General features: G+C 53.4%; 1 protein-coding gene across 1 annotated transcript; it reads right to left on the bottom strand.

Moving 5' to 3' along the window:
- Positions 1-15,528: 15,528 nt before the first annotated feature.
- Positions 15,529-41,251, bottom strand: LOC119954938 (5,6-dihydroxyindole-2-carboxylic acid oxidase-like). The gene is made up of 4 exons (XM_038780672.1): positions 40,972-41,251; positions 32,165-32,393; positions 31,135-31,276; positions 15,529-15,965 (listed from the first exon to the last, which is right to left on the bottom strand). Exons 1-4 carry the CDS (start codon positions 41,146-41,148, stop codon positions 15,794-15,796), a joined length of 720 nt encoding a protein of 239 aa, XP_038636600.1. The 5' UTR covers positions 41,149-41,251; the 3' UTR covers positions 15,529-15,793.
- Positions 41,252-71,328: the final 30,077 nt, after the last annotated feature.

The raw sequence follows: 71,328 nt of genomic DNA, 5'->3' as shown, positions 1-71,328 counted from the left end.
ATGGGAATAGAGGGAAACGGACCCAGGAAGTGTAGAAGATTTTAGTTTAGATGGGCAGCGTGGTCGGCATGGGCTTGGAGGGCCGAAGGGCCTGTTCCTGTGCTGTACTTTTCTTTGTTCATGACCTCCCAGCTCCTCCCTTTGCCCGCCGCCCATATGCAGCACGGACAGGCCCGTTGGCATCCAGCGGGATGATCCCTGTGGTGGGCTCCCTACGCGGAGCGCTCCCCTTCAGCATCAAGGACGTACAGCTGTCTCAGGCAACCATAGGACACGTTGTTCACGAACCCGCAACCTTCCTGCGTGTTTTGCAGCCATGTGGAGTCTGTGGGTCACGAATGTGTAAATTATCTGAGACTCCACAATTTGTTCAATATTCTAAAGAATGTGTTGTTTGCGTTGTGTTTGTATTAGAGCCCCGCCCACCTCATATTTAGGCACCCATTCTGGATGCGCAGGGGGAGTTAGGACACCGAGTCTTTCCGTGTCCAATGGGCACCGCGGGGGGAATGGGGTATTTGATCATACCCTTTAAACACATTTAATTTTGATACTTTAAGTTTCCTTTGTGATTCCATGTCCATTAATACGGGGTACGCAATTCTCCGCCCCCTAATCGCGTGCGTGTGCCGCGGCGTAGCGTGAATCGCCCGGCACTCCTGCAATTCTCCCCCCCCCCCCCCGCCAAATGGCGGGCCGCATTTTACGACAGGCCACTCAGAGAATCGCCACTCGCCGTTTGTAGCAGGCAAGCGGCGATTTTCCGACCCGGATGGGCCGTGCGGCCTGCCCAATACGACGGGTTCACGCCGGCGCCAACCACACCTGGTCGCTGCCGCCGTGAACAGCGTGCAAACGCTGCGTGGGCGGCCTGCGGGGGGAGGGGAGTGGGGGGGAGGGAGGATCGAGCACCAGGGGGGCACTCAGTAGGGGTCTGGCCCGCGATCGGTGCCCATTGATCAGCGGGACGGCGTCTCTAAAGGGCACACTCTTTTCCTCCACCGCCCAGCTAGATCAATCCTCCATGTCTTGCGCGGCGCCGCTTTCATGCGGCGGCAAGGCCTGGCCCGCGTAATTGACGTGGCGCTGCTCCTCGCCCCCCCCGGGGGTGGGAGAATAGGGGGCGAGGAACGGCCTCCGACTCCGGAGTGACTCCGGTGTCGGTACTTAGTCTCCCGTTGGGAGAATCCCACCCTTGTGGGCTACATTTTTTTAAAATGTTTTTTATTGTCGTCTTTCAATTTTACAGAGTGATACTTTTATGCCCGATATTTACATTTAAAACAGTTTCTTATTTCCATATATATTTGCTGGTATACCTTCTCACTGTTGCCCCCCACCCTGCCCTCTCCCTAAGCCCTCGTTGGTCCTCCCCTCGTTCCGCCCTGGGAGTTTAATCGCTGAGCTACCCTCCTCTTTTCTGTGGTTTTTGGTGTAGACCTTGTAGGTTTGGGGTCCTCTGCCCCCTCTTCTCCCCCCTCCTTTCCCTCTTCCTTCTGGGTTTCCTCCTCATCTCCTCTCCCTTCCCTTTTTGTACCTCCTTAAGAACATAAGAACTAGGAGCAGGAGTAGGCCATCTGGCCCCTCGAGCCTGCTCTGCCATTCAATGAGATCATGACTGATCTTTTGTGGACTCAGCTCCACTTTCCGGCCCGAACACCATAACCCTTAATCCCTTCATTCTTCAAAAAACTATCTATCCTTATCTTAAAAACATTTAATGAAGGAGCCTCAACTGCTTCACTGGGCAAGGAATTCCATAGATTCACAACCCTTTGGGTGAAGAAGTTCCTTCTAAACTCCCTCCTAAATCTACTTCCCCTTATTTTGAGGCTATGGCCCCCAGCAGCATGCTTTAATATTTTATCGTTTAAATAATAATCCCGTTTGCTGTTATTCCTACCAAAATGGATAACCTCACATTTGTCAACATTGTATTCCATCTGCCATACCCTAGCCCATTCACTTAACCTATCCAAATCCCTCTGCAGACTTCCAGTATCCTCTGCACTTTTTGCTTTCCCACTCACCTTAGTGTCATCTGCAAACTTGGACACATTGCCCTTGGTCCCCAACTCCAAATCATCTATGTAAATTGTGAAAAATTGTGGGCCCAACACGGATCCCTGAGGGACACCACTAGCTACTGATTGCCAACCAGAGAAACACCCATTAATCCCCACTCTTTGCTTTCTATTAATTAACCAATCCTCTATCCATGCGACTACTTTACCCTTAATGCCATGCATCTTTATCTTATGCAGCAACCTTTTGTGTGGCATCTTGTCAAAGGCTTTCTGGAAATCCAGATATACCACATCCATTGGCTCCCCCTTATCTACTGCACTGGTAATGGCCTCAAAAGGCATGACCTGCCCTTTATGAACCCATGCTGCGTCTGCCCAATGGGACAATTTCTATCCAGATGCCTCGCTATTTCGTCCTTGATGATAGATTCCAGCATCTCCCCTCTACCGAAGTTAAGCTCACTGGCCTATAATTACCCGCTCTCTGCCTACCTCCTTTTTTAAACAGTGGCGTCACGTTTGCTAATTTCCAATCCACCGGGACCACCCCAGAGTCTAGTGAATTTGGAAAATCATCATTAGTGCATTTGCAATTTCCCTAACCATCTCTTTTAGCACTCTGGGATGCATTCCATCAGGGCCAGGAGACTTGTCTACGTTTAGCCCCATTAGCTTGTCCATCACTACCTCCTTAGTGATAACAATCCTCTCAAGGTCCTCACCTGTCGTAGCCTCATTTCTATCAGTCGCTGGCATGTTATTTGTGTCTTCCACTGTGAAGACCGACCCAAAAAACCTGTTCAGTTCCTCAGCCATTTCCTCATTTCCCATTATTAAAACTCCCTTCTCATCCTCTAAAGCAGTGCTTCTCAAACTATCTGATGTGGCGTACCGGCAGTTTTTTTTTTCAATGTGCCAGGGACCGGTGAGCGAAACAAGCCAATCCAGCTGGGGGTTTGGGGGGGTGGGGATGTGAACACGCAGTTTTTTTTTGAGATATATCTTATTTCAGGTGCAATTATATTACATTATATTGTATTATTGCAAATATAATGGATATATTTCCAATAATATAATATAATGTAATATAATTGCCCCCCCCCCCCAAGCACGGCCTGAGGACGCAACTCCCCCACCCCCCAGCACGGCCCGAGGACGCAACTCCCCCCCCCCCCAGCACGGCCCGAGGACGCAACTCCCCCCCCCACCCAGCACGGCCCAAGGACGCAACCCCCCCCCCAGCACGGCCCGAGGACGCACCCCCCCCCAGCACGGCCCGAGGACCGCAACCCCCCCCCCCAGCCCGGCCCGAGGACGCAACCCCCCCCCAGCACGGCCCGAGGACGCACCCCCCCCCCCCCAGCACGGCCCGAGGACGCAACCCCCACCCCCCCCAGCCCCCAGCACGCCCGAGGACGCAACCCCCCCCCCCCCCAGCACGGCCCGAGGACGCAACCCCCCCCCCCCCCAGCCCGGCCCGAGGACGCACCCCCCCCCCAGCACGGCCCGAGGACGCAACCCCCCCCCCCAGCACGGCCCGAGGACGCAACCCCCCCCAGCACGGCCCGAGGACGCAACCCCCCCCACCCCCCCCCCCCCCAGCACGGCCCGAGGACGCAACCCCCCCCCCCCCCAGCCCGGCCCGATGACGCAACCCCCCCCCCCAGCACGCCCGAGGACGCAACCCCCCCCCAGCACGGCCCGAGGACGCACCCCCCCCCCAGCACGGCCCGAGGACGCACCCCCCCCCCCAGCACGGCCCGAGGACGCAACCCCCCCCAGCACGGCCCGAGGACGCAACCCCCCACCCCCAAGCACGGCCCAAGGACGCAACCCCCCCTTCCCCACCCCAGCCCCCAGCACGGCCCTAGGACGCAACCCCCCCCACCCCCACCCCAGCCCCCAGCACGGCCCGAGACGCAACCCCCCCCCCAAGCACGGCCCGAGGACACAACCCCCCCCCCCCCGCCCCCCCCCCCCAGCACGGCCCGAGGACGCAACCCCCCCGCCCCCACCCCAGCCCCCAGCACGGCCCGAGGACGCAACCCCCCCCCCCCAAGCACGGCCCGAGGACACAACCCCCCCCCCGCCCGCCCCCCCCAGCACGGCCCGAGGACGCAACCCCCCCGCCCCACCCCAGCCCCCAGCACGGCCCGAGGACGCAACCCCCCCGCCCCCACCCCAGCCCCCAGCACGGCCCGAGGACGCAACCCCCCCCCAAGCACGGCCCGAGGACACAACCCCCCCCCCCCGCCCGCCCCCCCCCAGCACGGCCCGAGGACGCAACCCCCCCGCCCCGCTCAGCACGAGGACGGAACCTTGGAACGCCCCAGCCCCAGCCCCCAGCCCCAGCCCCCAGCCCCCAGCCCCAGCCCCAGCTCCAGCTCCAGCCCCCAGTCCCCAGTCCCCAGCCCCAGCCCTCAGCCCCAGCCCCATCCCCCAGCCGCAGCTCCAGCTCCAGCCCCCAGTCCCCAGTCCTTAGCCGTAGCTCCAGCCCCCAGTCCCCAGCTCCAGCTCCAGCTCCTGCCCCAGCTCAGCACTCACCTTTGCGCAAGTGTGAAAGTGTTTCTTTTCTGGGAGTACTCCACGTACCGGCAGGCGGCGGCTCGCGTACCGGCACTGGTACGCGTACCACACTTTGAGAAGCACTGCTCTAAAGGACCAATATTTACCTTAGCCACTCTTTTTTGGTTTATGTATTTGTAAAACCTTTTACTATCTGTTTTTATATTCTGAGCAAGTTTACTCTCATAATCTATCTTACTCTTCTTTATAGCTTTTTTAGTAGCTTTCTGTTGCCCCCTAAAGATGAAAGATTTCCCAGTCCTCTAGTCTCCCACCAATCTTTGCCACTTTGTATGCTTTTTCCTTCAATTTGATACTCTCCTTTATTTCCTTAGATATCCACGGTCGATTTTCCCTTTCTACCGTCCTTCCTTTTTGTTGGTATAAACCTTTGCTGAGCACTGTGAAAAATCGCTTGGAAGGTTCTCCACTGTTCCTCAACTGTTCCACCATAAAGTCTTTGCTCCCAGTCTACCTTAGCTAGTTCTTCTCTCATCCCCTTGTAATCTCCTTTGTTTAAACACAAAATACTAGTATTTGACTTTACTTTCTCATCCTCCATCTGTATTTTAAATTCCACCATATTGTGATCGCTCCTTCCGAGAGGATCCCTAACTATGAGATCATGAATCAATCCTGTCTCATTACACAGGACAAGATCTAGGACCGCTTGTTCCCTCGTAGGTTCCATTACATACTGTTCTAGGAAACTATCGCGGATACGTTCTATAAACTCCTCCTCAAGGCTGCCTTGACCGACCTGGTTAAACCAATCGACATGTAGATTAAAATCCCCCATGATAACTGCTGTACCATTTCTACATGCATCAGTTATTTCTTTGTTTATTGCCTGCCCTACCATAATGTTACTATTTGGTGGCCTATAGACTACTTCTATCAATTACTTTTTCGCCTTACTATTCCTGATTTCCACCCAAATGGATTCAACCATATCCTCCATAGCACCGATGGCATCCCTCACTATTGCCCGGATGTCATCCTTAAATAACAGAGCAACACCACCTCCCTTACCATCCACTCTGTCCTTCCGAATAGTTTGATATCCTCGGATATTTAACTCCCAGTTGTGACCATCCTTTAACCGTGTTTCAGTAATGGCCACTAAATCATAGTCATTTACGATGACTTGTGCCATCAACTCATTTACTTTATTCCGAATACTACGAGCATTCAGGTAAAGTACACTTCTGTTGGTTTTTTTACCTCTGCTTTGAATCTTAACATCTCCAGTTTTATTCCGTTTAGTATTACTGGGCTTATTCATTGAACTGCCCTCAGTCACTGTACCTTGTACTGTCGCCCTTTTTCATTTTTGACTTTGGCTTCTCTGCCTTACACTTTTCCCCTTACTTCCTTTTGCTTCTGTCCCTGTTTTACTACCTTCCAACCTCCTGCATCGGTTCCCATCGCCCTGCCACATTGACAAAGCCCATCTGGTTCTCTGCGACCACCTCTGGCACACAGCTCTCCAATCTCTTGGCCAGGACTTTCCCGAATATCTTTGCGTCCCAATGGGTCTGTATGATCCGCATTCCGCCGGGTCTTTGTCTTTTTTTGGGTAACAGCGCTATCGTGCCCTGTGTTAGCGTAGGAAACGGGGTGCAGGGGCGCACCTACGGGGCGTGCACACAGCTGGTGGCCATGTTAGTGAGTCTGCAAACATATCCTGTAGGTGTGGGACCAGGGCTGGTCAACTTTCTTACAGACGTCCGCCAGTTGGGTCCTGGGGTCTTCCCTGCCTGCATGGAGCTGATGCTCTCCTCCAGCCCCCCCCCCCCCCCCCCCCCCAGACCAATTGGTGCTTCCAGTTCCCCCCTCTATCATCCCATACGATCGACATGTCCAGTCCATCGAGGAACCAATTCATCCCCGCTCCCCCTTGGGTGTCTCGGAGGTGTACAGTCCCCGGTAGAAGGTCTCAAACGCCCGGTTGACCACTTTTAGCTCGATTACCACTCTGCATCTGCTATTTTCTACCTGCGCTGTCTCCCTCAAGGCTGCCTGTTTTCTCAGCTGGTGAGCTAGTAGGCAGCCAGCCTTTTCCCCGTGTTCGTAGAAGGTCCCCTGTGTCTGGTGGAGTTGGCGGGCTGCTTTCCTGCTGGGTAGCAGGTTAAGTCCATTTGTAGCTTTTTCCTCTCTGCCAGAAGCTCGACGGTCTGGCCCTGGGAGTATTTCCTGTCGACCTCTGGGTTGGAGTCGATCAGTTATTGCTCGGCCACCCTATCTTCCCTGTCTCTACGCGCCTTGTAGGTTATAATCTCTCCCCGAATGACAACCTTCAGCACCTCCAGAACGTGGAGGGTTGGAGGGTGAGACCTCCCCGTTCCGCTTGTTACTCACGTACTCGCCTATGACCTGTGATATTTTTTGACAGAAGGCCTTGTTGGCCAAGAGCTCTGTGTCCAGCCTCCACGTGGGGCGCTAGGCATGACCCATCTCCAACTTCACATCCACGTAGTGGCAGAGCGTGGTCGGAGATGATGATCGCGGAGTATTCCGCACTTACTATTCCTGGAAGCACCAATTTCCCCAAAGAAGTCGAAGCGGGAGTATACCTTGTGCAACAGAGGGAATAACGAGAATTCCCTCTCACCGGGGTTTAGGAATCGCCATGGGTCCACTGCTCCCATCTGCTCGATGAATGCTCCCAGTTCCTGAGTCATACCTGTCTTTTTTCCCCATTCTCGGGTTTGATTGGACGGTCAGTGGGTCCTGTACACGTTGAAGTCGCCCCCCCCCCCCCCCCCCCCCCCCATGATCAGTCGGTGTGTGTCAATGTCAGGGATTTCCGCCGTGGTCGTCTCTATAAAGTCTGTGTCCTCCCAGTTCGGAGCGCACACATTTACCAGCAACACCGGTGCCTCTTCCACAACACCGCTGACCATGACGTACCGTCCCCCTGGGTCCGGAACTGTCCATGTCTCGGTGAACCTTGTCCTCTTGCTAATCAGTGTGGCCACTTCCCTCGCCCTCGTCCCACAGCATGAATGGAACGTCTGTCCCTCCCAGCCCTTCCTTACCAGCATCTTGTCCATCTCCCTCACCTGCTGCAGGATTCCTGCAGGAAGATTATATCGGCCTTCAGGCCTCTCAAGTGGGCGATGATGGTGGATCTTTTTACTGGGCTGTTGAGTCCCCTTACATTCCAGGGGATAATACTGATGGGGGGATGAACCATACTTACCTGATGGACGTGCCCCTCATACTGGGGCTTCCTTTTGTTAGGGGCCCATCCAAAATGGCCGCGGTCGCCATTCTGACCGTGAGGCCGGGCCCCTGCGCTCCAGGGTTTCCCTTTGTCCAGGGGGCACCCAACATGGCCCCCAGCTGTGTGCACGTCCCGTAGGTGCGCCCCTGCTCTCCGGGGTTTCCCTTTGTCCAGGGCGCACCCAACATGGCCCCCAGCTGTGTGCACGTCCCGTAGGTGCGCCCCTGCTCTCCGGGGTTTCCCTTTGTCCAGGGCGCACCCAACATGGCCCCCCAGCTGTGTGCACGTCCCGTAGGTGCGCCCCTGCTCTCCGGGGTTTCCCTTTGTCCAGGGCGCACCCAACATGGCCCCCAGCTGTGTGCACGTCCCGTAGGTGCGCCCCTGCTCTCCGGGGTTTCCATTTGTTGAGGGACCCATTAAGGTGGCTGCTTGCGGCGCCTTCTTGTTTCCTCAGCCGGCTCCCTACCAGCCAAAGCCAATCAGAGCACCAGTCTTTTTTCCCATCCTGCTTCTTACTTTTTCCTTGCCCCCCCCCCCCCCCCACCCATTGCCCCACCTCCCTGTGTGTCCCTGCACCCCCTCCCCCTGGCCAGGCACTCCCTCCATGCCAAGAGGTGTGCCCGGCCCCCCCTTACTGCCTGTCTTCCCGCACTAGCCCTCCCTGCTAGCACGGTGGCTCCCCTCCTAGAGTTGGCCCAGCCCTTTGCCGGTGCCCGACGCCTGCCTGCTTCCTCCGCCCCCCCCCCCCCCCCCCCCCCCTCACCTGCATTTCCCTGTCCTCGCTCTCTCCTGTGACCTGGTCTCTCTCTGGTCAGGACGAGGCAGTACAGTCCCGCGCAAACATCTTAACTTGTTCGATAAGTCACTGTTTCTTCCGCGACCTTCCTGCGACCTGCCTTCATCGCTGCCTCGCCGGCCCTTTGCCCGTCGGCCCGCACAAAACTGTTTACCTCTGCCGGCAATCTGGAATAGTGCTCTTTGCTCTGGTGTGTGACCCAGAGTCTGGCTGGGAATAGCCTGCCAAATCGCACCCCATTTTTATATAGCGCCAACATTGCATGGGTGAACTCGGCCCTTCTTTTCGACTGATTTCCCCAATGTCCTTGTGGTGGTATGGATATGAGCACTGCCATTGGTGCAGAGCACTGGCTTCCCATTGGCTCTGGCTGGTCATGTGCCTCTCGCCCGATTGGCTGGGACTAGTCATGTGACTGCTCTCCAATTGGTCGAGAGGCAAGTAGGCCCCGCCTCTGAGGCGGGGTATAAGTACCCAGAGTTCCCGGCGGTCGGCCTTTCTCTGTACTCGACCACCGGGCTAACAACTAGCTGATTAAAGCCACAGTTTGGATCTTCATCGTGTCTCGAGTCCAATTGATGGTACATCAGTCCTAATAAATACGGATTCTGTGTTCTTCCCATGTGCTCTCTCTCGACTGTCTTGCCCACCACAGGATCCTCTCTCAGCTCTGATATCATTGCAACTTGGTGATGACCGCTCTCAGCTGCTCCCCCGCCTTGGGCTTCGGCCAGAGCGACCTGTGAGCCCTGTGGAGTTCTGGGGGGGTTGGGGAAGCTGTCTCTATGTTGCGCAGCACTTGGACAATGTAGCCTGTCGGGTCTCCACCCTCGATGCCCACAATCTGAACCTTCTGGCGACGGGGGCCTGCTGTCCTGGTCCTCGACCTTCCCCTTCGTTCTCCCTCGGGCCGCCACCAACCTTTTCACCTCTGCATCCAGAGCGGCGATCATGTTGCTCTGCTCAGTGAGGCTCTCCCGAGGCCGAGGGTCGTCCTCTCGAAAGTTGGAGCGGAGCTGAGGGGGGTGGGGGAGGGGGGCTGGCACTGCTGAACTATAGGAACTGCAACGAGGTGGCAAATATAGGCACGGTTAGGAAGTGGGTCGTGGGGGAGGAGTGGGAGCTGGTGGAAGCGGCCTCATTCAAGGGCACAAGTTTGGGGGCATTGGTAACGTGTAACTCTACATGTACAGCGATCCCTCAAAGTTGCCGCCCGGGTTGATAGGCTTGTTAGGAAGGCGTATAGGGTGTTGACTTTCATTAACAGAAGGATTGAGTTTAAGAGCCGCAAGGTTTTGCTGCAGCTTTATAAAACTCTAGTTAGACCACACTTGGAATGTTGTGTCCAGTTCTGGTCGCCTCATTACAGGAAGGATGCTTTGGAGAGGGTACAGAGGAGATTTACCAGGATGCTGCCTGGACTGGAAGGCATGTCTTAAGAAGATAGGTTGAGGGAGCTAGGGCTTTTCTCACTGGAGCAAAGAAGGCAGAGAGGTGATCTGATAGAGGTGTACAAGGGGATGCAAGGCATGGATAGAGTGGATAGCCAGAGACTTTCCCCCAAGGCGGAAATGGCTGTCACGAGGGAACATAATTTTAAGGTGATTGGAGGAAGGTATCGGGGAGATGTCAGAGGTAGGTTCTTTACACAGAGAGTGGTGGGTGTGTGGAATGCACTGCCAGCAGAGGTGGTGGAGTCAGAAACATTCAGGACATTTAAGGAACTCTTAGACAGACACATGGACATAGAACATAGAACAGTGCAGCACAGAACAGGCCCTTCGGCCCTCGATGTTGTGCCGAGCATTGTCCGAAACCAAGATCAAGCTATCCCACTCCCTGTCATTCTGGTGTGCTCCATGTGCCTATCCTAACTGCTTGAAAGTTCCTAAAGTGTCCGACTCCACTATCACAGCAGGCAGTCCATTCCACACCCTAACCACTCTCTGAGTAAAGAACCTACCTCGGATATCCCTCCTATATCTCCCACCCCTGATGCTCGCTGGATGATTTAGCCTGTCTCTCGTGCGGCCGGGGCGCACCTCACTTCGTGGGTCCGCCGGTTCAGTGCTCGCTGTACGTGGCCCTTTCAGCCAAATCTTCCTTGCCTTCTGGTAGAGCCACCTGACGAACGTCTGCTGAGCACATCACCTTCATCGGAAGTATCCCTTGTTGGCTGCACTTTAATTTGTCCCTCAGTTTCCTGATTAAGTTTAATTGGTGAACTCAAATGAAGCAAAGCCAAGACCAGAATGTTATATTTGCTTTGATAATCATCAGGCATTTCTTTATTGTGACTTGTGTGATCGATACAGACAGATTCAGAACAGGCACAGCACGGGGTTAGATATAGAGAAAAGCTCCCTCTACACTGTCCCCATCAAACACTCCCAGGACAGGTACAGCACGGGGTTAGATACAGAGTAAAGCTCCCTCTACACTGTCCCCATCAAACACTCCCAGGACAGGTACAGCACAGGGTTAGATACAGAGTAAAGCTCCCTCTACACTGTCCCCATCAAACACTCCCAGGACAGGTACAGCACGGGGTTAGATACAGAGTAAAGCTCCCTCTACACTGTCCCCATCAAACACTCCCAGGACAGGTACAGCACGGGGTTAGATACAGAGTAAAGCTCCCTCTACACTGTCCCCATCAAACACTCCCAGGACAGGTACAGCACGGGGTTAGATACAGAGTAAAGCTCCCTCTACACTGTCCCCATTGAACAATCCCAGGACATTTGCAGCACGGGGTTAGATACAGAGTAAAGCTCCCTCTACACTGTCCCCATCAAACACTCCCAGGACAGGTACAGCACGGGGTTAGATACAGAGTAAAGTTCCCTCTACACTGTCCCCATTGAACAAGCCCAGGACAGGTACAGCACGGGGTTAGATACAGAGTAAAGCTCCCTCTACACTGTCCCCATCAAACACTCCCAGGACAGGTACAGCAGGGGGATAGATACAGAGTAAAGCTCCCTCTCCACTGTCCCCATCAAACACTCCCAGGACAGGTACAGCACGGGATTAGATACAGAGTAAAGCTCCCTCTACACAGAGGGCAGCAGAGCAGAGCTTCTGATTGGCTGTTCCGGGGAGATTTGCATACGTGCAGTGCGGTCAGCGTAAGTTGAAGGTGGTTTGTGAAGGGGCTGTTCTCGAGGGACAGCTTTACCCGAAACACTACTTACGTAGTGTCTCCCACCCATCCTCCTCCTCTAACCAAAAAAAAAAGCTCTGTCCGTTGGATTGCTAAACTAACAAGTTTTTTTAATTTTTATTTTTCAGTAGTTGGGAAGTTAGTTCAGTGGGAATGGAGGCTAGGGCAGTTGAATGTTCCTCCTGCAGAATGTGGGAGGAAAGGGTCACCTCTAGTGTCCCTTCTGACTACATCTGCGGGAAGTGCACCCAACTCCAGCTCCTCGAGAGCCGCATTAGGGACCTGGAGCTGGAGCTGGATGAACTTCGGATCATTCGGGAGGCGGAGGAGGTTATTGAGAGGAGTTATAGGGAGGTAGTCATACCTCAGGTAAAAGAAGAAAGTAGATGGGTTACCGTCAGGGGAGGGAGAGGGAACTGGCAGGCAGTGCAGGGATCCCCTGTGGTCTTTCCCCTCTATAACAAGTATACCGTTTTGGATACTGTTGCGGGGGACGACTTACCAGGGGTAAGCAATAGGGCGCAGGTCTCTGGCACAGAGTCTGTCCCTGTTGCTCAGAAGGGAAGGGAGAAGAGGAACAGAGCACTTGTCATTGGGGACTCCATAGTTAGAGGAACAGACAGGAGGTTCTGTGGGAACGAAAGAGACTCACGGTTGGTGTGTTGCCTCCCAGGTGCCAGGGTTCGTAATGTCTCTGATCGTGTTTTTGGGATCCTTAAGGGGGAGGGGGAGCAGCCCCAAGTCGTGGTCCACATAGGTACCAACGACATAGGTAGGAAGAGAGATGGGGATTTGAGACAGAAATTCAGGGAGCTAGGGTGGAAGCTGAGAGCTAGAACAAACAGAGTTGTTATCTCTGGGTTGTTACCCGTGCCACGTTCTAGCGAAGTGAGAAATAAGGAGAGAGAGGAGTTGAACACGTGGCTACAGGGATGGTGCAGGAGGGAGGGTTTTGGTTTCCTGGATAATTGGGGCTCATTCTGGGGTAGGTGGGACCTCTACAAACAGGATGGTCTTCACCTGAACCAGAGGGGTACCAATATCCTGGGGGGGAGATTTGCTAGTGCTCTTCGGGGGGGGGTTTAAACTAATTCAGCAGGGGGATGGGAACCTAAATTGTAGTCCCAGTGTACAGGATGTTGAGAGTAGTGAGGTCAGGGATAGGGTTAAAAGTTCGAAAGAGGGCACCGGCAAGCAGGACGCTGGTTTGAAGTGTGTCTACTTCAACGCCAGGAGCATCCGGAATAAGGTGGGTGAGCTTGCAGCATGGGTTGGTACCTGGGATCTCGATGTTGTGGCGATTTCGGAGACATGGGTAGAGCAGGGACAGGAATGGTTGTTGCAGGTTCCAGGATTTAGATGTTTCAGTAAGAACAGAGAAGATGGTAAAAGAGGGGGGGGTGTGGCATTGTTAATCAAGGAAAGTATTATGGCGGTAGAAAGGACGCTTGAGGACTCGTCTACTGAGGCAGTATGGGCCGAGGTGAGGAACAGTAGAGGAGAGGTCACCCTGTTGGGAGTTGTCTATAGACCTCCGAATAGTTCCAGAGATGTAGAGGAAAGGATTGCAAAGATGATTCTTGACAGGAGCGAGAGTAACAGGGTAGTTGTTATGGGGGACTTTTAACTTTCCAAATATTCACTGGAAATACTATAGTTCGAGTACTATAGATGGGTCAGTTTTTGTGCAGTGTGTGCAGGAGGGTTTTCTGACACAGTATGTAGACAGGCCAACAAGGGGCGAGGCCACATTGGATTTGGTACTGGGTAATGAACCCGGCCAGGTGTTAGATTTAGATGTAGGTGAGCACTTTGGTGATAGTGATCACAACTCGGTTATGTTTACTTTAGCTATGGGCAGGGATAGGTATATACCGCAAGGCAAGAATTATAGCTGGGGGAAAGGCAATTATGATGCTATTCGGCAAGATTTAGGATGGGGAAGGAAACTGCAGGGGATGGGTACAATCGAAATGTGGAGCTTTTTCAAGGAACAGCTACTGCGTGTCCTTGATAAGTATGTACCTGTCAGGCAGGGAGGAAGTTGTCGAGCAAGGGAACCGTGGTTTACTAAGGAAGTTGAAGCACTTGTCAAGACTAAGAAGAAGGCTTATGTTAGGATGAGACATGAAGGCTGTTAGGGCACTTGAGAGTTACAAGTTAGCCAGGAAGGACCTAAAGGGAGAGTTAAGAAGAGCGAGAAGAGGACACGAAAAGTCATTGGCGGATAGGATCAAGGAAAACCCTAAGGCTTTCTATAGGTATATCAGGAACAAAAGAATGACTAGAGTAAGATTAGGGCCAATCAAGGATAGTAGTGGAATGTTGTGTGTGGAATCAGAGGAGATAGGGGAAGCATTAAATGGATATTTTTCGTCAGTGTTTACACTGGAGAAAGACAATGTTGTCGAGGAGAACACTCAGGTTCAGTCGACCAGGCTAGATGGAATTGAGGTTCAAAAGGAGGAGGTGTTAGCAATTTTAGAAAATGTCAAAATAGATAAGTCCCCTGGGCCAGATGGGATTTATCCTAGGATTCTCTGGGAAGCCAGGGAGGAGATTGCAGAGCCTTTGTCCTTGATCTTTATGTCGTCTTTGTCGACAGGAATAGTGCCGGAAGACTGGAGGATAGCAAATGTTGTCCCCTTGTTCAAGAAGGGGAGTAGAGACAACCCTGGTAATTATAGACCTGTGAGCCTTACTTCGGTTGTGGGTAAAATGTTGGAAAAGGTTATAAGAGATAGGGTTTATAATCATCTTGAAAAGAACAAGTTGATTAGCGATACTCAACACGGTTTTGTGAAGGGTAGGTCATGTCTCACAAACCTTATTGAGTTTTTTGAGAAGGTGACCAAACAGGTGGATGAAGGTAAAGCTGTTGATGTGGTGTATATGGATTTCAGTAAGGCGTTTGATAACGTTCCCCACGGTAGGCTATTGCAGAAAATAAGGAAGTATGGAATTGAAGGTGATTTAGCAGTTTGGATCAGTAATTGGCTAGCTGAAAGAAGACAGAGGGTGGTGGTTGATGGCAAATGTTCATCCTGGAGTTCAGTTACTAGTGGTGTACCGCAAGGATCTGTTTTGGGGCCACTGCTGTTTGTCATTTTTATAAATGACCTGGAAGAGGGTGTAGAAGGATGGGTTAGTAAATTTGCAGATGACACGAAGGTCGGTGGAGTTGTGGATAGTGCTGAAGGATGTTATAGGATACAGAGGGACATAGATAAGCTGCAGAGCTGGGCTGAGAGGTGGCAGATGGAGTTTAATGCGGAAAAGTGTGAGGTGGTTCACTTTGGAAGGAGTAACAGGAATGCAGAGTACTGGGCTAATGGCAAGATTCTTGGTAGTGTAGATGAACAGAGAGATCTCGGCATCCAGGTACATAAATCCCTGAAAGTTGCCACCCAGGTTAATAGGGCTGTTAAGAAGGCATATGGTGTGCTAGCCTTTATAAGCAGGGGGATTGAGTTTCGGAACCACAAGGTCATGCTGCAGCTGTACATAACTCTGGTGCGGCCACACCTGGAGTACTGCGTGCAGTTCTGGTCACCACATTATAGGAAGGATGTGGAAGCTTTGGAAAGGGTTCAGAGGAGATTTACTAGGATGTTGCCTGGTATGGAGGGAAGGTCTTACGAGGAAAGGCTCAGGGAATTGAGGTTGTTTTCGTTAGAGAGGAGAAGGCTGAGAGGTGACTTAATAGAGACATATAAGATAGTCAGAGGGTTAGATAGGGTGGACAGTGAGAGTCTTTTTCCTCGGATGGTGATGACCAACACGAGGGGACATAGCTTTAAATTGAGGGGTGATAGATATAGGACAGATGTCCCAATTGAAAATCTAAGGTCAGTCTATTTCAGGCGTCTGAAACCTCTCTTGCAGTTGGGTGGGAACATAAATAGGAGAAAGAGGGAAGAGATTAAGAGGCAATGAGTTAATGCAGTTATTGAGTGTGCCCTCCATCGTTGTGCCCTCACTGCAGACTGCCTGAGGAGCAGTACCATCGCTCATTCATTTCCCTCGTAGCTGTATCCAAGCGGCTGAGTTGCTCCAAACAGATCGCTGCTTTTGACTGTCGGAATGAAGCCGGCCAAGTTGTCATCTGCCCTGTGCCCAATAGGAACGTTACCTGTTGGGTAGCTGCTGCTTGTATGAAGTCTCCACCACTGGTCAAAGATCCTGCAAAAACCAAGAGTAGAGGCGTTGAGGTCCGTTCGCATCGTTTTTCAATCATCCCTCTGGTCTCCCCTGTTTATAAAGTCCAAACTGCTGCTCACAGTCCCGGAGTGAGGTTGGATAAACCTGTCCAGTGCAGGGTTGTCAATCTTTAGAATTGTCAAACCTGGAGAGCTGTCGGGTGAGTAGATTGTGGTGGTCGGTCCACGGTTTGTGGGGAAAGTCGGGGAGTGGCTAGGAGGTGGGGAACAATTGTCATGTGGGGTGTCCTGTCGAATGAGCCGTCGCCTGCTTCAAAGCTTCGAATTGAATCGAGCCCTGCCCCACCTGACATTTCCAGGGGAACTGAAGGGGACGGGAACATAAAATGCAACATCTGGTTTCTAGGGAAACTGATGCTCGTTGAAACCAGGCTGGAGACCGAAACCATAGGTAGCTCAGGACACCACGTGGCACGGGGCGCAGCCTGGAAGCCAGGGAACGTGCAACCGGGATCCATGAGGTGGAAAAGGGGTGATAACAAGGTTTCTGCCGCTGTTACCGAGAGTCAGTCAACAGCTAAACCTGCCACAGGGTTCTCGCTGAAGGGTTGGGTAAAGATAATGTTGGAGGTTGCATCTTGGCAAACGGTAGCACAGTGGTTGGCACTGTTGCTTCACAGCGGTAGGGACCCAGGTTGGATTCCCGGCTTGGGTCACTGTCTGTGTGAAGGCTGCACGTTCTCCCCATGTCTGCGTGGGTTTCCTCCGGGTGCTCCGGTTTCCTCCCGAAAGACGTGCTTGTTGGGTGAATTGGACATTCTGAATTCTCGTTCTGTGAACCCGAACAGGAGCCGGAATGTGGCGACTAGGGGATTTTCACAGTAACTTCATTGCAGTGTTAATGGAAGCCCAATTGCTTCACTAATGAAGATTATTATTATCAGGCAGGTTGCGAGCATAGCTGAGGAGTTTCTGGAATAGGACACCATTTCTGGACAGACGAGGGTATCATGTGAGTGTCCCATTCAGAAATGTTTTTGTGTTATAACAGGACTTTGCTGATGTCATTATGTGGGTAGAGCTGGGCTGTGGCTCTGTGAGTTTTTCCATCGTCTGAGTTTTGGAGCTGGTTTGTACCGCACAGGTTGAAAGAAGTGTTTCTCTATCTTCATTTTAAAAGTTGTTTCCGGACTGCTTGATAACGGAAAAGAGCTAATTGTCTTCCGGATGGAATTCAAACCAACTGTTTGGACAGGAAACAAGAGTGTCTATACCAGGTCTCATACCAGTAAAAGGGCTGTGTAATGGGCCAAGCCTTTGAAAAGGGGTTTCTGGTTTTTACCTGGATCTTGTTATTGAATTGGAACAGTTAAGGGGGAATTCATTAAGGGTGATACATAAATTACTGTAGCTGTGTGGGGTATTTATGTTTGTAGTTGAGAAAAATTCTTGCATGTGTGTATACAAATGTTAACTAAATTCACCGAATAAAGTTTGTTTTTCTTTATATTAAAATCAGAAAAGAACTTTGTTTGCTCTTGTGCTCATCCCAGCCACTTTCAATAAACAGATGTAGGTCAGGAACTCCATGATATGCTTCGGAGTTTTCTAAACCCTGGCCCATAACAAATTGGGGGCTCGTCCAGGATAAAAGCCTACCTTTCATGATTGGGTTGGCTTAGTGAACTTAAGACAGTGAGGGGTGAGCATATTTGTGTTTGGTTTTCAGATATTGTATTCAATTTTAAATAAGAAGTGTGTTGTGGACAATGTCTCTCTCAGAGGCTGTGTTGTTTTTGGGAATGGGGAAGAGCACACGTAGTACCTTACAAACGGAGACATAGAACATAGAACGATACAGCGCAGTACAGGCCCTTCGGCCCTCGATGTTGCACCGACATGGAAAAAAAACTAAAGGCCATCTAACCTACACTATGCCCTTATCATCCATATGCTTATCCAACAAATTTTTAAATGCCCTCAATGTTGGCGAGTTCACTACTGTTGCAGGTAGGGCATTCCACGGCCTCACCACTCTTTGCGTAAAAAAACCCACCTCTGACCTCTGTCCTATATCTATTACCCCTCAATTTAAGGCTATGTCCCCTCGTGCTAGCCACCTCCATCCGCGGGAGAAGGCTCTCGCTGTCCACCCTATCTAACCCTCTGATCATTTGTATGCCTCTATTAAGTCACCTCTTAACCTTCTTCTCTCTAACGAAAACAACCTCAAGTCCATCAGCCTTTCCTCATAAGATTTTCCCTCCATACCAGGCAACATCCTGGTAAATCTCCTCTGCACCCGTTCCAAAGCTTCCACGTCCTTCCTATAATGAGGCGACCAGAACTGTACGCAATACTCCAAATGCGGCCGTACTAGAGTTTTGTACAACTGCAACATGACCTCATGGCTCCGGAACTCAATCCCTCTACCAATAAAGGCCAACACACCATAGGCCTTCTTCACAACCCTATCAACCTGGGTGGCAACTTTCAGGGATCTATGTACATGGACACCGAGATCCCTCTGCTCATCCACACTACCAAGAATTTTACCATTAGCCAAATATTCCGCATTCCTGTTATTCTTTCCAAAGTGAATCACCTCACACTTCTCCACATTAAACTCCATTTGCCACCTCTCAGCCCAGCTCTGCAGCTTATCTATGTCCCTCTGTAACCTGCAACATCCTTCCGCACTGTCTACAACTCCACCGACTTTAGTGTCGTCTGCAAATTTACTCACCCATCCTTCTGCGCCCTCCTCTAGGTCATTTATAAAAATGACAAACAGCAACGGTACGCCACTCGTAACTGAACTCCATTCTGAATATTTCCCATCAACTACCACTCTGTCTTCTTTCAACTAGCCAATTTCTGATCCACATCTCTAAATCACCCTCAATCCCCAGCCTCCGTATTTTCTGCAATAGCCGACCGTGGGGAACCTTATCAAACGCTTTACTGAAATCCATATACACCACATCAACTGCTCTACCCTCGTCTACCTGTTCAGTCACCTTCTCAAAGAACTCAATAAGGTTTGTGAGGCATGACCTACCCTTCACAAAACCATGCTGACTATCCCTAATCATATTATTCCTATCTAGATGATTATAAATCGTATCTTTTATAATCCTCTCCAAGACCTTACCCACCACAGACGTTAGGCTCACCGGCCTATAGATACCGGGGTTATCTCTACTCCCCTTCTTGAACAAAGGGACCACATTTGCTATCCTCCAGTCCTCTGGCACTATTCCTGTAGCCAATGATGACCTAAAAATCAAAGCCAAAGGCTCAGCAATCTCTTCCCTGGCTTCCCAGAGAATCCTAGGATAAATCCCATCCGGCCCCGGGGACTTATCTATTTTCACCTTGTCCAGAATTGCCAACACTTCTTCCCTACGCACCTCAATGCCATTTATTCTAATAGCCTGGGTCTCAGCATTCTCCTCCACAATATTATCTTTTTCTTGAGTGAATACTGACGAAAAGTATTCATTTAGTATCTCGCTTATCTCCTCAGCCTCCACACACAACTTCCCACCACTGTCCTTGACTGGCCCTACTCTTACCCTAGTCATTCTTTTATTCCTGACATACCTATAGAAAGCTTTTGGGTTTTCCTTGATCCTACCTGCCAAAGACTTCTCATGTCCACTCCTTGCTCGTCTCAGCTCTCTCTTTAGATCCTTCCTCGCTTCCTTGTAACTATCAAGCGCCCCAACTGAAACTTCACGCCTCATCTTCACATAGGCCTCCTTCTTCCTCTTAACAAGAGATTCCACTTCTTTGGTAAACCACGGTTCACTCGCTCGACCCCTTCCTCCCTGCCTGACTGGTACGTACTTATCAAGAACATGCAATAGCTGTTCCTTGAACAAGCTCCACATATCCAGTGTGCCCAACCCTTGCAGCCTACTTCTCCAACCAACACATCCTAAGTCATGTCTAATGGCATCATAATGGCATCATAAGACGAAAAATAATCTTTTAGATTTGGCAAAAGCACTGCAGTTAACATTGCCTGACAAAGCACAAAAAGAAGAGGTAATTGTGGCGGTAGCTGAGCATTTAAAATTGCCTGAGACACAGTCAGAATCATTGGAAATGACAAGAAGCTAGCGCTTTTCAGGGAGACACATCCTGAGTGAGACTCATCTAGAGTGGGATTGCAACTTACTTGGTAATTTGGTGCAGTGAGGTAATCAGGAAAGGTAAGTGGAAAATCTAATTTTGCTGTTTTTCAGTTAAAAGTGCAGTGTGGAGCTTAGTGTCTGATTGGTTGAAGCTGCCCCCACCCTAATTGCTGAGAGGCAGTTATCTGTCAATCACCTGAGGCCTGTTTAGGGGCACATTGTATTCTTCTCTTTGAAGTTTAGGTATTTTTTGAGTCATCAATTCGCTGAGGTCTGCATAAAAGACAGACAGCGAGCGCACACAGTAAGCTAGCGCTTTTCAAGGAGAAACATCCTGAGTGAGACATCTAGAGTGGGATTGCAACTTACTTGGTAATTTGGTGCAGTGAGATAATTCGGTGCAGAGTGTGAGGAGATGCTTTTTAACCCTGGTAAGTGACTGGTAAGTAGTTTTTCTTTTCTTTTCATTGTCTAATTTATTTATTTTTCTTTAGTTTTTTGAAATTGTAGTTGTATAAGTTTACCTAAGCTTTAAGACATGGCAGGAGATCCCAGACCCGTATTATGCTCCTCGTGTGCGATGTGGGAGCTCAGGGACACGTCCACTGTCCCTGGCTCTTTCATGTGCAAGAAGTGTGTTCAGTTGCAGCTCCTGTTAGACCGCTTGACGGCTCTGGAGCTGCGGATGGACTCACTTTGGAGCATCCGCGATGCTGAGGAGGACGTGGATAGCACGTTTAGCGAGTTGGTCACACCGCAGGTGAAAGTTTCTGAGGGAGATAGCAAATGGGTGACCAAAAGACAGAGCAAGAGTAGGAAGGCAGTGCAGGTGTCCCCTGCGGTCATCTCCCTGCAAAACAGATATACCGCTTTGGATACTGTTGAGGGAGATGGCTCACCAGGGGAAGGCAGCAGCAGCCAGGTTCATGGCACCGTGGCTGGCTCTGCTGCACAGCAGGGCAGGAAGAAAAATGGCAGGGCTATAGTGATAGGGGACTCAATCGTAAGGGGAATAGACAGGCGGTTCTGTGGACGCAATCGAGACTCCAGGATGGTATGTTGCCTCCCTGGTGCAAGGGTCAAGGATGTCTCGGAGCGGCTGCAGGACATTCTGGGGGGGGGGGAGGGTGAACAGCCAGCTGTCGTGGTGCACGTAGGCACCAACGATATAGGTAAAAAATGGGATGAGGTCCTACAAGCGGAATTCAGGGAGTTAGGAGTTAAACTAAAAAGTAGGACATCAAAGGTAGTAATCTCAGGATTGCTACCAGTGCCACGAGCTGGTCAGAGTAGGAATGTCAGGATAGATAGGATGAATGCGTGGCTCGAGAGATGGTGCAAGAGGGAGGGATTCAAATTCCTGGGGCATTGGGACCGGTTCTGGGGGAGGTGGGACCAGTACAAACCGGACGGTCTGCACCTGGGCAGGACTGGAACCGATGTCCTAGGGGGGGTGTTTTCTAGAGCTGTTGGGGAGGGTTTAAACTAATGTGGCAGGGGGATGGGAACCGATGCAGGTGGTTGGAAGGTAGTAAAACAGGGACAGAAGCAAAAGGAAGTAAGGGGAAAAGTGCAAGGCAGAGAACACATAGTCAAAAATCTAAAAGGGCGACAGTACAAGGTACAGTGACTGAGGGGAGCTCAGTGAATCGGCCCAGTAATAACAATAGGAATAAAACTGGATATGTTAAGGTTCAAAACAGAGGTAAAAAAACAAACAGAAGTGTACTTTACCGGAATGCTCGTAGTATTCGGAATAAAGTAAATGAGTTGATCGCACAAATCATCGTGAATTACTATGATTTAGTGGCCATTACTGAAACATGGTTAAAGGATGGTCACGACTGGGAGTTAAATATCCGAGGGTATCAAACTATTCGGAAGGACAGAGTGTATGGTAAGGGAGGTGGTGTAGCTCTGTTATTTAAGGATGACATTCGGGCAATAGTAAGGGATGGCATCGGTGCTATGGAGGATATGGTTGAATCCATTTGGGTGGAAATCAGGAATAGTAAGGCGAAAAAGTCGCTGATAGGAGGAGTCTATCGGCCACCAAATAGTAACGTTATGGTGGGGCAGGCAATAAACAAAGAAATAACTGATGCATGTAGAAATGGTACAGCAGTTATCATGGGGGATTTTAATCTACATGTCGATTGGTTTAACCAGGTCGGTCAAGGCAACCTTGAGGAGGAGTTTATAGAATGCATCCACGATTGTTTCCTAGAACAGTATGTAATGGAACCTACGAGGGAACAAGCGGTCCTAGATCTTGTCCTGTGTAATGAGACAGGATTTATTCATGATCTCATAGTTAGGGATCCTCTCGGAAGGAGCGATCACAATATGGTGGAATTTAAAATACAGATGGAGGGTGAGAAAGTAAAATCAAATACTAATGTTTTGTGTTTAAATAAAGGAGATTACAAGGCCATGAGAGAAGAACTAGCTAAGGTAGACTGGGAGAAAAGACTTTATGGTGGAACAGTTGAGGAACAGTGGAGAACCTTCCAAGCGATTTTTCACAGTGCTCAGCAAAGGTTTATACCAACAAAAAGGAAGGATGGTAGAAAGAGGGACAATTGACCGTGGATATCTAAGGAAATAAGGGAGAGTATCAAATCGAAGGAAAAAGCATATAAGTTGGCAAAGATTGCTGGGAGATTAGAGGACTGGGAAATCTTTTGGGGGCAACAGAAAGCTACTAAAAAAGCTATAAAGAAGAGTAAGATAGAGTATGAGAGTAAACTTGCTCAGAATATAAAAACAGACAGTAAAAGGTTTTACAAATATATAAAACAAAAAAGAGTGGCTAAGGTAAATATTGGTCCTTTAGAGGATGAGAAGGGAGTTTTAATAATGGGATATGAGGAAATGGCTGAGGAACTGAACAGGTTTTTTGGGTCGGTCTTCACAGTGGAAGACACAAATAACATGCCAGCGACTGATAGAAATGAGGCTATGACAGGTGAGGACCTTGAGAGGATTGTTGTCACTAAGGAGGTAGTGATGGACAAGCTAATGGGGCTAAAGGTAGACAAGTCTCCTGGCCCTGATGGAATGCATCCCAGAGTGCTAAAAGAGATGGCTAGGGAAATTGCAGATGCACTAGTGATGATTTACCAAAATTCACTAGACTCTGGTGTGGTCCCGGTGGATTGGAAATTATCAAACGTGACACCACTGTTTAAAAAAGGAGGTAGGCAGAAAGCAGGAAATTATAGGCCAGTGAGCTTAACTTCGGTAGTAGGGAAGATGCTGGAATCTATCATCAAGGACGAAATAGCGAGGCATCTGGATAGAAATTGTCCCATTGGGCAGACGCAGCATGGGTTCATAAAGGGCAGGTCGTGCCTAACTAATTTAGTGAAATTTTTTGAGGACATTACGAGTGAAGTAGATAACGGGGAGCCAATGGATGTGGTATATCTGGATTTCCAGAAAGCTTTTGACAAGGTGCCACACAAAAGGTTGCTGCATAAGATAAAGATGCATGGCATTAAGGGTAAAGTAGTAGCATGGATAGAAGATTGGTTAATTAATAGACAGCAAAGATTGGGGATTAATGGGTGTTTCTCTGGTTGGCAATCAGTAGCTAGTGGTGTCCCTCTGGGATCCGTGTTGGGCCCACAATTGTTCACAATTTACATAGATGATTTGGAGTTGGGGACCAAGGGCAATGTGTCCAAGTTTGCAGATGACACTAAGATGAGTGGTAAAGCGAAAAGTGCAGAGGATACTGGAAGTCTGCAGAGGGATTTGGATAGGTTAAGTGAATGGGCTAGGGTCTGGCAGATGGAATACAATGTTGACAAATGTGAGGTTATCCATTTTGGTAGGAATAACAGCAAACGGGATTATTATTTAAACAATAAAATATTAAAGCATGCTGCTGTGCAGAGAGACTTGGGTGTGCTAGTGCATGAGTCACAGAAGGTTGGTTTACAGGTGCAACAGGTGATTAAGAAGGCAAATAGAATTTTGTCCTTCATTGCTAGAGGGATGGAGTTTAAGACTAGGGAGGTTATGTTGCAATTGTATAAGGTATTAGTGAGGCCACACCTGGAGTATTGTGTTCAGTTTTGGGCTCCTTACTTGAGAAAGGACGTACTGGCACTGGAGGGTGTGCTATGGAGATTCACTAGGTTAATCCCAGAGCTGAAGGGGTTGGATTATGAGGAGAGGTTGAGTAGACTGGGACTGTACTCATTGGAATTTAGAAGGATGAGGGGAGATCTTATAGAAACATTTAAAATTATGAAGGGAATAGATAGGATAGATGCGGGCAGGTTGTTTCCACTGGCGGGTGAAAGCAGGACTAGGGGACATAGCCTCAAAATAAGGGGAAGTAGATTTAGGACTGAGTTTAGGAGGAACTTCTTCACCCAAAGGGTTGTGAATCTATGGAATTCCTTGCCCAGTGAAGCAGTTGAGGCTCCTTCATTACATGTTTTTAAGGTAAAGATAGATAGTTTTTTGAAGAATAAAGGGATTAAGGGTTATGGTGTTCGGGCCGGAAAGTTGAGCTGAGTCCACAAATGATCAGCCATGATCTCATTGAATGGCGGAGCAGGCTCGAGGGGCGAGATGGCCTACTCCTGCTCCTAGTTCTTATGTTCTTATGTTCTTATTAATTCAATTGCAGATCAAGCAGCTTGAACATGAAAAAGAATTAAAGCAGCTCGAATACGAAATGAGGAAAAAAGAAAGTATAGCCCTTGCAGAACAAAAAGAAAGAGAAAGGGAGGTAGAGATCAGGGAAAAAGAAAAAGAGAGAGGCGTTGAACTTCAGAAACTGGTCACAAAAAGTGGAAGTCAGTTAAAATTTGCGGAGGTAAAGAGAAACGAACAGTCTGAGGATAGTGATGAGGATGAAGAGAAAGAGCGTCATAGTTGAATGCTTGGTGGGGATCTATTTAAATATGTCCAAGCATTGTCAATGTTTGATGTGAAGAATGTAGAAGCCTTTTGCCAGGACTTGGGTGTGGAACTGGCCGAACGAAGGGCGAGCTTCAATAAAGTTAAAACGGCCCCCTTCAAGATGTTTGGCATGTTGTACCCAGCTGGTTTGTGGGTCAATTCTGAGGGTCAAGACCTTCATTTTGGATCGACGGATGAGGCGATGGACTTTGTTAAGGACAGGGGACTGGCATGTGATGGAGGACATTGAAGTTGGGGGTGAGTAATTCTGTGCTGCTGAATTTATTGTCTTTTTGGGTTGTGTGTATACGGGCGGGATTCTGAAAATGAAATGAAGTGAAAATGAAATGAAAATCGCTTATTGTCACGAGTAGGCTTCAATGAAGTTACTGTGCAAAGCCCCTAGTCGCCACATTCCGGCGCCTGTCCGGGGAGGCTGGTACGGGAATCGATACGTGCTGCTGGCCTGCTTGGTCTGCTTTATAAGCCAGCGATTTAGCCTTGTGAGCTAAACCAGCCCCTCTGAGCCTACGCAACAAAATCGCGGTTGGCACGGGGGCAGGAAATGGGGCGTCAGACCCGCGATCGGGTCCGATGCCTTCCCGTGATTCTCCGCGGACTGGAGAATCACCGCCAGTCCAGCGAGCACGGTTGATGAGGCACCGGTCGGGGGTGATTGAAAAAGGGCCCCTGCGGCAATTCTCAGCCTGCAGCAGGCTGAGTTCCTGCCGGCGTGGTTCACTCATGGTTCCACGCGGCGGGAGATTGGAGTGGTGGCTGCTGACCCAGTTCGGGGCGCCCTGGTTGGGGGGGACGGTATCCGTCACCGGGGGGGGGGGGCCTCCAGGATGGCCGGACTCATGATCGGGGCCACCGATTGACGGGCGCACGCGATCTGGTGGGGGGGGGGGGGGGGGGGGGGGGGGGGGGGCTATATTGTTGAGGCCGGCTTGCTGTGTGGCCACAGGCGGCCGCAGCGCGCATACGCGGACCCGCGGCCGGAGGTGCACGTGGAACATGAGATGGCTGAATGGACCAGTCAAGAGGGCTCGCGTGTTTGCGAATTTGAGGAGGCTGAAGGCGGACGTGGCAATGTTACAGGAGACACACCTGAGGGTAGTGGATCAGACTCGGCCGAGGAAGGGGTGGGTTGGGAAAGTTTTTCGTTCGGGGCAAGACTCTAAAACAAGGGGTGAAATTCTCCGACCCCCCCGCAGGATGGGAGAATCCTCCAGAACAGGTGAAAATACCGCCCCCTCCATGGCCGCATTTCTCCGCCACCCGGGAATTGGCGGGGGCGGGAATCGCGCTGCCCTGATCGGTGTGCCCTCCGCGCCGATCGGCGAGCCCCCTGCGGCGATTCTCCGACCCACGATGGGTCGAAGTTCCACCGCTGAGAGGCCTCTCCCGCCGCCGTGGTTTCAATCACCTCTGGTGAAAATGAAAATCGCTTATTGTCACGAGTAGGATTCAATGAAGTTACTGTGAAAAGCCCCTAGTCGCCACATTCCGGCGCCTGTCCGGGGAGGCTGGTACGGGAATCGAACCGTGCTGCTGGCCTGCTTGGTCTGCTTTAAAAGCCAGCGATTTGGCCCAGTGAGCTAAACCAGCCGCTAGCGGCGGAATTGGCGGCGGGAGCGGGCCCCCGGGGTCCTGGGGGGCGCACGGGCTGATCGGATCCCGGGGAGTGCCCCCACGGTGGCCTGGCCCACGATCGGGGCCCACCGATCGGTGGACGGGCCAGTGCCATGGGGGCACTCTTTTTCTTCCGCCACCCCACGGCCTCCACCATGGCGGAGGCGGAAGAGAACCCCCTACCGCGCATGCGGCGGTGGTAACGTCAGCAGCAGCTGACGCACCGGCGCATGCACAAACCGGCGAAGGCCTTTCGGCCAGCCCCGCGCCGGTCGGCGGGCGTCAAAGGCCGTTGGTGCCGGTTTTGGCGCCAGTCGGCGTGGCACCAATGACTCCGGGCGGGCCTAGCCCCCAAAGGTGCGGTGGGTGCCAGCCACAGCGAAGGAGCTAAAGGGGTTTATTGAACAGATGGTGGGTGGGTAGATCCGTGAGGGTTTGGGCAGCCGAGATCGAAGGAGTTTTCTTTTTTCTCCGATGTTCACAAAGCGTACGCCCGGATTGATTTTTCCATTTTGAACAGGGCTTTCCTGGCGGGAGTGGTGGATGTCAAGTATTCAGTGATTCTTGTGTCGGACCATGCCCCACACTGGGTGGATTCACAGGTGGGCAAGGAGGGGGTGGTCAGCACCCGCAGTGCAGTTTGGATGTAGGACTGTTAGCGGAGGAGGAGGTGCATGTGTGGGTGAGGGAAACCATCCAGAATTATACGAGTATGGTGAGAAGGCCAGTAGGATACTAGCACAGCAGCTAAGGAAGAGGGAAGTGGGCCAGGGAGATAGAAAGAGTGAAGGACAGAGGGGGGGATCACGGTCTTGGACCCAGCAGGGGTGAACCGGGTGTTTAAGGAATTTTACAGTCGGCAATATGAGTTGGAGCCCCCAGCTGCGTTGGAGGGGATGAGGCAGTTTTCGGAAGGGTTGAAGTTTCTGAAGCTGGAGGAAGGGTTGGTTGAGGGGTTTGGAGCCCCGATCGAGATTGAAGAAATACTAGAGGGATTGGAGGCGATGCAGTCAGGCAAGGCCCCAGGACCAGACGGCTACCCAGTGGAATTTTGTGAGAAGCTTTTTAGGATTCTGGGCCCGCTGCTGGTGGGAGTATTTAATGGGGCAAGCGAGTGGGCTGCTCCTCCCCCAACAATGGCACAAGCGGGAGAAGGACCCAGAGCTATGAGGGTCATACAGGCCAATCGCCCTATTGAATGTCGATGCCAAACTGTTGGCTCACATCCTGGCGTTGAGGATAGAGGACTGTGTTCCGGGGTGATAGGGGAAGGCCAGACAGGGTTTGTGAAAGGCAGACAGCTAACGGCCAATGTTAGAAGGCTCCTGAATGTGATCATGATGCCCTCCGAGGGGGAGGGAGGCGGAGGTGGTCGCTATGGACGCGGAGAAGGCCTTCGACCTGGTGGAATGGAATTATTTGTGGGAGGTCCTGGGAGCGTTTGGGTTTGGGCAGGGCTTTACTGACTGGCTGGCGAGTACGCGGACGAACCGGGTGAGTTTGGACTACTTTAGACTGTACCGGGGGACGAGGCAGTACAGGCCTGTCGGCCCACGATGTTGTGCCGATCATTTCTCCTAATCTAAGATCAACCTAACCTACACCCTTTCAATTTACTGCTGTCCATGTGAGAGGCATGGATAGAGTGGGTAGCCAGGTCCCCTCTACCTGCTGTTATTTGCCTTGACTATAGAGCCATTGCCGATGGTGCTGAGAGCATCAAAGGACTGGAAGGGACTAATCCAGGGGGGAGGATGATGGAACACACGGTCTCATTATCTGCAGACGACCTACTCCTATATATGGGTGGGGAAGATTATGTGGACCTTACGGGAGTTTGGTCAATTTTCAGGGTACAGACTGAATATAGGTAAAAGCGAGGTTTGTGTGCTCCAGGCGATGGGGCAGGAGAGGAGACTGGGGGAGTTCCCGTTGACAGTAGTGGGAGGGAGCTTCCATTATTTGGCACTGCCGAACTTCTGCAACTGGGCGGCAAATATAGCCACGGTTAGGAAGTGGGTAGTGGGGGAGGAGTCGGTGTGGCTGCTGGTGGAAGCGGCCTCATTCAAGGGCACAAGTTTGGGGGCATTGGTAGCGGCTCCTCTACATGTACATCGATCCCTCAAAGTTGCCACCCAGGTTGATAGGGTTGTTAAGAAGGCGTATGGTGTGTTAGCTTTCATTAACAGGGGGATTGTGCTTAAGAGCCGCGAGGTTTTGCTGCAGCATTATAAAACCCTGGTTAGACCACACTTGGAATGTTGTGTCCAGTTCTGGTCGCCTCATTAGAGGAAGGATGTGGATGCTTTGGAGAGGGTACAGAGGAGATTTACCAGGATGCTGCCTGGACTGGAGGGCATGTCTTATGAAGGAAGGTTGAGGGAGCTCGGGCTTTTCTCACTGGAGCGAAGAAGGAAGAGAGGTGACTTGATAGAGGTGTACAAGGTGATGAGAGGCACGGATAGAGTGGATAGCCAGAGACTTTTCTCCAGGGTGGAAATGGCTGTCACAAGGAGACATAATTTTAAGGTGATTGGAGGAAGGTATAAGGGAGATGTCAGAGGTAGGTTCTTTATGCAGGATGGTGGGTGTGTGGAATGCACTGTCAGCAGAGGTGGTGGAGTCAGAGTCATTAGGGACATTTAGCCACTCTTGGACAGGCACACGGACAGCAGTGAATTAAAGGGGTGTAGGTTAGGCACAACATGGTGGACCGAAAGGCCTGTACTGTGCTGTACTGTTCTATGTTGTCATCGGCCCGGTACCACAAGCCCAGTGGTAGTAGTGACCCTCAGAGTTTGGGGACAGTGGCGGCAGCGTATGGCAGTGGCGGGGGCAGCGGTGTGGGCTCCAATCCGTGGTAATCTCCGGTTTGCCCCGGGGAGGATGGATGGGGGCGGGGGGGGGGGGTGGGGGGGGGGGGGGGGGGGGGGGAGGGGTCGTTCCAGAGGTGGCAGAGAGCAGGGATTGAGAGGCTGGGGGATCTGTTGATTGACGGGAGCTTTCCCTGTTTGGAGGATCTGGAAGAGCAGTTTGAATTGCCGGGAGGGAATGGGTCTTGTTATCTGCGGGTGAGGGACTTCATGCGAAGGCGGGTTTCAACCTTTCTGCCTCCACCGCCGCAGGAGATACAGGACAAGGTAGTTCTCTGGAATAGGTGTGGAGGAGGGAAGGTATCGGATATCTACAAGGAATTATGGAGTGGGAGGGAAGCCAGATAGGGGAGACGAAACGTAAACGGAAAGATGAGCTAGGAGGGGAGGTAGAGGCGGGTCTGTGGGAGGATGCCCTGAGCAGTACCAACATGTCCTCATCATGTGCCAGGCTCAGCCTGATACAATTGAAGATGGTTCACCGGGCACACATGGCGGCCCGGATCAGCAGGTTTTTTGGGGTGGAGGACAGTTGTGGGCGATGGGCACAGGGTCCGCAAACCATGCCCACATGTTGTGGGCATGCCCGAAGCCGAGGGCATTCTGGCATGAATTCGCGGATGTCATGCCCATGGTGCGAAAGGCGAGGGTGGTGCCGAGTCCAGAGGTGGCGATTTTCGGAGTATTGGAAGATCCGGGAGTCCAGGGGGCGAGATAGGCTGATGTTTTGGCCTTTGCCTTCTTGGTAGCCCGGAGACGGATATTGCCAGTGCGGAAGGGTCTCGGAGCCTCCGGAATCGGGGGGGGGGTTGGGTTAGCGAGGTGGCTGGCTTACTCAGACTTGAGAAAATTCAGTTCGCCCTGAGAGGGTCAACGTTCGTGTTCATCCGGAGGTGGCAGCCGTTTATCGACTTCTTCAGGGAAAACTAAACTGTCAGCAGAGGCAATAAGAGGGTGGGGGGGGGGGGGGGGGGGGGGGGGGAGCTGGAGCTGGAGGGTGTTACGCTATGAACTATGTTTACTTGTGTATTTATACCTTTTATTATTATAAAACCATAAAAGCCGCAATAAAATGTGTGGTGGTAGGAATGGGAGCACTGCCATTGGTGCAGAGCATTGGTTTCCCATTGGCTCTGGCTGATCATCTGCCTCTCGTCCGATTGGCTGGGGCTAGTCATGTGACTTCTCACCAATTGGTCGAGAGGCAAGTAGACGGGGTATAAGTACCCAGAGTTCCCGGCGGTCGGTCTTTCTCTGTAGTTGACTACCGGGCTAACAACTAGCTGATTAAAGCCACAGTTTGGATCTTCATCGTGTCTCGAGTCCAATTGATGGTACATCAAAATGTTTGTTAACAAAAAAAAGAAAAACATATCCCATCTGGTTCACAGGAGGAAGGGAAATCCTCCGCCATTCCCCGGTCTGGCCAACTCCGGGAATTCAGAACACCCACTCCAGATGGTCCGACTGACTCTGAAACTGAGATGGCCAGAGTGAGCCGCCCAGTTCGAGGGGCGATTCAGGATGGAGGGCGAGAAATGCCGACGGCCCCCACAGTGCGGGGAACCACAAGATCGGGGACACGCACCGACCCAGAGGGCAAACACAAAGTTTCACTCACTTGTCAGCGTCAACATGGATGGAAAGGAAGAGAGGGTCATTGGCCGCATCGAAGGACCTCAGCAACGTTCCGCTGCAGAACACGTGGACGGCGTTGTGCATACTAATCCGCCTTTGATATGGATTCTGCGGATTTATGAAACCTGAGAGAGAGAGAGAGGAAGAGAGGTTAAACGCCTGAGCTTATTCAGGGCCTAAAGAGACTCGTAACACCTCCCTGTCTCTCCGAGGAACTTGGAGCTCAGATTCCAAGCATTCCTCCTCCCTCCCATATTCCAGCAATTATCAGGATGAACAGATGGAAGGGCCAACGCTTTGGGAATAAAGCCTGCCCCATAACCCCCGCCCCCATGGTGAAATCCCCTCTTTCCATCAAACTGCCCTGCCATCAGGTCCTTTTCCTCCAAGACAGACTCGGTGATGCTGGCCTCTCTCCAGAGATCCTTCGACCGAGTGGACAGATGGGCAGAGAAGCGGCGAATGCAGTTCCATTCGGTGAAGCTTGAGGCGGGTCCACTTGGGGTGGCGACACAAAGCGGGGTCCCCAATAAGTGACAGGATAGTGAGCTGCCTAGTGAGTCACAGGGACGCACCGACTGGCAATGGGCTTTTCGAGGTTTCCAGAGGGGGGGGAGTTTGACGAGTGATTTAAATTCTCATCTCGGGTGTGAAACCTCTCCTCGTGTTTAGAAATGACTCGAATGTTGGTGTGAAACGTGATAACTGGCAGAGTATGGGCGGAGAGGAATGGGAGCTGGGATTGGGAAAGGAGAGTGCGGCGTTCCCAGCCGGCATGGGGGGGTGTAAACGAGGCAACGTGCCGCCTCTCTCCAGCACACCAGAACCTTCCACATACTGAGGAGAACTCAACGCCCTCCGCCTGCAACAGAACCACGATGGTGACCGGCGTTACCCAGAATCCACTTGCTGCGTGTGGGCCGCACCCCACCCCCCACCCGAGCACCCAGTCCTGACCGTCAGCACCACCCTCTACACAGCAGGATCCCATCACATCCCCACCAACACCATACCTTCCAGCGCATTGCGAAAACACCCAGTGGAGGTGGCATTGTAAGGCGGACTGTCGTACACGTGTAAGCGGAGGCAGGCATTGCGATCCCATATGGTAGGAAGGCCATTGAAAATGGTGGGTCTAACTTCCAATCCCACACCATTCAATCGGTAAATTGAGCGTCCATTCCCAGGCGCACAAAGCACTTCCATGCTCTCCACATACTCATCATCATTTGTACAGTGTGTCTGGGGGAAAAAGAGAAACTCATGATGTTAGATACAGAGTAAAGGCTCCCTCTACACTGTCCCCATCAAACATTCCCAGGACAGGGACAGCACGGGGTTAGATACAGAGTAAAGCTCCATCTACACTGTCCCCATCAAACACTCCCAGGGCAGGTACAGCACGGGGTTAGATACAGAGTAAAGCTCCCTCCACACTGTCCCCATCAAACATTCCCAGGTACAGCACAGAGTTAGATACAGAGTAAAGCTCCCTCTACACTGTCCCCATAAAATACTCCCAGGACAGGTACAGCACAGGGTTAGATACAGAGTAAAGCTCCCTCTCCACTGTTCCCATCAAGCACTCCCAGGACAGGTACAGCACGGGGTTAGATACAGAGTAAAGATCCCCCTACATTGTCCCCATCAAACACTCCCAGGACAGGTACGGCACGGGGTTAGATACAGAGTAAAGCTCCCTCCAAACTGTCCCCATAAAATACTCCCAAGACAGGTACAGCACGGGGTTAGATACAGAGTAAAGCTCCCTCTACACTGTCCCCATCAAACACTCCCAGGGCAGGTACAGCACGGGGTTAGATACAGAGTAAAGCTCCCTCCACACTGTCCCCATAAAATACTCCCAGGACAGGTACAGCACGGGGTTAGATACAGAGTCAAGCTCCCTCCACACTGTCCCCATAAAATACTCCCAGGACAGGTACAGAACGGGGTTAGATACAGAGTAAAGCTCCCTCTACACTGTCCCCATCAAACACTCCCATGGCAGGTACAGCACGGGGTTAGATACAGAGTAAAGCTCCTTCTACACTGTCCCCATCAAACACTCCCAGGGCAGGTACAGCACTGTGTTAGATACAGAGTAAATCTCCCTCTACACTGTCCCCATCAAACACTCCCAGGACAGGTACAGCACGGGGTTAGATACAGAGTAAAGCTCCCTCCACACTGTCCCTTAAAAATACTCCCAGGACAGGTACAGCACGGGGTTAGATACAGAATCAAGCTCCCTCCACACTGTCCCCATAAAATACTCCCAGGACAGGTACAGCACGGGGTTAGATACAGAGTAAAGCTCCCACCACACTGTCCCTTAAAAATACTCCCAGGACAGGTACAGCACGGGGTTAGATACAGAGTCAAGCTCCCTCCACACTGTCCCCATAAAATACTCCCAGGACAGGTAGAGCACGGGGTTAGATACAGAGTAAAGCTCCCTCTACACTGTCCCCATCCAACATTCCCAGGACAGGGACAGCACGGGGTTAGATACAAAGTAAATCTCCCTCTACACTGTCCCCATCAAACATTCCCAGGACAGATACAGCACAGGATTAGATACAGAGTAAAGGCTCCCTCTACACTGTCCCCATCAAATACTCCCAGGGCACGTATAGCACGGGGTTAGATACAGAGTAAAGCTCCCTCTACACTGTCCCCTTCAAACACTCCCAGGACATGCACAGCATGGGGTTAGATACAGAGTAAAGCTCCCTCTACTCTGTCCCCATCAAACACTCCCAGGACAGGTACAGTACGGGGTTAGATACAGAGTAAAGCTCCCTCTACGCTGTCTCTATCAAACGCTCCCAGGACACGTATAGCACGCGGGTAGATACAGAGTAAAGCTCCCTCTACACTCTCCCCATCAAACACTCCCAGGACAGGTACAGCACGGGGTTAGATACAGAGTAAAGCTCCCTCTCCACAGTCCCCATCAAACACTCCCAGGACAGGCACAGCATGGGGTTAGATACAGAGTAAAGCTCCCCCTACACTGTCCCCATCAAACACTCCCAGGACAGGTACAGCACGGGGTTAGATATAGAGTAAAGCTCCCCCTACACTATCCCCATTAAACTCCCCCAGGACAGGTACAGCACGGGGTTAGATACAGAGTAAAGCTCCCTCTACACTTTCCCCATCAAACACTCCCAGGATAGGTGCAGCACGGGGTTAGATACAGAGTAAATCTCCCGCTACACTGTCCCCATCAAACACTCCCAGGACAGGTACAGCCCGGGGTTAGATATAGAGTAAAGCTCCCCCTACACTATCCCCATTAAACTCCCCCAGGACAGGTACAGCACGGGGTTAGATACAGAGTAAAGCTCCCTCTACCCTATCCCCATCAAACACTCCCAGGACAGGTACAGCACGGGGTTAGATACAGAGTAACGTTCCCTCTACACTTTCCCCATCAAACACTCCCAGGATAGGTGCAGCACGGGGTTAGATACAGAGTAAATCTCCCGCTACACTGTCCCCATCAAACACTCCCAGGACAGGTACAGCACGGGGTTAGATATAGAGTAAAGCTCCCCCTACACTATCCCCATTAAACTCCCCCAGGACAGGTACAGCACGGGGTTAGATACAGAGTAAAGCTCCCTCTACCCTATCCCCATCAAACACTCCCAGGACAGGTACAGCACGGGGTTAGATACAGAGTAACGTTCCCTCTACACTGTCCCCATCAAACACTCCCAGGACAGGTAAAGCAAGGGGTTAGATACAGAGCAAAGCTCACTTCACACTGTCCCCATCAAACACTCCCAGGGCAGGTACAGCATAGATACAGAGTAAAGCTCCCTGTACACTGTCCCCATCAAACACACCCAGGACAGGTACAGCACGGGGTTAGGTACAGAGTAAAGCTCCCTCTCCACAGTCCCCATCAAACACTCCCAGGACAGGTACTGCACTGGGTTAGATACAGAGTAAAGCTCCCTCTACACTGTCCCCAATAAACACACCCAGGACAGGTACAGCACAGGGTTAGATACAGAGTAAAGCTCACTCTAAACTGTCCCCATCAAACACTCCCAAGACAGGTACAGCTCGGTGTTAGATACAGAGTAAAGCTCCCTCTCCACAGTCCCCTTCAAACACTCCCAGGACAGGTACAGCACAGGGTTAGATACAGAGTAAAGCTTCCCCTACACTGTCCCCATCAAATGTTCCCAGGACAGGTACAGCACGGGGTTGGATAGAGAGTAAAGCTCCCTATACACTGTCCCCATCAAACACTCCCAGGACAGGTACAGCACAGGGTTAGATACAGAGTAAAGCTCTCCCTTCACTGTCCCCATCAAACATTTCCAGGACAGGTACAGCACGGGATTAGATAGAGAGTAAAGCTCCCTCTACACTGTCCCCATCAAACACTCCCAGGACAGGTACAGCATGGGGTTAGATACAGAGTAAAGCTCTCTCTACACTGTCCCCATCAAACACTCCCAGGACAGGTACAGCAAGGGCTGAGATACAGATTAAAGCTCCCTCTACACCATCCCCATTAAACTCCCCCAGGACAGGTACAGCACGAGGTTAGATACAAAGTAAAGCTCCCTCTACACTTTCCCCATCAAAACTCCCAGGACAGGTACAGCACGGGGTTAGATACAGAGTGAAGCTCCCGCTACACTGTCCCCATCAAACACTCCCAGGACAGGCACAGCATGGGGTTAGATACAGAGTAAAGCTCCCTCTACACTGTCCCCATCAAACACTCCCAGGACAGGTACAGCACGGGGTTAGATATAGAGTAAAGCTCCCCCTGCACTATCCCCATTAAACTCCCCCAGGACAGGTACAGCACGGGGTTAGATACAGAGTAAAGCTCCCTCTACACTTTCCCCATCAAACACTCCCAGGATAGCTGCAGCACGGGGTTAGATACAGAGTAAATCTCCCGCTACACTGTCCCCATCAAACACTCCCAGGACAGGTACAGCACGGGGTTAGATACAGAGTAAAGCTCCCTCTACACTGTCCCCATCAAACACTCCCAGGACAGGTACAGCACGGGGTTAGATACTGAGTAAAGCTCCTTCTACCCTATCCCCATCAAACACTCCCAGGACAGGTACAGCACGGGGTTAGATACAGTGTAACGTTCCCTCTACACTGTCCCCATCAAACACTCCCAGGACAGGTACAGCACGGGGTTAGATACAGAGTAAAGCTCCCTCCACACTGTCCCCATCAAACACTCCCAGGACAGGTACAGCACGGGGTTAGATACAGGGTAAAGCTCCCTCTACACTGTCCCCATCCAACACTCCCAGGACAGGTACAGAACGGGGTTAGATACAGAATAAAGCTCCCTCTACACTGTCCCCATCAAACACTCCCATGGCAGGTACAGCACGGGGTTAGATACAGAGTAAAGCTCCTTCTACACTGTCCCCATCAAACACTCCCAGGGCAGGTACAGCACTGTGTTAGATACAGAGTAAATCTCCCTCTACACTGTCCCCATCAAACACTCCCAGGACAGGTACAGCACGGGGTTAGATACAGAGTAAAGCTCCCTCTACACTGTCCCTTAAAAATACTCCCAGGACAGGTACAGCATGGGGTTAGATACAGAGTAAAGCTCCCTCCACACTGTCCCCATAAAATACTCCCAGGACAGGTACAGCACGGGGTTAGATACAGAGTAAAGCTCCCACCACACTGTCCCTTAAAAATACTCCCAGGACAGGTACAGCACGGGGTTAGATACAGAGTCAAGCTCCCTCCACACTGTCCCCATAAAATACTCCCAGGACAGGTAGAGCACGGGGTTAGATACAGAGTAAAGCTCCCTCTACACTGTCCCCATCAAACACTCCCAGGGCAGGTACAGCACGGGGCTAGATACAGAGTAAAGCTCCCTCTACTCTGTCCCCATCAAACACTCCCAGGACAGGTACAGCACGGGGTTAGTGTTGGAACCAACAATTCTACGGACACGTGCTTGTAGGATTAGAATAGTGGTTTTAATATACTCACAACAGAGCCAGCCTATTAGCCATTGAACTTTCGGTGAACTGGCTGGCTGACCATGTGGCACTGATCTTTATACAGCAGCTCCCATGGGGATGAGTCCTGGGCAGAGCCAAGGGAGAAAGCCCGTACAACTCGAGCATTCCCAGAGCAACTCCTCCTGGAGGACAGGTACTGCAACTGCACTTACAATATAGACACATATATATACAGATTATAATCCGGTGTGAATCACATTCCCCACAGTTAGCTACAGAGTAAAGGCTCCCTCTACACTGTCCCCATCCAACATTCCCAGGACAGGGACAGCACGGGGTTAGATACAAAGTAAATCTCCCTCTACACTGTCCCCATCAAACATTCCCAGGACAGATACAGCACAGGATTAGATACAGAGTAAAGGCTCCCTCTACACTGTCCCCATCAAATACTCCCAGGGCACGTATAGCACGGGGTTAGATACAGAGTAAAGCTCCCTCTACACTGTCCCCTTCAAACACTCCCAGGACATGCACAGCATGGGGTTAGATACAGAGTAAAGCTCCCTCTACTCTGTCCCCATCAAACACTCCCAGGACAGGTACAGCACGGGGTTAGATACAGAGTAAAGCTCCCTCTACGCTGTCCCTATCAAACGCTCCCAGGACACGTATAGCACGCGGGTAGATACAGAGTAAAGCTCCCTCTACACTCTCCCCATCAAACACTCCCAGGACAGGTACAGCACGGGGTTAGATACAGAGTAAAGCTCCCTCTCCACAGTCCCCATCAAACACTCCCAGGACAGGCACAGCATGGGGTTAGATACAGAGTAAAGCTCCCCCTACACTGTCTCCATCAAACACTCCCAGGACAGGTACAGCACGGGGTTAGATATAGAGTAAAGCTCCCCCTACACTATCACCATTAAACTCCCCCAGGACAGGTACAGCACGGGGTTAGATACAGAGTAAAGCTCCCTCTACACTTTCCCCATCAAACACTCCCAGGATAGGTGCAGCACGGGGTTAGATACAGAGTAAATCTCCCGCTACACTGTCCCCATCAAACACTCCCAGGACAGGTACAGCCCGGGGTTAGATACTGAGTAAAGCTCCCTCTACCCTATCCCCATCAAACACTCCCAGGACAGGTACAGCACGGGGTTAGATACAGAGTAACGTTCCCTCTACACTGTCCCCATCAAACACTCCCAGGACAGGTAAAGCAAGGGGTTAGATACAGAGCAAAGCTCACTTCACACTGTCCCCATCAAACACTCCCAGGGCAGGTACAGCATAGATACAGAGTAAAGCTCCCTGTACACTGTCCCCATCAAACACACCCAGGACAGGTACAGCACGGGGTTAGGTACAGAGTAAAGCTCCCTCTCCACAGTCCCCATCAAACACTCCCAGGACAGGTACTGCACTGGGGTTAGATACAGAGTAAAGCTCCCTCTACACTGTCCCCAATAAACACTCCCAGGACAGGTACAGCACAGGGTTAGATACAGAGTAAAGCTCACTCTAAACTGTCCCCATCAAACACTCCCAAGACAGGTACAGCTCGGTGTTAGATACAGAGTAAAGCTCCCTCTCCACAGTCCCCTTCAAACACTCCCAGGACAGGTACAGCACAGGGTTAGATACAGAGTAAAGCTTCCCCTACACTGTCCCCATCAAATGTTCCCAGGACAGGTACAGCACGGGGTTGGATAGAGAGTAAAGCTCCCTATACACTGTCCCCATCAAACACTCCCAGGACAGGTACAGCACAGGGTTAGATACAGAGTAAAGCTCTCCCTTCACTGTCCCCATCAAACATTTCCAGGACAGGTACAGCACGGGATTAGATAGAGAGTAAAGCTCCCTCTACACTGTCCCCATCAAACACTCCCAGGACAGGTACAGCATGGGGTTAGATACAGAGTAAAGCTCTCTCTACACTGTCCCCATCAAACACTCCCAGGACAGGTACAGCAAGGGCTGAGATACAGATTAAAGCTCCCTCTACACCATCCCCATTAAACTCCCCCAGGACAGGTACAGCACGAGGTTAGATACAGAGTAAAGCTCCCTCTACACTTTCCCCATCAAAACTCCCAGGACAGGTACAGCACGGGGTTAGATACAGAGTGAAGCTCCCGCTACACTGTCCCCATCAAACACTCCCAGGACAGGCACAGCATGGGGTTAGATACAGAGTAAAGCTCCCTCTACACTGTCCCCATCAAACACTCCCAGGACAGGTACAGCACGGGGTTAGATATAGAGTAAAGCTCCCCCTGCACTATCCCCATTAAACTCCCCCAGGACAGGTACAGCACGGGGTTAGATACAGAGTAAAGCTCCCTCTACACTTTCCCCATCAAACACTCCCAGGATAGCTGCAGCACGGGGTTAGATACAGAGTAAATCTCCCGCTACACTGTCCCCATCAAACACTCCCAGGACAGGTACAGCACGGGGTTAGATACAGAGTAAAGCTCCCTCTACACTGTCCCCATCAAACACTCCCAGGACAGGTACAGCACGGGGTTAGATACTGAGTAAAGCTCCCTCCACACTGTCCCCATCAAACACTCCCAGGACAGGTACAGCACGGGGTTAGATACAGGGTAAAGCTCCCTCTACACTGTCCCCATCCAACACTCCCAGGACAGGTACAGAACGGGGTTAGATACAGAATAAAGCTCCCTCTACACTGTCCCCATCAAACACTCCCAGGACAGGTACAGCACGGGGTTAGATACAGAGTAAAGCACCCTCCACACTGTCCCCATCAAACACTCCCAGGGCAGGTACAGCACGGGGTTAGATACAGAGTAAAGCTCCCTCTACACTGTCCCCATCAAACACTCCCAGGGCAGGTGCAGCACAAGGTTAGATACAGAGTAAAGCTCCCTCTACACTGTCCCCATCAAACACTCCCAGGGCAGGTACAGCACGGGGTTGTCTCACTCGGACTGGGGGCCAGTGGTTTGATACTGGAAACCTGGGGCGGTTGCTATGTGCGCGGGGCAATGGCTAATGGGGCCGCCCCAGTCTCTTAACCCATTCCCACTCATCCCTCAGAGATTCCGAACACTCTCCTCATCCTATTCAGGGACTCAGCAACTCACAGCTCTCTGGGGGCGTGGGCGTTGGAGCGACGTTGGTCACTTACCTCTGAGCAAAGACTTTGCCCCCGTGTCTCCATCCAAAATGGCCGACTCCTTATCTTGGGAGCGTAAGACTGCCCCTCCTCCCTCCCCCTGTGTCCCAGAACCTCCAACCGGGGCAGGAGGGGGAATAGCCTCTCCGTTTTGATCCTGTCAATGCCTCTTGTTCTTTTAAATTCCGGGGAATGCAAACCCGTTCTCCTCGCTCCCTCATCCTAGGGTAACAATCCGTCTCACCCCAGGAGTCAGTCCTGGTGAACCTCCATTATCCTCCCTTGAGGGGCTAGGAAGTTCCTTCCTTGGGTAAGGAGACCAGGAACCAGATAGACTGCTCCAGGAGCAGCCACACCTGTGTAAATAAGCGAGGTTCTCGCTCTGAAACTCCAATCTCGCAGCGATGGCTGCTAACAGACCACAGGGCTTTCTCATCACTTACCTTCGCCGCACATTAGCCCCCAGCACGAGAACTCCGTCGCGTTGCAAACATTTTCCAGCCTTTCACGTTCAAACAAAGTTCTGCCTCTCAATTATCCCAACCAATTCTGATGTGTCTACAGTTGACGATGTTCTCACTCGCTACCTGTCCACTGCTCCACTCCCCCCTACACCTCCCCGTCCCTGCTCACTCCGTATTCACCCGCACGATGACCGATTGCTGCTTACCCGCCAAGAGCTGAAGATGGAGCCCTGCATGATGGAGCTGCCGTGTCGGGTACGGCCGAAGAGATCGTCTGTGCAGACATCGCAGTCAGTCTTCCCCTCCCAGGACCAGAAGGGGATGGAGAAGGAGTCGTCCCCGGTTATATTCCTGATCTCCTGCTCCAGGTGGATGCTCCACATCCTGTGCCAAACGAGGAAGACAGGCCCTTGGTGGGCATAGTTGGAATCCCCTCCACCCCTGACGGTCTTGCTGCAGAGGTAGTGCAGGTAGGCAGCGGTGTCGTAGACGCTGACCCGGCGGAAGGATTTCCGAGAGCGGGGCGATGCGCGCTCACTGGCGTAGATGACGTACCGATTGCTGAGGGTTCTCTTGGAGAGGTCCAAGTACCGGATGAAGGTTGCCCGTTCCCATAGCGACATGTTGGCAATGTCACGACGTACCACCACATTCCCCTGCTGGCACTGTGCCCCCCGCCAGCCGTACCTGCACTCGCCACAGTCCACACCCCCATAGTTCCCCCGGCAGACGCACAGTCGCTGGAAGAAGTAGGTCGGCCATCCCGCTCGGAAATCTGATCTGTCCGTCGACCGTCTTCCGATCGTCCGGCAGCTCCCCCGCCCCGAGTCTTTGCCGCATGGCGAGTCGTCACCCCAGAAGACGGGGCAGCACTCGCCGGACTCCCGAATCACGTCATTGGCACACTGGATGGGGATCAGTGCCTGGGCAGAACCCAGGAGCAGCAGCACACACACCAGCTCCAACGCCTGGGCCATTGAGTTAGAGAGCCTGGAATCGCTGTGTCCAGTGGGCACTGTGAGCTGCTGCTGCCCATCTCACCGGCTTTATATTAGAGCAATTCCTCGCCCCCACCCAATGTTCCCGGCTGTTATCGAACCCACATCAGAGATTAGCATCAAGGACCTATTGCTGTGGTCCAACAACATCCTGCTTGGCTCTCAGCAGAATTTACAACCTCCTGGATTGATGCACAATCAATGGACACGAAACGTAGGTGTAGTCAGCAAGATGTGAGCCCGGCAGCAGGAATACAGAAATGGCCTGGCTGCTGGGAAACACGGGTTCTTATACCCCGCCTCATAGGCAGAGCTTCCTTCCTCCCAACCAATGAGAATACAGAGAACACGATACTTGGGCCAATGGGCAGCAAGCCCTCTGCACCAATGGCAGCTCACACTCCCAGGTACCGTAATATCCCTAGTCATACTACCACACCGCTGGCTGTCCCTCTCACTACCCGCCATGCCTCTCTCCCTCTTTCTGTCTCGCTCTCTCTGTGTCTCGCTCTCTCTGTGTGTGTCTCTCTCTCTCTCTCTGTCTCTCTCTCTCTGCCTCTCTCTCTCTCTGTCTCTCTCTCTCTGTCTCTCTGTGTCTCTTTCTGTCTATCTCTTCTCTATCTCTCTATCTCTGTCTCCATCTCTCTCTCTTTGATGTTGATGTTGTGGGGGGGGGGTGGCAGCCTGGTTTGGGGGGGGGGGGGGATCCAACACCGCGGAGGGCGGGGGGGGGGGGCCTCCACTATATCCTGGCCAGCGATCGGGGCCCACCGATCGGCGGGCTGGCTTCTCCTGGCGGGGGCCTATTTTACCCTGCGTCAGACCCCTGTAGCTCTCCGTCATGTTGCATCGGGGCAGGTGTAAAGATGGCAACTCGCATGCACGCACGAATTCGCACCAGCCGCAGTGTGCATGGGCAGACCCGCGGCGCCCGTTTGACGCCTGTATCGACAGCTGGAGCTGCGTGAGTCGCTCCATTGCCACGCTGGCCCCCTGTGAGGCTCAGGATCGCTGCTCCTGGGGGCCTGTTGATGCCGTCGTAACACGCGACGGCGTTTATAACAGTGCCAACACTTAGCATTAGGATCGAAGAATCCCGCCCAGGGTTCTAAACTGGGGACTGAACTTCTATCTTCATATTGGGGATATCACCCACGTGTTGTGTGGCACTATTAACCGTGCTAAATGGGACAGATTTCAAATTAGCAACTCAAGACGGGGCGTCGATGAGTCGCTGTGGGCCATTAGCAGCAGCACAATTGTATTCAACCACAATCTGTAACCTCATGGCCCAGCATTTCCCCCACTCTACCGTCACCACCCTGCCAGGGGATCCACCCTGGCTCAATGAAGAGAGAGCATGCCAGGAGCAACGCCACGCAGACATAAAATGAGGTGACGACCTGGTGAAGCTACAACACAGGACTACTTGTGTGTCAAACAGCATAAGCAGCAAGTCATAGACAGAGCTCAGCGACTCCACACCCAACGCATCAGATCCTGCAGTCCTGCCAGATCCAGCCGTGAATGGCGGCGGACAATTTACTGGAGGAGGCGGCCTCACAAATATCCCCATCCACAATGATGGAGGAGCCCAGCACACACGTGCAAAAGACGAGGCTGAGGCATTCGCAACAATCTTCAGCCAGAAGTGCCGAGTGGATGATCCATCTCGGTCTCCTCCGGAGGTCCCCAGAATCACAGATGTCAGTCTTCAGCCAATACCGTTCACAAGACGTGATATTAAGAAATGGCTTAAACTACGGGTCTGATAGTATCGCGGCAATAGTACTGAAGACTTGTGCTCCAGAATTTGCCCCCCCCCCCCCCCCCCCCCTCCCCCTAGCCAAGCTGTTCCAGTATAAACAACGCTGGCATCTACCTGCCAATATGGAAAATTGCCCAGGTGTGACCTGTACACAAGAAACAGGACAAATCCAACCCAGCCAATTCCAGCCTTATCAGCCCACTCTCCATCATCAGCAAAGTGGCACTCAGCAATAACCGGCTCACTGTCGCTCAGTTTGAGTTCTGCCAGGGTCACTCAGCTCCTGACCTCATTACAGCCTTGATTCAAACATGGGTGGCACAGTGGCACAATGGTTAGCACTGCGGCCTCACAGCGTCAGGGACCCGGGTTTGATTTTGACCTCAGGTGACTGTGTGGCGTTTTCACGTTCTCCCCGTGTCTGCCTGGGTTTCCTCAGAGTGCTCCTGGTTCCTCCCACAGTCCAAAGAGTACAGGTTCGTTGGATTGGCCAATGATCAGGTATAGGGTGAGGGACTGGGCCTTGGTAGGCTGGTCTTTCAGAGGGTCGAGGCAGACTCAATGGGTCGAACAGCACACTCTCAAAACTGACCCACTGACAGTGCGGCTCTCCCTCAGAAGTGACCCTCTGACAGTGTGGCACTCCCTCAGTACTGACCTTCTGACAGTGCAGCACTCCCTCAGTATTGACCCTCTGACAGTGCGGCACTCCCTCAGTACTGACCCTCTGACAGTGCGGCACTCCCTCAGTACTGACCCTCTGACAGTGCAGCACTCCCTCAGTACTGACCCTCTGACAGTGCGGCATTCCCTCAGTACTGACCCTCTGACAGTGCGGCACTCCCTCAGTACTGACCCTCTGACAGTGCGGTACTCCCTCAGTACTGACCCTCTGACAGTGCAGCACTCCCTCAGTACTGACCCTCTGACAGTGCGGCACTCCCTCAGTACTGACCCTCTGACAGTGCGGCACTCCCTCAGTACTGACCCTCTGACAGTGCGGCACTCTCTCAGTACTGACCCTCTGACAGTGCGGCACTCCCTCATTACTGACCCTCTGACAGTGCGGCACTCCCTCAGTACTGATCCTCTGAAAGTACTGCACTCCATGAGTTCTGACCCTCTGACACTACGGCACTCCCACAGTAACACCCTCTGACAGTGCAGCACTTCCTCAGTGCTGGCCCACTGACAGTGCAGCACTCCCTCAGTACTGACCCTCTGTCAGTGCAGCACTCCCTCAGTACTGACCTTCTGACAGTGCAGTACTCCCTCAGTGCAGACCCTCTGACAGTGCAGCACTCCCTCAGTACTGACCCTCTGTCAGTGCAGCACTCCCTCAGTACTGACTCTCTGACAGTGCAGCACTCCCTCAGTACTGACCTTCTGACAGTGCAGTACTCCCTCAGTGCAGACCCTCTGACAGTGCAGCACTCCCTCAGTACTGACCCTCTGACAGTGCAGCACTCCCTCAGTACTGACCCTCTGACAGTGCAGCATTCCCTCTGTACTGAGCCTCTGACAGTGCAGCACTCCCTCAGTACTGACCCTCTGACAGTGCGGAGCTCCCTCAGCACTGACCCTCTGACAGTGCGGCACTCCCTCAGTACTGACCCTCTGACAGTGCGGCACTCCCTCAGTACTGACCCTCTGACAGTACAGCACTCCCTCAGTACTGACCCTCTGACAGTGCAGCACTCCCTCAGTACTGACCCTCTGACAGTGCGGCACTCCCTTGCAATGTGGGAGCCAGATCAGTGTTGCTCCTCTCCTGTTCTGTTGATGCTGCCATGTTAACAGTGCCCCCCCCCCCCCCCCCCGCCTGTCGAGTCTGGGACGTGGTCATTGGGGGGTGGGGGTGGGGTGGGTGGGGTCCGGACGGGCTGCACTCTCTCAGGATAAGGGGTCAGCCATTTTGAACTGAGACAAGGAGGAAATGTCCTTGTTCGGAGGCGTACGGGTCACTCCTTCCCCCCCCCTAACCCCCATTTCCCCCTCCCTAACCCCCACACCCCCTCCCTAACCCCCACCCCCCACTCCCTAACCCCCACCTCCCACCCCCCCTCCCTAACCCCCACCCCCCACTCCCAACCCCCACCCCCCCTCCCTAACCCCCACCCACCCCCCTAACCCCCACCCACCCCCCCTAACCCCCACCCCCCTCCCTAAACCCCCCCCCTCCCTAACCCCCACCCCCTCCCGAACCCCCACCCCTCCCTAACCCCCACACCCCCTCCCTAACCCCCACCCCCCCTCCCTAGCCCCCACCCCCCACTCCCTAACCCCCACCTCCCACCCCCCTCCCTAACCCCCACCCTCACTCCCTAACCCCCACCCCCCCTCCCTAACCCCCACCCCCCACTCCCTAACCCCCACCCCCACCCTAACCCCCACCCCCCACTCCCTAACCCCCACCCCCCCCTCCCTAACCCCCACCCCCCCTCCTTAACCCCCACCCCCCACTCCCTAACCCCCACCCCCACTCCCTAACCCCCACCCCCACTCCCTAACCCCCACCCCCCACTCCCTATCCCCAACCCCCCTCCCTAACCCCCACCCACCCCCCCTAACCCCCACCCCCCTCCCTAACCCCCACCCCCCCTAACCCCCACCCCCCCTCCCTTACCCCCACCCCCCCTCCCTAACCCCAACCCCCCCTCCCTAACCCCCACCCTCAACACACACCAGAGATCTGTGCGCCCCTCCGCCCGCAAGTTCCCAGAACGAGAGACAGTTGAACATTGAAGGGGAAGATCGGGAGGGGAGAATATGGGGGGAAAGGTGGAGCTGGGGGAGGCCATCAACCACAGGCTCCATGACGAGGATAGATAGAAAATGGACGCAGAAGGATGCCATTCAGCCCCTCCAAACTCCGTCATTCATTTTGTTTTTTGTAAATGTTTTTTTATTGGGCTCCTGATGTCGCTCGCTCCTCCCAGTCCGTTTTCGCTGTTGTTGTGGGTTTGCGTCTGCTTGGACCGTTCGTCATTTCCTCCTCCCGTACTTTCTCGCTCTCTTTTGCCATGTTCGTCATGGTCGTTGCCATTTCCTGTGCTCTCCTTCCAGTTTGTGTCCCCCCCCCTCCTCCCCCCCCCCCCCCCCCCCCCCCCCAACCACCCACCCCCCCTCCACCCACCCCCTCCCTCGGCCTTTCCCTCCTTCCTTCTCGTTTCTCACGTTTTGGCCACTTTCTCCTGGCTCTTGGCGACTTGATTGTTTATTTGTTTGTTCGTCGGCCACAAACAAGTCCCAGAACAATCTGGTGAATTGGTCCCACGTTCTGTGGGAGCCATCGTCTGACCCTCGGATGGCGAATTTGATTTTCTCCATTTGGAGAGATTCCGAGAGGTCGGACAGCCAGTCTGCAGCTCTGGGCGATGCTGCTGACCGCCAGCCAAACAGGATTCTACAGCGGGCGATCAGGGAGGCAAAGGCAAGGGCGTCCGCCCTCCTCCCCAGGAATAGATCTGGCTGGTCTGAAACCCCGAAGACCGCCACTATCGGGCATGGCTCCACCCTCACCCCCACCACTTTGGACATAGCCTCGAAGAAGGCTGTCCAGTACTCCACAAGTCTGGGGCAAGACCAGAACGTGTGGGCGTGGTTGGCCGGGGTTCCTTGGCACCGTTCACATCTATCCTCTACCTCCAGGAAGAACTTATTCATATGGGTTCTGGTTAAGTGGGATCTCTGTACCATTTTTAGCTGTGTTAGGTTGAGCCTTGCTCACGTGGAGGTGGTGTTTAACTATGCAGTGTTTCTATCCAGAGTCCCCACCCTATTCCGAGCCCCAGGTCTTCCTCCCATTTCTTTCTTGTTGCATCTAGTACGGTGTCAGCCCTTTCTGCCCATCATTCATACATGTCGCTTCAGTTTCCTTTGCTGAGAATGTTTGCCTCCAGTAACTCTTCCAATCATGTCAGTCATGGTGATCGTGGGTATGTCCTTGTCTCCTTCCACAGGAAGTTTTTAAGCTGCAGGTATCTGAGTTTGTTTCCCTTAGCTAACTGAAATCTCTCTGTCAGTTTGTCCAGTGTTGCGATCCTGTCGTCTGTGTATAGGTCCCCCCTGACTGTCAGTGTGATGTGACCATCAATTCACAAGACACGTGGTTGGAAGTGAACAGTGGTTTTAATAGTCTTACAACTGAGCCTGCCTGCAACGAGATGAACTGGCAGCAGGCTCACAACCGCAGATCTTTATGTTTCCGGTTAGTGGGAGGAGCCATGGGCGGAACCATGGGCGGAGCCAAGGGTGGAGCCCAGTACAAACTCCTCATCTCCCCCTATGGGCGGAGCCGCGCAACTGCTCGCATACAGAGCCCACAAGGACACAATACATATGATATAACACAGTGTGAATTACTAGGTTTGTGATTCACCACATTCACCCCCTGTAAAAAAAATCAAGTCCGGCGGGGGTAATGGGTCTACAAATTGAGTCGGCCCGGCGGTCGTGTCGTTCTCTGCGATCGATGAAGCACCGGGGTTGCAGCCTCTTCTGGTGGCTGGGTGGTGGCGGTCGGCGAGGGTACGATGGCGGACTCCGGGGGTGATTAGATCCGAGCTTCGTACCCGGCTGGTTCGACGGGCGACGGGGAGCGCCGGAAACCCAAGGGCGCGGGGGAACCTATCATGGGCAGTGAACCTGCAGGTGTGGGGACGCCGGGCGCGGGGGGTTGGGTGGGGTGTAGTGTGAGGGGTACCTCGGCGGTAGTAGTGCTGGGATTGGATTGTGCAGGCGCCAGGTCTCGGAGGGAAACTGTCCTGACGGCCATCAGGGTATTCGATGAACGCGTATTGGGGGTTGGAGTGGAGTAGGAGCACTCTCTCCACGGGTGGATCGGTTTTGTGTGCCCGGACGTGCTTCCGGAGGAGAACCGGGCCCGGTGTCTTCAACCATGCTGGGAGCGAAACCCCCGTGGTAGTTCCCCGAGAAAAAACAAATAGTCGCTCATGAGGGGTCAGGTTGTTGGCTGTACACAGGAGGGACCTAATAGCATGGAGCGCGTCGGGGAGGACCTCCTGCCAATGGGAGGGCGGGGAGATTCCTGGACCGGAGGGTCAGTAGGATAGTCTTTCCAGACCGTCGCGTTCTCCCTCTCCACCTGCCCGTTCCCCCTGGGGTTGTAGCTGGTAGTCCTGACCGAGGCGATGCCCTTGCCGAGCAGGTACTGACGCAGCTCGTCGCTCATAAAGGACCAACCTCTGTCACTGTGTACGTAGCTGGGGAAACCGAACAGGGTGAAGACACTGTGCAGGGCTCTGATGACTGTGTGGGAGGTCATATCGGGGCACGGGATAGCAAAGGGGAAGCGGGAGAATTCAGCTCTGACGTTTAGGAAGTACACATTCTGATTGGTCGAGAGGAGTGGCCCTTTGAAATCGATGCTCAGGCGTTCAAAGGGCCGGGAAGCCTTTACCAGGTGGGCCCTGCCTGGTCTATAGAAGTGCGGTTGGCACTCCGCACAGATCGGGCAATCCCTGGTGATGGCTTTTACTTCCTCGGTGGAGAAAGGCAAATTTCGGGCTTTGACGTAGTGGGCGAGCCGGGTGACCCCCGGGTGGCAGAGGTCATTGTGGATAGCTTTCAGGCGGTCGTCTTGCGCGCTGGCGCACGTGCCGCGGGACAGGGCATCTGGGGGCACGTTGAGCTTGCCCGGTCGATACATGATATCGTACTTGTAGGTGGAGAGTTCGATCCTCCACCGGAGGATCTTATCGTTTTTAATTTTGCGCCTTTGTGCGTTGTCAAACATAAAGGCAACCGATCTTTGGTCGGTGATGAGGGTGAACCTCCTACCTGCGAGGTAGTGCCTCCAGTGTCGTATTGCTTCCACGATGGCTTGTGCTTCTTTTCGACTGAGGAGTGTCGGAGTTCTGACGCGGAGAGGGTACGGGAGAAAAATGCGACTGGTCTCCCGGCCTGATTTAGTGTGGCTGCTAGAGCTACCTCTGAGGCGTCGCTCTCTACCTGGAAGGGGACGGATTCATCCACCGCCCGCATGGCCGCTTTGGCGATATCCTCCTTGATGCAGGTGAAGGCCTGGCGAGCCTCAGCTGACAGAGGAAAAAGTGTGGCCTTAAATAGTGGGCAGGCTTGTCCGCATACTGAGGGACCCACTGGGCATAATATGAGAAGAATCCTTTTGATGGCCCTGGGACAATGACGGAGAGGGAGTTGCATACGGTCGGGGTCGGGGCCCAGGACTCCGTTTTCCACGACATAGCCGATGATGGCTAGTCTGGTCGTGCGGAAAACGCATTTCTCCGTGTTATACGTGAGGTTGAGTTTCTGGGCAGTTTGGAGAAATCGATGGAGGTTAGCATCGTGGTTCTGCTGATCATGGCCGCAGATGGTGACATTGTCCAAGTACGGAAACGTGGCCCGCAGCCCGTACTGGTCCACCATTTAGTCCATTGCTCGCTGGAACACCGAGACCCCATTCATGATGCCAAAGGGAACCCGGAGGAAGTGGAAGAGGCGGCCGTCTGCCTCGAGCGCCGTGTAGTGGCGGTCCTCCGGGCGGATTGGGAGCTGGTGGTATGCAGACTTCAGATCCACCGTGGAGAAGAGCCGGTACTGGGCGATCTGATTCACCATGTCTGCAATTCTGGAGAGGGGGTACGCATCGAGGTGCGTGAACCGGTTAATGGTCTGGCTGTAATCACCACCATTTGGAATTTTTCCCCGGTCTTGACGACCACCACCTGAGCTCTCCAGGGGCTGTTACTGGCCTCTATGACCCCCTCACGTAGGAGCCTATGGACCTCGGTTCTGATAAACACCCTGTCCTGCAGGCCCTTTGAAATCGATGCTCAGGCGTTCCGCATTACGGGGCCTGCGGGTCTGTGAGTTTTGGAAACGAGTGCTCGGGCTGCGGGAGAGTTTGGGGTAGGAGTTTTCTTCGCCAGGCAGACCCGGGCATAGTGTCCTTTGCGACCGCAGCTGCTGCAGGTCGCGTTGCGGGCCGGGCAGTGCTGCCGTGGGTGCTGGGGCTGCCCGCAAAAATGGCACGCTGGAGCTGCGTAGTGGGTGGGTGGCCGCGCGGCGCAGGCCTGGGGCAGTCGCTGGTCGGGGGCCCAGGATGGGGTCGCTTGGCCCACGGGGAACGAGGAGAGACTGCAGAACAAGACCTCCATGGTTGTAGCCTATTCTACCGTGTCCTCTTAGTTGTCGGCCCCTTTTTCGAGTAACTGCTGGCGCACATAGTTGGACCTGAGCCCTGCCACATACACGTCTCGGAGAGCGAGCTCCATATGTTGAGTGGCTGATACAGCTTGATAATTACAGTCCCGAGTTAAAGCTTTTAAATCGCGGAGGAATTCATCCAATGACTGGCGGCGGGTCGTAAAAATGTGGCGCGCGTAGACCTCGTTGGTGGGCCTCACATACATTCGATCTAACATGGCTAGGGCCCCCGTACATGAGGTAGTACTGTTAAGTTGCGTAGATATACGGTGGCTCACCCTTGCGTGCAGTAGGCTGAGTTTCTGCTCCTCCGTAGTTTCTGATGTGCTTGATTCAGCCAGGTAGGCCTTGAAACATCTGAGCCAGTGTAGGAAGATTTCCTTCGCATCTGCAACCTGCGGGTCGAGTTCTAGTCGATCAGGTTTGAGACTATTAAATTGACGTGACCATCAATTCACAAGACACGTGGTTGGAAGTGAACAGTGGTTTTAATAGTCTTACAACTGAGCCAGCCTGCGACGAGATGAACTGGCAGCAGGCTCACGACTGCAAGGCTTTATATTTCCGGTTAGTGGGAGGGGCCATGGGCGGAGCCAAGGGTGGAGCCCAGTACAAACTCCTCATCTCCCCCTGTGGGCAGAGCCGCGCAACTGCTCGTATACCGAGCTTACAAAGACACAACACATATAACACAATATAACACAGTGTGAAATACTAGGATTGTGGCGTCAAGGTGGCGTCAGTCAGTGCTGGTGTGAACCTATGGTTGTTGCAGATGGGAGCCTTGTCCGGCATTTTGCTCAGGCCAAATTGCTGCCGCAGTTGGTTCCAGGATTGGAGGGTGGCTGTCACCACCAGGCTGCTGGAGTGTTTTTTGGGTGGGGATGGGAGTGCTGCCGTGGCGAGGGCCCGGAGGGCGGTCCCCATGCAGGAGGCCTCCTCCGTGCGCACCCATTCGGCTTCTGGCTCCTGGATCCATCCCCTTACTCGCTCGGCTGTTGCCGCCCAACAATAGAGTTGTAGGTTTGAGAGGGCCAGCCCTCCCTGGACATTTTTTTCTGTAGGGATCCTGGTATTCTTCTGCCTACCCACCGTCCTCCCCCATACGAACGCCATGATTGGTTTGTCCAGTGCTATGAAAAAGGCCTTGGGGATGTAGATCGGAATGGATCGAAGTAGGAAGAGGGACCTGGGCAGTACGTTCATTTTGATCGTCTGGACTCTCCCCGCGAGGGAGAGTGGGAGCGTGTTCCATCTGTGCAGGTCCTTTTTGACTCCGTCAGACTGGTGAGGTTCCATTTGTGAACACCCGTCCAATCAAGAACGATTTGGATCCCCAGGTAGTGGAATTTGTGTTGGGCTTGTTTGAACGGCAGCCCCTTTAGTGCTGCCCCCCCCCCCCCCCCTTGCGGGTGTAATGGGAAGATCTCGCTTTTGCTCATGTTGAGTTTGTAGCCCGAGAAGGCGCCAAACTCTTTCAGGAGCGCGATGATTCCGTCTATGCTGCTCTGTGGGTCCGAAATGTAGAGGAACAGGTTATCTGCATAGAGTGAATCTCTGTGCTCTCTGCCGCCCCTTCAGATCCCCCTCCAGCTTCTTGCTGCCCTGAGAGCGATTGATGATGGTTCGATCGCTAGGGCGGTCAACAGCGGGGACAGTGGGCATCCTTGTCTGGTGCCCCTGTGCAGCTGGAAGTACTGGGAGTTGGTGTTGTTGGTCCGTACGATCGCCATGGGAGCGTTGTATCGGAATTTCACCCAGGATGTGAACCCTGATCCAAGCCCGAACCTCTCCAGTACCTCTATAAGGTATTTCCATTCAACTCTGTCGAAGGCCTTAACTGCGTCCAGGGAGACAGTGTTCTCTCCCCGGAGGGGTCAGTATCATGTTCAGCAGGCGCCTGATGTTGGAGGTAAGCTGTCTACCTCTGACAAAGCCCGTCTGGTCTTCTGTGACCACCTCTGGTCACAGTCTTCTAGCCTCTTGGCTAGGATCTTGGCACTTTGGCATCTACGTTCAGCAGTGAGCGGGTTTTGTATGACCCACATTCCGTTGGGTCTTTATCTTTCTTAGGTATCAGTGAGATTGAGGCCGGTGGGCCCTTAGCCAGTGAGTCTGTGAACGTCTCCCACAGGTGCGGGGCCAGTGCAGTTGGAAATTCTTTGTAGAAGTCCGCCGGGAACCCGTCCAGTCCTGGTCCCTTCCCCGTCTGCATGGAGCTAATGCTGTCCGTAATCTCTCCCAGTGCTAGTGGTGCTTCCAGGCCCCGTTTTCGGCCCTCCCCCACGACTGGAATGTCCTGTCTATCAAGGAACCGTTTCATCCCGGACTCCCCTACTGCGGTTCCGAGGAGTACAGCCGTCAGTAAAAGGCCTCAAAGGTTTTGCTGATTTTTCTGGGTTTGTTTCTAATGTACCTCTGGTATCCCTGATTTGTGCAATTTGGATTGGATTGGATTTGGATTGGATTTGTTTATTGTCACGTGTACCGAGGTACAGTGAAAAGTATTTTCTGCGAGCAGCTCAACAGGTCATTCAGTACATGGGAAGAAAGGGAATTAAACAAAATTCAAGAAAATACATAATAGGGCAACACAAGGTAAACAATGTAACTACATAAGCATTGGCATCGGATGAAGCATACAGGGTGTAGTGTTAATCAGGTCAGTCCAAAAGAGTGTGGTTTAAGAGTCTGGTGACAGCGGGGAAGAAGGTGTTTTTGAGTCTGTTCGTGCGTGTTCTCAGACTTCTGTATCTCCTGCCCGATGGAAGAAGTTGGAAAAGTGAGTAAGCCGGGTGGGAGGGATCCTTGATTATGCTGCCCGCTTTCCCCAGGCAGCGGGAGGTGTAGATGGAGTCCATGGATGGGAGGCAGGTTTGTGTGATGGACTGGGCTGTGTTCATGACTCTGAAGTTCCTTGCGGTCCTGGGCCGAGCAGTTGCCATACCAGGCTGTGATGCAGCCCAATAGGATGCTTTCTATGGTGCATCTGTAAAAGTTGGTAAGGGTTAATGTGGACATGCCGAATTTCCTTAGTTTCCTGAGGAAGTATAGGCGCTGTTGTGCTTTGTTGGTGATAGCGTCGACGTGAGTGGACCAGGACAGATTTTTTGAGATCTGCACCCCTAGGTGTAATTTCGGTGGCTCCCTAATTTCTCAGCTGGTGTGCCAGCCGGCGGCTGGCTTTGTCTCCGTGTTCGTATAGGGTCCCACCTGCATTAGCACACTAGGCCGCGGTTTCCCACCTGAAGCCGTCCCTCGGGTAATGGTTTGCTTTTCGCTGTTCAGGGAAGATAGCGGGGGGAAGGCGAGGTGGTGTTTCCAACCCCCCCCCCCCGTCCTCCTCCCGGCGGCCTGCTGTTGCTCCGTGCCGGGGGGGGGGGGGCCTTATTTCATCCCCTACTATCGGTGTTCCCTCAGTACTGACCCTCTGACAGTGCGGCACTCCCTCAGTACCGACCCCCTGACTGTGCAGCCCTCCCTCAGTACTGACCCTCTGACAGTGCAGCACTCCCTCAGTACTGACCCTCTGACAGTGCGGCACTCCCTCAGTACCGACCCTCTGACAGTGCGGCACTCCCTCAGTACTGACCCTCTGATAGTGCAGCCCTCCCTCAGTACTGACCCTCTGACAGTGCAGCACTCCCTCAGTACTGACCCTCTGACAGTGCAGCACTCCCTCAGTACCGACCCTCTGACAGTGCGGCACTCCCTCAGTACTGACCCTCTGACAGTGCAGCACCCCCTCAGTACCGACCCTCTGACAGTGCGGCACTCCCTCAGTACTGACCCTCTGACAGTGCAGCACTCCCTCAGTACTGACCCTCTGACAGTGCAGCACTCCCTCAGTACTGACCCTCTGACAGTGCGGCACTCCCTCAGTACTGACCCTCTGACAGTGCGGCACTCCCTCAGTACCGACCCTCTGACTGTGCAGCCCTCCCTCAGTACTGACCCTCTGAGCGGTTCGGGCTTGGAACAGGGTTCACCTCTTGGGTAAAGCTCCTATACAACGCTCCCATGGCGAGTGTACCGTCCAACAATACCAACTCCCAATACTTCCAGCAGCACAGGGGCACCAGACAAGGATGCCCACTGTCCCCGCTGCTGTTCGCACTAGCAATTGAACCGCTAGCAATCGCGCTCAGGGCAGCAAAAAATTGGAGGGGGATCCGAAGGGGAGGTAGAGAGCACAGAGTCTCACTCTATGCGGATGATCTGCTCCTCTATATCTCGGACCCACAAAGCAGCATGGACGGAATCATAGCGCTCCTGAAAGAGTTTGGAGCCTTCTCGGGCTACAAACTCAACATGAGCAAAAGTGAGATCTTCCCAGTACACCCGCAAGGGGGGGGGGGGGGGGGGTGGGGGCAGCACTAAAGGGCCTGCCGTTCAAACAAGCCCGAAATAAATTCCGCTACCTGGGGATCCAAATAGCCCATGACTGGAAAGGGATCCACAAATGGAACCTCACCAGCCTGACGGAGGAAGTTAAAAAGGACCTGCAAAGATGGAACGCACTCCCGCTCTCCCTCGCGGGGAGAGTCCAGACGATCAAAATGAACGTACTGCCCAGGTTCCTTTTCCTGTTTAGATCCATTCCGATCTACATCCCCAAGGCCTTTTTCAAAGCGCTGGACAAACATATCATGGCGTTCGTATGGGGGGGTAAAAATGCTAGGATCCCAAAGAAGGTCATACAAAAAACAAAATCCAGGGGGGGGCTAGACCTCCCGAATCTACAATTCTACCACTGGGCGGCAACAGCCGAGCGAGTAAGGGGATGGATCCAGGAGCCAGAAGCCGAGTGGGTGCGTGCGGAGGAGGCCTCCTGCATGGGCACCTCCCTCCGGGCCCTCGCCACGGCAGCACTCCCATCCCCACCCAAAAAACACTCCACCAGCCCAGTGGTGACAGCCACCCTCCAATCCTGGAACCAACTGCGGCAGCAATTTGGCCTGTACAAAATGTCAGACAAGGCTCCCATCTGCAACAACCATAGGTTCAAACCAGCACTGACCGACGCCACCTTCAAAAGGTGGAGGCAGGACGGGGGGACACTGACAGTCAGGGACCTATACACGGACGACAGGATCGCAACACTGGACGAACTGACAGAGAAATTTCAGCTAGCTGGGGGGAACGAGCTACGGTACCTGCAGCTCAAAAACTTCCTACGAAAGGAGACAAGGACGTACCCACAACCGCCACGACAGACACTATTGGAAGACCTACTGGACGCAAGTATCCTAGAGAAAGGGAACTGTAGTGACATGTATGACCGACTGGTAGACAGGGACGACACCGTACTGGACGCAACAAGAAGGAAATGGGAGGACGACCTGGGGATGGAGATCGGGTGGGGACTCTGGAGCGAAGCACTGCATAGGGTCAACTCCACCTCCACGTGCGCAAGGCTCAGCCTGACGCAACTAAAAGTGGTACATAGAGCCCACTTAACGAGAAACCGTATGAGTAGGTTCTTCCCGGAGGTGGAGGACAAATGTGAGCGGTGCCAGAGAGGCCCGGCCAACCACGCCCACATGTTCTGGTCTTGCCCCAGACTTGTGGAGTACTGGACAGCCTTCTTCGAGGCTATGTCCAAAGTGGTGGGGGTGAGGGTGGAGCCATTCCCGATAGTGGCGGTCTTCGGGGTTTCAGACCAGCCAGATTTATTCCTGGGGAGGAGGGCGGACGCCCTTGCCTTTGCCTCCCTGATCGCCCGCCGTAGAATCCTGTTTGGCTGGCGGTCAGCAGCACCACCCAGAGCTGCAGACTGGCTGTCCGACCTCTCGGAATCTCTCCAAATGGAGAAAATCAAATTCGCCATCCGAGGGTCGGACGACGGCTTCCACAGAACGTGGGAGCCATTCATGCAACTGTTCCGGGACCTGTTTGTGGCCAACGTACATGAGGAAGAATAGTCGGGTGGCCAAGAACCAGGGGAAAATGGGCGGGAATCGGGGGAAGGTAGCCGGGGGGGAGGGGGGGGGGGGGGGGGGGGGGGGCTACGGGCTCGGTATGGGGGTTTGATGGCAAGCCAAGGCCCAAAACCAAACTATAAATAAATGCCTATAAACATGTGCCTCGGCCATATTGGGGAATGTAAAATATGTATGCTGGCTAAAGGGGGCGGCCACAATTATTGTTATGAAGATGCTTACCTGTAAATATTCATGTTAAATTTTTGTGTTTTCCTTTTTTTTTTCTCTCTCTCTAATAACTTGTAATTTGTCATATATAAAATATGAAAACTCAATAAAAAAACATTTAAAAAAAAGTACTGACCCTCTGACAGTGCAGCACTCCCTCAGTACCGACCCTCTGACAGTGCGGCACTCCCTCAGTACTGACCCTCTGACAGTGCGGCACTCCCTCAGTACCGACCCTCTGACTGTGCAGTCCTCCCTCAGTACTGACCCTCTGACAGTGCGGCACTCCCTCAGTACTGACCCTCTGACAGTGCAGCACTCCCTCAGTACTGACCCTCTGACAGTGCAGCACTCCCTCAGTACTGACCCACCGACAGTGCGGCACTCCCTCAGTACTGACCCTCTGACAGTGCAGCACTCCCTCAGTACTGACCCTCTGACAGGGCGGCGCACCCTCAGTACTGACCCTCTGACAGTGCAGTACTCCCTCAGTACTGACCCTCTGACAGCGCGGCGCTCCCTCAGTACTGTCCCTCTGACAGTGCGGCACTCCCTCAGTCGTGACCCTCTGACAGTCAGATGCTCTGTCAGTACGTCTGTCCGATAGGGCGGCACTCCCTCAGTACTGACCCTCTGACAGTGCAGCACTCCCTCAGTACTGACCCTCTGACAATGCGGCACTCCCTCAGTACTGACCCTCTGACAATGCGGCACTCCATCAGTACTGACCCTCTGACAGTGCAGCACTCCCTCAGTACTGACCCTGTGACAGTGCGGCACTCCCTCAGTACTGACCCTCTGACAGTGCGGCACTCCCTCAGTACTGACCCTCTGACAGTGCGGCACTCCCTCAGTACTGACCCTCTGACAATGCGGCACTCCCTCAGTACTGACCCTCTGACAGTGCGGCACTCCCTTGTAATGTGGGGGCCATATCAGTGTTGCTCCTCTCCTGTTCTGTTGATGCTGCCATGTTAACAGTGCCACGCTTCTTACCCTGTGCCAAGAACCCACCCCACCCCCCCCCCCCCCCCCCTCCGCTCCCTCGGGACGTGATGTTTACCTGTCCAGCGGACCGTGCTCCCAGCTGGAGGGAGCTCACGTCTGCTGTGCCCCTGAACAAAGGCTTGCTCCCTTATCTGAGTTCTCCACCTTGGAACAGAGTGGGGTCAGTGACGCTGTGGATCACGGCTCACATTGTGTTTGCGCAATGTTCTATCCCATGATTCAGATAACATTTCAATGCTGCCGACACACACGGGACTGTCCCGCCCTCCGGAGGAGACGTGTTCAGGGTGAGATCACCGAAAAATAAAATATCCCAGAACCACTAATCCCCTCCCCTCGAATCCCCTTCCCATATCCCTCTTAACTCCCGAATCATTGGAGACCCCTCCAGCAATCGTGCTGACCTCTCCACCATTTCTATCTTCACTCCTGAGCGGTTGGGGGGTTTGGGGGGGGTGGGGGTTGCTGGCTCTCACTGGGGAAGAGCGTTCAAGGTATGTGAGCTTCACTCTCTGCCCTACATAGGAATAACGCTGATCCCTAATTGTCCCTTGAGAAGGTGGTGGCTGAGCACCGGGATTGGAGGGATTGCCCACCCCACTCCAGGAGGAGAAATCCAGAAGAATAGGACATTGTTCCCTGGAGAGTAGGAGAACCTCATTGAAACGGATAAAATTCTGACGGGTTTTGACAGGTTTGAGGCTGAGAGGTTACCCCCCCCCCCCCCCCCCCCCCGCCCCCCCCCCCCCCCCCCCCCGCCGCCTGTCGAGTCTAGGACGTGGTCGGTGGGGGGTGGGGGTGGGGTGGGTGGGGTCCGGACGGGCTCACTCTCTCAGGATAAGGGGTCAGCCATTTTGAACTGAGACGAGGAGGAAATGTCTTTGTTCGGAGGCGTACGGGTCTCTCCTGCCCCCCCCCCCTGCCCACCCCCAGCCTCACCACACACCAGAGATCTGTGCGCCCCTCCCCCCGCAAGTTCCCAGAACGAGAGACAGTTGAACATTGAAGGGGAAGATCGGGAGGGGAGAATATGGGGGGAAAGGTGGAGCTGGGGGAGGCCATCAACCACAGGCTCCATGACGAGGATAGATTGAAAATGGACGCAGAAGGATGCCATTCAGCCCCTCCAAACTCCGTCATTCATTTTGTTTTTTGTAAATGTTTTTTTATTGGGCTCCTGATGTCGCTCGCTCCTCCCAGTCCGTTTTCGCTGTTGTTGTGGGTTTGCGTCTGCTTGGACCGTTCGTCATTTCCTCCTCCCGTACTTTCTCGCTCTCTTTTGCCATGTTCGTCATGGTCGTTGCCATTTCCTGTGCTCTCCTTCCAGTTTGTGTCCCCCCCCCCCCCTCCTCCCCCCCCCCCCCCCCCACCACCCCACCCTCGGCCTTTCCCTCCCTCCTTCTCGTTTTTCACGTTTTGGCCACTTTCTCCTGGCTTTTGGCGACTTGATTGTTTATTTGTTTGTTCATCGGCCACAAACAAGTCCCGGAACAATCCGGTGAATTGGTCCCACGTTCGGTGGGAGTCGTCGTCTGACCCTCGGATGGCGAATTTGATTTTCTCCATTTGGAGAGATTCCGAGAGGTCGGACAGCCAGTCTGCAGCTCTGGGCGATGCTGCTGACCGCCAGCCAAACAGGATTCTACAGCGGGCGATTAGGGAGGCAAAGGCAAGGGCGTCCGCCCTCCTCCCCAGGAATAGATCTGGCTGGTCTGAAACCCCGAAGACCGCCACTATCGGGCATGGCTCCACCCTCACCCCCACCACTTTGGACATAGCCTCGAAGAAGGCTGTCCAGTACTCCACAAGTCTGGGGCAAGACCCGAACGTGTGGGCGTGGTTGGCCGGGCCTCTTTGGCACCGTTCACATCTATCCTCTACCTCCAGGAAAAACTTATTCATATGGGTTCTGGTTAAGTGGGATCTCTGTACCATTTTTAGCTGTGTTAGGTTGAGCCTTGCGCACGTGGAGGTGGTGTTTAACTATGCAGTGTTTCTATCCAGAGTCCCCACCCTATTCCGAGCCCCAGGTCTTCCTCCCATTTCTTTCTTGTTTCATCTAGTACGGTGTCAGCCTTTTCATCCCGTCATTCATACATGTCGCTTCAGTTTCCTTTGCTGAGAATATTTGCGTCAAGTAACTCTTCCAATCATGTCAGTCGTGGTGATCGCGGGTATGTCCTTGTCTCCTTCCACAGGAAGTTTTTAAGCTGCAGGTATCTGAGTTTGTTTCCCTTAGCTAACTGAAATCTCTCTGTCAGTTTGTCCAGTGTTGCGATCCTGTCGTCTGTGTATAGGTCCCCCCTGACTGTCAGTGTGATGTGACCATCAATTCACAAGACACGTGGTTGGAAGTGAACAGTGGTTTTAATAGTCTTACAACTGAGCCTGCCTGCAACGCGATGAACTGGCAGCAGGCTCACAACCGCAGATCTTTATGTTTCCGGTTAGTGGGAGGAGCCATGGGCGGAGCCAAGGGTGGAGCCCAGTACAAACTCCTCATCTCCCCCTATGGGCAGAGCCGCGCAACTGCTCGTATACAGAGCCCACAAGGACACAATACATATGATATAACACAGTGTGAATTACTAGGTTTGTGATTCACCACATACACCCCCTGTAAAAAAAAATCAAGTCCGGCGGGGGTGATGGGTCTACAAATTGAGTCGACCCGGTGGTCGTGTCGTTCTCTGCGATCGACGAAGCACCGGGGTTGCAGCCTCTTCTGGTGGCTGGGTGGTGGCGGTCGGCGATGGTACCATGGCGGACTCCGGGGGTGATTAGATCCGAGCTTCGTACCCGGAGTGGAGTGGAGCACTCTCTCCACGGGTGGATCGGTTTTGTGTGCCCGGACGTGCTTCCGGAGGAGAACCGGGCCCGGTGTCTTCAAACATGCTGGGAGCGAAACACCCGTGGTAGTTCCCCGAGAAAAAACAAATAGTCGCTCATGAGGGGTCAGGTTGTTGGCTGTACATAGGAGGGACCTAATAGCATGGAGCGCGTCGGGGAGGACATCCTGCCAATGGGAGGGCGGGAGATTCCTGGACCGGAGGGTCAGTAGGATGGTCTTCCAGACCGTCGCGTTCTCCCCCTCCACCTGCCCGTTCCCCCTGGGGTAGTAGCTGGTAGTCCTGCTCGAGGCGATGCCCTTGTCGAGCAGGTACTGACGCAGCTCATCGCTCATAAAGGACGAACCCCTGTCGCTGTGGACGTAGCTGGGGAAACCGAACAGGGTGAAGACACTGTGCAGGGCTCTGATGACTGTGTGGGAGGTCATATCGGGGCACGGGATAGCAAAGGGGAAGCGGGAGAATTCATCTATGACGTTTAGGAAGTACACATTCCGATTGGTCGAGAGGAGTGGCCCTTTGAAATCGAAGCTCAGGCGTTCAAAGGGCCGGGAAGCCTTTAGCAGGTGGGCCCTGTCTGGTCTATAGAAGTGCGGTTGGCACTCCGCACAGATCGGGCAATCCCTGGTGATGGCTTTTACTTCCTCGGTGGAGAAAGGCAAATTTCGGGCTTTGATGTAGTGGGCGAGCCGGGTGACCCCCGGGTGGCAGAGGTCATTGTGGATAGCTTTCAGGCGGTCGTCTTGCATGCTGGCGCACGTGCCGCGGGACAGGGCATCTGGGGGCTCGTTGAGCTTCCCCGGTCGATACATAATATCGTGCTTGTAGGTGGAGAGTTCGATCCTCCACCGGAGGATCTTATCGTTTTTAATTTTGCGCCTTTGTGAGTTGTCAAACATAAAGGCAACCGATCTTTGGTCGGTGATGAGGGTGAACCTCCTACCTGCGAGGTAGTGCCTCCAGTGCCGTACGGCTTCCACAATGGCTTGAGCTTCATTTTTGACTGAGGAGTGTCGAAGTTCGGAAGCGGAGAGGGTTCGGGAAAAAAATGCGACTGGTCTCCCGGCCTGATTCAGAGTGGCAGCGAGAGTGACCTCTGAGGCATCGCTCTCCACCTGGAAGGGGACGGATTCATCCACCGCCCGCAAGGCCGCTTTGGCGATGTCCTCCTTGATGCAGGTGAAGGCCTGGCGAGCCTCAGCTGACAGAGGAAAGAGTGTGGCCTTAAATAGTGGGTGGGCTTGTCCGCATACTGAGGGACCCACTGGGCGTAGTAGGAGAAGAACCCCAGGCACCTTTTGAGGGCCCTGGGACAATGAGGGAGGGGAGTTGTAAGAGGGGGCGGCATACGGTCCGGGTTGGGGCCCAGGACTCCATTTTCCACGACATAGCCGAGGATGGCTAGCCTGGTCGTGCAGAAAACGCATTTCTCCGTTTTATACGTGAGGTTGAGTTTCTGAGCAGTTTGTAGAAATCGATGGAGGTTAACGTCGTGGTCCTGCTGATCATGGCCGCAGATGGTGACGTTGTGCAAGTACGGAAACGTGGCCCGCAGCCCGTACTGATCCATCATTCAGTCCATTGCTCGCTGGAACACCGAGACCCTGTTCGTGACGCCAAAGGGAACCCGGAGGAAGTGGAAGAGGCGGCCATCTGCCTTGAGAGCCGTGTAGTGGCGGTCCTCCGGGCGGATTGGGAGCTGGGTAAGCAGACTTCAGATCCACCGTGGAGAATATGCGGTACTGGGCGATCTGATTCACAATGTCTGCATTTCGGGGGAGGGGATACGCGTCGAGGTGCGTGAACCGGTTAATGTTTTGGCTGTAATCACCACCATCCGGTACTTTTCCCCGGTCTTGACAACCACCACCTGAGCTCTCCAGGGGCTGTTACTGGCCTCTATGACCCCCTCACGTAGGAGCCTATGGACCTCGGTTCTGATAAACACCCTGTCCTGCAGGCTGTACCGCCTGCTGCGAGTGGCTACGGGTTTACAGTCCGGAGTGAGATTGGCAAAGAGAGGAGGGGGTCGATTTTTAGCGTCGCTAGACTGCAGGTAGTGAGTGGGGGCAGGGGCCTGCCGAAGCTGAGTGTGAGGCTTTTGAGGTTGCACTGGAAGTCGAGTCCCAGTAAGAGTGGGGCGCAGAGTTCGGGGAGCTGGAAATTAGAGTAGCTGGCGCCCTGAATCGTTAGGGTCGCGACGTGGGTCCTTGTATGTGGACAGAGTGTGAGCCCGAAGCGAGGGAGATAGTTTGCCGTGCAGGGAAAATAGGGAGCGAACAGCGTCTTACCAGATCAGGGTGTACGAAGCTCTCGGTGCTCCCGGAGTCGAAGAGGCACGGTGTCCTGTACCTGTTGATTTTAACGGTCATCATTGAGTTGTGGAGGTGTTTCGGACGCGACTGGTGCATCGTGACCGCGCTGAGTTGCGGGTAGTCGGTGGCTCGATCAGCTGTGCTGGAGTGGCCCCGTGATGACTGTCCGCTGAGGTCGTAGTCGTCGAGATGAGGTTCGGAGGCTTGAGAGGATAGAGCCCAAGATGGCCGCCCCCATGGATTGCACGTGGCGGGCGGTGAGGAAGATGGCGCCCAAGATGGCGGCCCCCATGAGTCGCACGTGGCCGGCCGCATGGAGGGGGGTTGCCAAGATGGCGGCCCCCATGAGTCGCACGTGTCGGGTGGGGGCGGAGTCGGAGTACAGGCCGCAGCATTCCGGGGCCTGCGAGCCTGTGAGTTTGGGAGGCGAGTACTCAGGGCTGCGGGAGAGTTTGGAGAGGGGGTTTTCTTCACCAGGCAGACACGGGCATAGTGTCCTTTGCGACGGCAGCTGCTGCAGGTCGCGTTGCGGGCCGGGCAGTGCTGCCGTGGGTGCTGGGGCTGTCCGCAAAAATGGCACACTGGGGCTGCGTAGTGGGTGGGTGGCCGCGCGGCGCAGGCCTGGGGCAGTCGCTGGTCGGGGGCCCAGGATGGGGTCGCTTGGCCCGCGGGGAACGGGGTGAGACTGCGGAACAGGACCTCCATGGTGGTAGCCAATTCTACAGTGTCCTCTTAGTTCTCGGCCCCTTTTTCGAGGAACCGCTGGCTAACATAGTTTGACCTGAGCCCTGCCACGTTTACGTCTCGGACAGCGAGCTCCATATGTTGGGCGGCTGATACAGCTTGATAATTACAGTCCCGAGCTAAAGCTTTTAAATCTCGCAGGAATTCGTCCAACAACTCCGTGGGGCACTGGCGGCGGGTCGTAAGAATGTGGCGCGTAGACCTCGTTGATGGGCCTCACGTACATTCGATCGAGCATGGCCAGGGCCCCCGTATACGAGGTAGTACTGTTAAGTTGAGTAGAGATACGGTGGCTCACCCTTGCGTGCAGTAGGCTGAGTTTCTGCTCCTCCGTAGTCTCAGATGTGCTTGATTCAGTCAGGTAGGCCTTGAAACATCGAAGCCAGTGTAGGAAGATTTCCTTCGCATCTGCAGCCTGCGGGTCGAGTTCTAGTCGGTCAGGTTTGAGGGCTGATTCCATAGTAGTTTTCTTCAAGTTTTCTAAGACTATTAAATTGATGTGACCACAAGATACGTGGTTGGAAGTGAACAGTGGTTTTAATAGTCTTACAACTGAGCCTGCCTGCGACGAGATGAACAGAGAGCAGGCTTACGGCTGCAGCACTTTATACATCCGGTTAGTGGGAGGAGCGATGGGCAGAGCCAAGGGTGGAGCCCAGTACAAACTCCTCATCTCCCCCTGTGGGCAGAGCCGCGCAACTGCTCGTATACCGAGCTTACAGAGACACACCTACAATATAACACAGTGTGAATTACTAGGATTGTGATTCACCACACAGTGTCCCTCTGTCCTGCCTCCACCTTTTGAAGGTGGCGTCAGTCAGTGCTGGTGTGAACCTATGGTTGTTGCAGATGGGAGCCTTGTCTGACATTTTGGTCAGGCCAAATTGCTGCCGCAGTTGGTTCCAGGATTGGAGGGTGGCTGTCACCACCAGGCTGCTGGAGTGTTTTTTGGGTGGGGATGGGAGTGTTTCGGTGGCGAGGGCCCGGAGGGCGGTCCCCATGCAGGAGGCCTCCTCCGCGCGCACCCATTCGGCTTCTGGCTCCTGGATCCATCCCCTTACTCGCTCGGCTGTTGCTGCCCAGCAGTAGAGTTGTAGGTTTGAGAGGGCCAGCCCTCCCTGGACATTTTTTTCTGTAGGGATCCTGGCATTCTTCTGCCTACCCACCGTCCTCCCCCATACGAACGCCATGATGAGTTTGTCCAGTGCTTTGAAAAAGGCCTTGGGGGATGTAGATCGGAATGGATCGAAGTAGGAAGAGGGACCTGGGCAGTACGTTCATTTTGATCGTCTGGACTCTCCCCGCGAGGGAGAGTGGGAGCGTGTTCCATCTGTGCAGGTCCTTTTTGACTCCGTCAGACTGGTGAGGTTCCATTTGTGAACACCCGTCCAATCAAGAACGATTTGGATCCCCAGGTAGTGGAATTTATGTCGGGCTTGTTTAAACATCAGTCCCGTTAGTGCTGCCCCCCCCCCCCCCCCCCCCCCGCCCCCCCCCCCCCCTTGTGGGTGTACCGGGAAGATCTCGCTTTTGCTCATGTTGAGTTTGTAGCCCGAGAAGGTGCCAAACTCTTTCAGGAGCGCGATGATTCCGTCCATGCTGCTCTGTGGGTCCGAAATGTAGAGGAACAGGTTATCTGCATAGAGTGAATCTCTGTGCTCTCTGCCGCCCCTTCAGATCCCCCTCCAGCTTCTTGCTGCCCTGAGAGCGATTGATGATGGTTCGATCGCTAGGGCGGTCAACAGCGGGGACAGTGGGCATCCTTGTCTGGTGCCCCTGTGCAGCTGGAAGTACTGGGAGTTGGTGTTGTTGGTCCGTACGATCGCCATGGGAGCGTTGTATCGGAATTTCACCCAGGATGTGAACCCTGATCCAAGCCTGAACCTCTCCAGTACCTCTATAAGGTATTTCCATTCAACTCTGTCGAAGGCCTTAACTGCGTCCAGGGAGACAGTGTTCTCTCCCCGGAGGGGTCAGTATCACGTTCAGCAGGCGCCTGATGTTGGAGGTAAGCTGTCTACCTCTGACAAAGCCCGTCTGGTCTTCTGTGACCACCTCTGGTCACAGTCTTCTAGCCTCTTGGCTAGGATCTTGGCACTTTGGCATCTACGTTCAGCAGTGAGCGGGTTTTGTATGACCCACATTCCGTTGGGTCTTTATCTTTCTTAGGTATCAGTGAGATTGAGGCCGGTGGGCCCTTAGCCAGTGAGTCTGTGAACGTCTCCCACAGGTGCGGGGCCAGTGCAGTTGGAAATTCTTTGCAGAAGTCCGCCGGGAACCCGTCCAGCCCTGGTCCCTTCCCCGTCTGCATGGAGCTAATGCTGTCCGTAATCTCTCCCAGTGCTAGTGGTGCTTCCAGGCCCCGTTTTCGGCCCTCCCCCACGACTGGAATGTCCTGTCTATCAAGGAACCGTTTCATCCCGGACTCCCCTACTGCGGTTCCGAGGAGTACAGCCGTCAGTAAAAGGCCTCAAAGGTTTTGCTGATTTTTCTGGGTTTGTTTCTAATGTACCTCTGGTATCCCTGATTTGTGCAATTTGGATTGGATTGGATTTGGATTGGATTTGTTTATTGTCACGTGTACCGAGGTACAGTGAAAAGTATTTTCTGCGAGCAGCTCAACAGGTCATTCAGTACATGGGAAGAAAGGGAATTAAACAAAATTCAAGAAAATACATAATAGGGCAACACAAGGTAAACAATGTAACTACATAGACACCGGCATCGGATGAAGCATACAGGGTGTAGTGTTAATCAGGTCAGTCCAAAAGAGTGTGGTTTAAGAGTCTGGTGACAGCGGGGAAGAAGGTGTTTTTGAGTCTGTTCGTGCGTGTTCTCAGACTTCTGTATCTCCTGCCCGATGGAAGAAGTTGGAAGAGTGAATAAGCCGGGTGGGAGGGATCCTTGATTATGCTGCCCGCTTTCCCCAGGCAGCAGGAGGTGTAGATGGAGTCAATGGATGGGAGGCAGGTTCGTGTGATGGACTGGGCTGTGTTCATGACTCTGAAGTTCCTTGCGGTCCTGGGCCGAGCAGTTGCCATACCAGGCTGTGATGCAGCCCAATAGGATGCTTTCTATGGTGCATCTGTAAAAGTTGGTAAGGGTTAATGTGGACATGCCGAATTTCCTTAGTTTCCTGAGGAAGTATAGGCGCTGTTGTGCTTTGTTGGTGATAGCGTCGACGTGAGTGGACCAGGACAGATTTTTTGAGATCTGCACCCCTAGGTGTAATTTTGGTGGCTCCCTAATTTCTCAGCTGGTGTGCCAGCCGGCGGCTGGCTTTGTCTCCGTGTTCGTATAGGGTCCCACCTGCATTAGCACACTAGGCCGCGGTTTCCCACCTGAAGCCGTCCCTCGGGTAATGGTTTGCTTTTCGCTGTTCAGGGAAGATAGCGGGGGAAAGGCGAGGTGGTGTTTCCAACCCCCCCCCCCCCCCCGTCCTCCTCCCGGCGGCCTGCTGTTGCTCCGTGCCGGGGGGCGGGGGGGCCTTATTTCATCCCCTACTATCGGTGTTCCCTCAGTACTGACCCTCTGACAGTGCGGCACTCCCTCAGTACCGACCCCCTGACTGTGCAGCCCTCCCTCAGTACTGACCCTCTGACAGTGCAGCACTCCCTCAGTACTGACCCTCTGACAGTGCGGCACTCCCTCAGTACCGAACCTCTGACAGTGCGGCACTCCCTCAGTACTGACCCTCTGATAGTGCAGCCCTCCCTCAGTACTGACCCTCTGACAGCGCAGCACTCCCTCAGTACTGACCCTCTGACAGTGCAGCACTCCCTCAGTACCGACCCTCTGACAGTGCGGCACTCCCTCAGTACTGACCCTCTGACAGTGCAGCACCCCCTCAGTACCGACCCTCTGACAGTGCGGCACTCCCTCAGTACTGACCCTCTGACAGTGCAGCACTCCCTCAGTACTGACCCTCTGACAGTGCAGCACTCCCTCAGTACTGACCCTCTGACAGTGCGGCACTCCCTCAGTACTGACCCTCTGACAGTGCGGCACTCCCTCAGTACCGACCCTCTGACTGTGCAGCCCTCCCTCAGTACTGACCTTCTGAGCGGTTTGGGCTTGGAACAGGGTTCACCTCTTGGGTAAAGCTCCTATACAACGCTCCCATGGCGAGTGTACCGTCCAACAATACCAACTCCCAATACTTCCAGCAGCACAGGGGCACCAGACAAGGATGCCCACTGTCCCCGCTGCTGTTCGCACTAGCAATCGAACCGCTAGCAATCGCGCTCAGGGCAGCAAAAAATTGGAGGGGGATCCGAAGGGGAGGTAGAGAGCACAGAGTCTCACTCTATGCGGATGATCTGCTCCTCTATATCTCGGACCCACAAAGCAGCATGGACGGAATCATAGCGCTCCTGAAAGAGTTTGGAGCCTTCTCGGGCTACAAACTCAACATGAGCAAAAGTGAGATCTTCCCAGTACACCCGCAAGGGGGGGGGGGGGGGGGGGGCAGCACTAAAGGGGCTGCCGTTCAAACAAGCCCGAAATAAATTCCGCTACCTGGGGATCCAAATAGCCCATGACTGGAAAGGGATCCACAAATGGAACCTCACCAGCCTGAGGGAGGAAGTTAAAAAGGACCTGCAAAGATGGAACGCACTCCCGCTCTCCCTCGCGGGGAGAGTCCAGACGATCAAAATGAACGTACTGCCCAGGTTCCTTTTCCTGTTTAGATCCATTCCGATCTACATCCCAAAGGCCTTTTTCAAAGCGCTGGACAAACATATCATGGCGTTCGTATGGGGGGGTAAAAATGCTAGGATCCCAAAGAAGGTCATACAAAAAACAAAATCCAGGGGGGGCTAGCCCTCCCGAATCTACAATTCTACCACTGGGCAGCAACAGCCGAGCGAGTAAGGGGATGGATCCAGGAGGCAGAAGCCGAGTGGGTGCGTGCGGAGGAGGCCTCCTGCATGGGAACCTCCCTCCGGGCCCTCGCCACGGCAGCACTCCCATCCCCACCCAAAAAACACTCCACCAGCCCAGTGGTGACAGCCACCCTCCAATCCTGGAACCAACTGCGGCAGCAATTTGGCCTGTACAAAATGTCAGACAAGGCTCCCATCTGCAACAACCATAGGTTCAAACCAGCACTGACCGACGCCACCTTCAAAAGGTGGAGGCAGGACGGGGGGACACTGACAGTCAGGGACCTATACACGGACGACAGGATCGCAACACTGGACGAACTGACAGAGAAATTTCAGCTAGCTGGGGGGAACGAGCTACGGTACCTGCAGCTCAAAAACTTCCTACGAAAGGAGACAAGGACGAACCCACAACCGCCACGACAGACACTATTGGAAGACCTACTGGACGCAAGTATCCTAGAGAAAGGGAACTGTAGTGACATGTATGACCGACTGGTAGACAGGGACGACACCGTACTGGACGCAACAAGAAGGAAATGGGAGGACGACCTGGGGATGGAGATAGGGTGGGGACTCTGGAGCGAAGCACTGCATAGGGTCAACTCAACCTCCACGTGAGCAAGGCTCAGCCTGACGCAACTAAAAGTGGTACATAGAGCCCACTTAACAAGAAACCGTATGAGTAGGTTCTTCCCGGAGGTGGAGGACAAATGTGAGCGGTGCCAGAGAGGCCCGGCCAACCACGCCCACATGTTCTGGTCTTGCCCCAGACTTGTGGAGTACTGGACAGCCTTCTTCGAGGCTATGTCCAAAGTGGTGGGGGTGAGGGTGGAGCCATTCCCGATAGTGGCGGTCTTCGGGGTTTCAGACCAGCCAGATCTATTCCTGGGGAGGAGGGCGGACGCCCTTGCCTTTGCCTCCCTGATCGCCCGCCGTAGAATCCTGTTTGGCTGGCGGTCAGCAGCACCACCCAGAGCTGCAGACTGGCTGTCCGACCTCTCGGAATCTCTCCAAATGGAGAAAATCAAATTCGCCATCCGAGGGTCGGACGACGGCTTCCACAGAACGTGGGAGCCATTCATGCAACTGTTCCGGGACCTGTTTGTGGCCAACGTACATGAGGAAGAATAGTCGGGTGGCCAAGAACCAGGGGAAAATGGGCGGGAATCGGGGGAAGGTAGCCGGGGGGGAGGGGGGGGGGGGGGCTACGGGCTCGGTATGGGGGTTTGATGGCAAGCCAAGGCCCAAAACCAAACTATAAATAAATGCCTATAAACATGTGCCTCGGCCATATTGGGGAATGTAAAATATGTATGCTGGCTAAAGGGGGCGGCCACAATTATTGTTATGAAGATGCTTACCTGTAAATATTCATGTTAAATTTTGTGTTTTCCTTTTTTTTTTCTCTCTCTCTAATAACTTGTAATTTGTCATATATAAAATATGAAAACTCAATAAAAAAACATTTAAAAAAAAGTACTGACCCTCTGACAGTGCAGCACTCCCTCAGTACCGACCCTCTGACAGTGCGGCACTCCCTCAGTACTGACCCTCTGACAGTGCGGCACTCCCTCAGTACCGACCCTCTGACTGTGCAGTCCTCCCTCAGTACTGACCCTCTGACAGTGCGGCACTCCCTCAGTACTGACCCTCTGACAGTGCAGCACTCCCTCAGTACTGACCCTCTGACAGTGCAGCACTCCCTCAGTACTGACCCACCGACAGTGCGGCACTCCCTCAGTACTGACCCTCTGACAGTGCGACACTCCCTCAGTACTGACCCTCTGACAGTGCAGCACTCCCTCAGTACTGACCCTCTGACAGTGCGACACTCCCTCAGTACTGACCCTCTGACAGTGCGGCACTCCCTCAGTCGTGACCCTCTGACAGTCAGATGCTCTGTCAGTACGTCTGTCCGATAGGGCGGCACTCCCTCAGTACTGACCCTCTGACAATGCGGCACTCCCTCAGTACTGACCCTCTGACAATGCGGCACTCCATCAGTACTGACCCTCTGACAGTGCAGCACTCCCTCAGTACTGACACTGTGACAGTGCGGCACTCCCTCAGTACTGACCCTCTGACAGTGCGGCACTCCCTCAGTACTGACCCTCTGACAGTGCGGCACTCCCTCAGTACTGACCCTCTGACAATGCGGCACTCCCTCAGTACTGACCCTCTGACAGTGCGGCACTCCCTTGTAATGTGGGGGCCATATCAGTGTTGCTCCTCTCCTGTTCTGTTGATGCTGCCATGTTAACAGTGCCACGCTTCTTACCCTGTGCCAAGAACCCCCCCCCCCCCCCCCCCTCCGCTCCCTCGGTACGTGATGTTTACCTGTCCAGCGGACCGTGCTCCCAGCTGGAGGGAGCTCACGTCTGCTGTGCCCCTGAACAAAGGCTGGCTCCCTTATCTGAGTTCTCCACCTTGGAACAGAGTGGGGTCAGTGACGCTGTGGATCACGGCTCACATTGTGTTTGCGCAATGTTCTATCCCATGATTCAGATAACATTTCAATGCTGCCGACACACACGGGACTGTCCCGCCCTCCGGAGGAGACGTGTTCAGGGTGAGATCACCGAAAAATAAAATATCCCAGAACCACTAATCCCCTCCCCTCGAATCCCCTTCCCATATCCCTCTTAA

The sequence above is a fragment of the Scyliorhinus canicula genome, chromosome 20, assembly GCF_902713615.1.
Source record: "Scyliorhinus canicula chromosome 20, sScyCan1.1, whole genome shotgun sequence".
NCBI lineage: Eukaryota > Metazoa > Chordata > Chondrichthyes > Carcharhiniformes > Scyliorhinidae > Scyliorhinus > Scyliorhinus canicula.
Note: the sequence above shows the minus strand (reverse complement) of the source record. Positions and strands in the feature narration are given on the sequence as shown.

What these genes read in the sequence shown, in the direction of transcription:
- LOC119954938 (XM_038780672.1), bottom strand. Translation starts at nt 41,148, where the DNA reads ATGTGGAGCATCCACCTGGAGCAGGAGATCAGGAATATAACCGGGGAC. An exon ending in TTTTCGCAATGCGCTGGAAG is followed by an intron (nt 31,277 to 32,164) that starts GTATGGTGTTGG and finishes TCTCTCTCTCAG; the next exon opens with GTTTCATAAATCCGCAGAAT. An exon ending in ATCCATGTTGACGCTGACAA is followed by an intron (nt 15,966 to 31,134) that starts GTGAGTGAAACT and finishes TGGTTTTTGCAG; the next exon opens with GATCTTTGACCAGTGGTGGA.